The sequence below is a fragment of the Arachis hypogaea genome, chromosome 19, assembly GCF_003086295.3.
Source record: "Arachis hypogaea cultivar Tifrunner chromosome 19, arahy.Tifrunner.gnm2.J5K5, whole genome shotgun sequence".
Classification (NCBI taxonomy): domain Eukaryota; kingdom Viridiplantae; phylum Streptophyta; class Magnoliopsida; order Fabales; family Fabaceae; genus Arachis; species Arachis hypogaea.
In genome coordinates this window covers 21,510,937-21,583,025 of record NC_092054.1, presented here as the reverse complement: position 1 = coordinate 21,583,025, position 72,089 = coordinate 21,510,937, and the positions used below count along the sequence as shown (strand labels likewise).

At 32.6% G+C, this 72,089-nt stretch overlaps 3 protein-coding genes, 1 long non-coding RNA gene and 1 pseudogene across 29 annotated transcripts; 4 read left to right on the top strand and 1 right to left on the bottom strand.

Moving 5' to 3' along the window:
* Positions 1-391: 391 nt before the first annotated feature.
* On the top strand, positions 392-1,902 carry LOC112779898 (uncharacterized; annotated as a pseudogene).
* Positions 1,903-12,445: 10,543 nt separating this feature from the next.
* Positions 12,446-13,249, top strand: LOC112776930 (auxin-binding protein ABP20). The gene has a single exon (XM_025821201.2). The coding sequence runs from the start codon at positions 12,490-12,492 to the stop codon at positions 13,156-13,158; it is 669 nt and encodes a 222-aa protein (XP_025676986.1). The 5' UTR covers positions 12,446-12,489; the 3' UTR covers positions 13,159-13,249.
* Positions 13,250-22,434: 9,185 nt separating this feature from the next.
* On the top strand, positions 22,435-26,446 carry LOC112779201 (uncharacterized). Of its 17 annotated transcripts, none has more exons than XR_011877625.1 (8): positions 22,435-22,744; positions 23,676-23,925; positions 24,062-24,135; positions 24,605-24,655; positions 24,745-24,779; positions 24,973-25,094; positions 25,913-25,965; positions 26,087-26,446. It is a non-coding gene; the product is annotated as an uncharacterized lncRNA (long non-coding RNA). The 17 variants fall into 17 exon arrangements; XR_011877624.1 differs by having other exon boundaries at positions 24,590-24,655; positions 26,098-26,446; XR_011877622.1 differs by having other exon boundaries at positions 24,590-24,655.
* A 2,082-nt stretch (positions 26,447-28,528) lies between these two features.
* On the top strand, positions 28,529-32,697 carry LOC112778082 (protein FAR1-RELATED SEQUENCE 5-like). Its single transcript, XM_025822446.1, has 6 exons — positions 28,529-28,723; positions 29,908-29,967; positions 30,067-30,803; positions 30,900-31,048; positions 31,522-32,483; positions 32,578-32,697. Exons 1-6 carry the CDS (start codon positions 28,529-28,531, stop codon positions 32,695-32,697), a joined length of 2,223 nt encoding a protein of 740 aa, XP_025678231.1.
* Positions 32,698-33,612: 915 nt separating this feature from the next.
* On the bottom strand, positions 33,613-39,397 carry LOC112779788 (uncharacterized). 10 transcript variants are annotated; one of them, XM_072227749.1, is made up of 10 exons: positions 39,080-39,389; positions 38,376-38,436; positions 38,178-38,216; positions 37,741-37,820; positions 36,863-37,200; positions 34,967-35,122; positions 34,511-34,645; positions 34,316-34,419; positions 34,159-34,234; positions 33,613-34,045 (listed from the first exon to the last, which is right to left on the bottom strand). In XM_072227749.1, exons 7-10 carry the CDS (start codon positions 34,540-34,542, stop codon positions 33,808-33,810), a joined length of 450 nt encoding a protein of 149 aa, XP_072083850.1. In that variant the 5' UTR covers positions 34,543-34,645; positions 34,967-35,122; positions 36,863-37,200; positions 37,741-37,820; positions 38,178-38,216; positions 38,376-38,436; positions 39,080-39,389; the 3' UTR covers positions 33,613-33,807. The 10 variants fall into 10 exon arrangements, with proteins under 10 accessions (XP_072083850.1, XP_072083853.1, XP_072083849.1 ...); XM_072227752.1 differs by lacking the exons at positions 34,967-35,122; positions 38,178-38,216; XM_072227748.1 differs by lacking the exons at positions 38,178-38,216; positions 38,376-38,436 and having other exon boundaries at positions 39,080-39,343.
* Positions 39,398-72,089: the final 32,692 nt, after the last annotated feature.

Genomic DNA, 72,089 nt, shown 5'->3' with positions numbered 1-72,089 from the left:
GGTCAATGCATGTCATACCAGGAACAACAAAAAGCAACTCAAATGACTGAAAAAAAAAAAAAACAAAGACACTACGCACTAACCTGCGGCTACATGAAACTTGCGCGCAGCCTTCGGTTTGTACTGCATGCGCCTAACTAAGCGTGGAATGGCAGGTTGAAGGACGGGGTTGGTGGTGCCGCAAAAAAAGCTGGGAGTTGCTACAGTGAAATGACGCTGAGGAAAGCTTGGAGTTTGTTCTCCGTACTGCACTGATGGTCAGGTACGGCGGTGGTTGGGCTGAGCCGCCTGCGTGTTGTGCACCAATGACGAGGAGAGAGCCGGTGGATTATGCTTTGCGAGAGACACGCAACGGATGGTCGCGTTGAAGGATGGTCAGCGCTGATCAGAGTTCCAATGGGGGAGACGGTGGGATGTTCAAAATAGAATATGAAAGGTTTGTTTTCTAACGTGACGGTAACGGAAGAAAAGGGGGTAGAGAGAAAATTAGGATTCCTGATTTTGTGGGGGTGGTTATTTCTAAACTGAACATCACCTATCCACTAGGGTAAATCTGGGTTTTTTTTTTTTAAATTTATATTGGGCCAAAAATTTTAGCCCATTGTACAAATTGTATGTATATACTATTGGTTCCCTAGCACTACTCTTTTCCTAAATCTCTAATTCTCTTTCACTCTTATTTTCTGAAATACCAAAATAACCCTCCCACTCCCAGGGTTAGCATCCCCCAAGTGACCTTCGGTCCTGTCATGGCAGAATTAGCGGAGCATTTCTTTGAACGAGGAAGCTCATCTGCAGCAGCGGCGGCGGTGCCAGCCACCTCGGTCTTGTCGGCTTCTTTGGCGTCCAAAGACTCCAGCGAGGCCATGACCACCTCTTCACCGGCGTCGAAGTCACTGTGCGTTGAAACTCCAACGGCACGCGACGTTTTCACGATGAGAGAGATTAGTGTCAAGAGCACCGTCAAAATCTCTAGGAAGGCGGAGAGGTCGCTTTGACTTCACTTTCTCAGGTGAGGGCTCGCTAGAGAGGTCGCCGTTTCCGGCAGAGTTCGCCGCAGAGGTCATCCGCACGCTAAAACCAGAAGAGTTCGTGGTGTTTCATTTGGTAAACCCTAATGACACTTACAGCTTCAATTCGTTCCTTGATTTGTTTGATTCTTGCTTCGTATTAGTGAAATCGCGTTATATCAAAGGGTTTGATTCTTCAATGCCTCAAATACGGGATATTGTTTTGAAGAAAGAGTGTGATGATGTTGATGGTGTTCATAAATTAGTAAAAGTTGATTATTTTGGGGGTGGTGAAGATGATTCAAGTGACAAGTGTTCTGTTACAGAGTATAAGCATGGTTTAGTTAAAAATGTTGAGCCTTTGATTCCTATGGAGCCACTGAAACCGTGGATAACTTTGAAGATAAAAGGTTTTGATTTTGCTGCTTGGTTGAAAAATACTGTTTCAAAGAATGATTTTGTGGTGGTGAAGATGGATGTGGAGGGCACTAAATTTGATTTGATTCCGAGGCTGTTTGAAACTGGGGCTATATGTTTGGTAGACGAGATTTTCCTAGAATGTCATTATAATAGATGGCAAAGATGTTGCCCTGGGCAGAGGAGTGCAAAGTATGGGAAAACATATGATCAATGCTTGCAGCTCTTCAATTCTCTCAGACAAAGTGGAGTTCTTGTTCATCAATGGTGTTAACTAACTGATAGGAAAACCATATATTTTTTCCGTAACATTCTTGTCTTCTCTTTAACCTGTTTACAATTTTCATCTTCAGAGTTGATTTTACTTTAAAACCTCAGCCAATCGAGATGATTACGTTCCAAATTTATTCCCATGTAACAATTTCAATTGAAACTGAATTAATTCCCTTAAGTCATCGAAACTTTGTTGGATAAATCTCCTTTACCCCATATAGATACATATAGATATGAATAGTTGGATACTGTAATCTTAGTTTTATCTCAGAAGAGAATTTGATTCTTCTTTGTTAGTACTAAAAATTTCACTTCATTGTCTAAAACATAAAATTGTTGGGCTCTTTCATCAAAAGTTATTGAACAAACTTTCATGTTCATGATAGTTCTGTTCACTGACAGAAATGGGATGATAGGGGTTAGCTCTTGACACTATAAGTCAATGTACATTGAAAATATTAACCATGCTGTTGAACCCAGGTATTTTCATTTCAGTAATCTGGAGGCAAACATGATAAATGGCTATCCAAGATTTCTTTTATTTATCATTCTGGGTTTGTAGTTTTGTACCAAGTTAATTAATTTCTTGATCCTTATATTGTTCATGATTTAAATGTTCAATTTGTATATAAATAAGCAAAAGAATGATAGTGACAAAATAAAAGAGATTATAGGAATATTTTTCGTGTCTTAGAATCATTGAATAGGAATATATAGGAATATCTTTTATTGAATATTTATAATTTCACCAAATTTTTAATTAAGTCCCTATATATTTTTTTCTTTTCAATTAGGTTCCTAAGGGTATAAAAGTAATTTTATAATTGACTAACATTTTTTTAACGTTTAACGTTAATAGGGATTAAATTGAAAAAAAATTAATGTATAAGAACCCAATTAAAAGGAAAAAAAGTATAGAGATCTAATTGAAAATTTCGTGAAATTATAGGGACCAATAGAATAATTAAACCTTATTTTTTCTCTTTCACCGTCACAAATGCTACTACTGTACCACATAAAAAATCTCTCTATAACCGCCACCTACTACAACACCCACCGCCGCCATTAAAAAATGTAGGACACTAATATGTAGCAATGCAAAGTGTTATAGAAAATTTGACATGGGTATCTTTTTTGTTTTTTGGCAATTTCTTAGTTATTGCTAGAAGATTTACGTTTAATTTGGATAAACAACTTAATTAAGTTTTTTTTAAAAAAATAGCTTAAATAATAAATGTTTATATTAAAAATAACTTATAAATAAGTTATTTTGTATTTTATTTTTTAGTTTTAAAAGTATTTATTTAAAAAAATATGATAAAAAAATTTTTTTATAAAAAAATAATTTTTTAAATTTTTTCATAAATATTTTAATAACTTTTTAAAAAATTATAATTTAATTTTAAAATTAAATATTAATATTACTATTTTTTATAAGTCAAAAATAAAAAAAAAATAACTTTTAAAGTTTTCAAACGGACCTAAAAAACAAAGTAACTAATGAATCATCCTTTGAGACCGAATTGAACAAAGGGAATTGCTTCTTCTAGTTGCGAGGTTGTTCACGACCATCACAATGCTATTTTAATTTGTATTGCCATGCACATAGTTTCAAATTCGGTGTTAATTGTTAAATGAGCTTGCAAAGTACCACCTAGATATATTGACTATCATATTTTAGGTGAAATGCCACAATATAGACACTATACTAAGAAAAATTTGGTAGCGGCAGTGTTGTTTATGGTAGACGAAAAAGGTGATGGTGATTTTGTTTTATTGGAAGTGATGATGGAGAAATTAGAGGTGAAAAAAAAAAGGAAGAAGAAGGTGGCAATATACTAATAGAAAAATTATTTTTAGTGGTTATTTATTTTATTTTTAGTCACAATAAAAATAATTGTTAATATATTTATTGACAATTATACATTAGTCATTTTATGTGTTATCGTTAAAAAATTTTGTGGCAATTATACAATTGACGGTAAAAATATTTTTAATGCACGCAAAAAAGTATATAATTGGCATTATAAATGTTATAATCAAGGGCGAAACTCAAACCCTTTTTAAGAGGGGGTTAATATGCAAAATACAACTAAATAGAAAATAAAAAATAAAATTAGAGAGGGGCTAAATTATAAAATTAGAAGACTTTATAAGTAAAATTTATTTATTTGGGAGGAGTCATTGTCCCTTCATGTATACTAAGTTTCGCCCCTGGTTATAATAAAGACGAATATATAATTGTTGCAAAAACATAAGTTAAATAAATCATATAGTGAGCATTATGTTTTTGCCACTAAAATTTTGTCACTAAAAATATTTTTTGTTGTAGTGACAAAAATAGAATATAAAAATGAATTTGTATCTTATTATAAAATTGAATCAAATGTCAAAGGTAATAATATTAAATAGACAAAAAATATATTTTTTATCTTTTTTAAAAAACAAAAATATTTTAAAATATAAAAAGTTAGTCACGAAAATAATAATTAAATTTACTATAGTCAAATAATTAAACTTTCTATGATAATACAATCAAAATCGTTATAGATACCAAATATGTATGTATTCTTATGTATTAGTTATTGATGGTCGATTTTTTTTTTATAACATAGAATAGTATAATTATTTATAAAATATACATTTTATTATATAGCATTTTTATATCTCAGTATGCATCAATTAAAAATTATCTTATTTAATTTTTTTTTTATCAAAGATAGGAATACTCGAACTCGCGACCTCTTAGATGAATATAGAAAAACTATACTATTTGAGCTATAACTCATTGGCTATCTTATTTAATTTAATATTCATAATATTATGCATATAAAATTTATACAATTACAAACTTATTACATATAATATTACTTAAATAACTTTAGACTGCCTTGGATTAATTTTCTATTGTTTTTCAAACATTTTCTTATTTGCCTCAACATTAATGAACGCACATTCTCTCATTGTTTTATAATTTCAACTTGCAAGAACAATAAACCAAAATTTATCAACCTAAGCAACTTAATCAACCACATTTCACTATTTTTTCCCCTTAAAAAAGAAAATTATTTACTCTGCATTCAATTTCTCTGTCACCTAAAGTGTTTTATCTCTATTCATTAAATTTATGAAAAAATTTAAAAATATAATTTATTCATTTATTTTCTGAATTAAATTAATTTATATTTTAAGAATACATAATAAAATTATAAATTAAAAATATTAAAAATATAAATATAAATTTTTAATTTATTTATTTTATAATTATTAAAAATTTAAAAATTTTCATTAATAATAATCTTATTACTGGATATGCATATTAATTAAACCCCTATTTTTTTCCCCAACATCAACATACCTCTTTACGTCAAAGTTATCTGGCAATCGTGCCAACCTGGAGGTTCGAACTTTGAACTTTTCCGATTGCTTCATGCCGCGGTTTTGGGAGCACATGCAAATTATTTGTTATAGAACTTCCCCCATTGTTAAAAAAGAAATACATAGCAAACGTTCACTTTTTAATTTTGATATGGAGAGAGAAATACAGTAGGACGGTATTATGGAGTGCATATGTGCTTTACTTGGATGTGGTGTTAGAAAAAAATGAATTGGATAGAACGAGTTTAGTCTAGATAATCAAATGGTCTGATTTAAAGAGCACAAATCAGACGGTCTGATTTATGCCTTTTCCGTCACGTGTCGCGCATGCCTTGTTTCCCACAGCAATGTCCTTTATACCGTTGAATTTGTGCTTTTTTCGTCACGTATTGCGCATATTTTATTCCCCACAGTAGTGCCCCTTATACTAATATGTCATTTTCTATACCTACTCTCTCCCTCCGAAGTCACTTTTTTCTTGAATCCAACTAGTAGTCCTATTCTCTTTTCTTCAGCAGTTTAACAACATCTTATTCTACCTGTGTTAAAAAAAAATTACAATACCAAAGAAACAAAAATATAAAGATGTTGATCGTCCTAAACTTTATATTATCAATTATTTTTGTCATTTTAATTATGTAAGTTTATTTTTTAAATTTTTTATATTTCAGAATTATTATTATTATTGTTAGAAATTCAATTTAGGAATATATATGTTACAGAATTATTATTATTGTTAAAAATTTAGGAATATATGTTTAAATAATAGTTAGAAATATATATGTTTAGATGTAGTTAGTGAATATTTTAATCAATGATAATGTTTGAATTAGACTAATGTGATAGATTAGTAAAAAATATATATTTAAAATTTTTATGATAATTTTAAAAATTATAATTAATTAACTTTAGAGTTACGTTAATTGTTGTATAATTTTTTGTAATAATTTTGGAAATTATGATTAATAATTAGGTTTTGTAAAATATAATATATTTTTCCTCCGATAATAATTATTTATTTATTGTTAGATTTTAATTGACATAAATATATTATTGTAGTTGAGGTTTTAATAAAGTAGAATATTATTAGTTAAATAAGAATTGAATTTATTTATTAGTTACTATTAATAGTAAATTAGTATTCATTGTTAGTGATATAAGAATTATTATCCGGTAAATTATCTATGACTAAATAAATAAATAATTATGTAAGAAATAATTCAATGTTCACTTTAGGAAACAGTATGACTAAAATATTTAATATGTATAATAATATCATAATTTTTAAAAATTAAAAAGCATTCGAAATAATTTCTAGGATTATTAATTAAATTTAGAAGTTAAATTATTATTATTTTGGAGTTTAGTAAATTGGATTTAGTAAAATTATTTATTTTTTGATATTTTTAATAATTAATGATAGTTGTGTGGTTTTAATTAATATGTATTGTGTAGTTAATTGTGAAAATTTTTTAATAATGATAGTTAATTAATTAGTAGGTTAGTTGTATTTATGCATACATGATAGTTACTAAATTAGTTAATTAATAGGAAGTTTAGCATTAGTTTAATAAATTAGTACTCTAATTAAAAAATTATTAATTTTTAGTAGTAAATTAGTCATTTTTAATGATTTGACTAATAGTTTGCTATGTTTTTGTAGAGTTCACAGAATTTGACATGTAACCACCTACTGTCTCCGGATCGGTACAATCATAGTGTGGAGGAACATTTACGGTTTACTGGTTTTTATCATATTTCTCAGATTGGAATAGTTCAATGTCAGAAAGCACTGGTAAATACTCTAGTCGAAAGGTGGCATCCAGACATACACACACATTTCACCTTCCGGTTGGTGAGTGTGCTGTGACACTGGAAGATGTGGCTGTTATTCTTGGTCTTCTGACGAACGGTCTGCCAGTAACAGGAATGACTATAAGTAGTTTTGAAGTCTTAGAGGTTGAGTCTTTGCACCAATTTGGGGTTGCACCGAGAAAGTTAAAGACTGTCAAGGAAGCTACATAAAGTTGACGTGGCTTCGGGATTTAAAATAACGTTTATAGTTGATTGACGAAAATAGTATTTAGAGGTACGTGAAGTGCCACATTATGTTGTTATTTGGTATGATCTGTGTACTAGAAGTTTTTGCCTTTGTTTCGTGATTTTGGCAGTATCAGACAGTATAGTTGGGGATCGGCATGCCTAGCACACCTGTACAGGTATGCAGGAAATCTCGTTTTGACTGTAAGAAAATCGATGGTCCACTAACACTTCTGCAAACTTGGGCTTGGATCCGTCTACCATATCTTGTGTCGATTCCTAGGGAACCCCGTAGTGGGAATAGATCCTCTCAATTGTTGAAAAAAATTGAGGAAGTAAAGTGTGATCTATAACCCTTCAATGCACTCTCTCTCATGTTTTCTCTTGGTCCCACTTATAACAATTAATGGTGAGAGATCATACTTTACTCCCTCAATTGTTAAAAAAATTGAGAAGATCCATTTTCCCCGTAATTTTTCGCTTGCAAACAGGTAACATTATCCACTTACATCGTATCTTCATATTTAGAATCCAATTGTGTTAATAAAATAAATTATTAGATGGCGTAATTGGGAGCGTGGAGACCGACGCTATAGATATCTTAGTCTTGCTCACTTTAGGAAGTTTGGATGATCTTCATGAAGGCTAAAGAAGTATTTGGATCTTCTGTTGTTTGATTATATTATATACATATTTGGTGGAGGTGACCAAGCTCCGTTACTGCAGGCCACAGCTGCATTAATGGATTCATGTCGGTCAGAGATCAGTCTCACACCATCCCAAGTCACCACATGTTGTCGCAGGTTACTAAAAAAAAAGTGTCACGCATCAAAAGTTTATCCCTCCACAATAGCAAATGCAATTAGGACGATATTGTTGTTACCATCCTGTAAAACTGCAACCAACAGACAACCCTTATACTTTCCGTACAAGTGAGTTCCATCTACCTGGACAATTAGTTTACAATGTATGAATGCTCTAATGCAGGGGTAATAACTCGAGAAGACTCGATGCAATACCCGGATATCAGTTACCAAGTCATCACCTTGATATGCAAGCATAGTCTCAAAATGGACGCTTGTTGAGGCTCCTTATGACACATGGCCTTAAACCATATGGGCAAAGCTTCGTACGATGCTTCTCAACGTCCAAATATTTTTTTCACTGACTTTTACTTAGCCAACCATGCTTTCTGATAGCTGATGGTGTAATTGAATTTTGACTGCACTTCCGCAATAACTGATTTCACCTTTATCAAGGGGGTCAGCCTCAACCAACGGCTTTATTGCTTCTGCAATTGTGTTCGAATCTAGCTTCAAATGATCCTGAGAAATGGTAGCTCTGGTACAAGTGTGACTATTATTATACCTCCTTATAATCCAACAGTATTTTTCTGCTGATCATGCTAACCCTGATAAGCCAATCACAACCAGAACCATACTGTGTACACTTGGTATAAAATGTCAACGGCTTCGACTCATACACGCAGTAGTTTACACCTCTTCGGATGGTATAATCTTTCATCGCCATAATAACAGCTTACCTGGCACGGCAAATTCACACCATCTGCGACAATAGAAATTTCTACCACGATGACAGCCATACGATAAATATTTAATACACAAATATTTAATAAGTAAAATTAAAAGTAAATCAATATTTACTACATGAATATTAATATAAATAAAATTTACATCAAGTTATTATCTTAATTTTAACAAAATAAAAACATAAACACATAAATAAATACTAGTTAATATTTAACTAAATCAATAACTAACTAAAAATATTATTATCTTAAATTTAACTAAATAAATACATAAACAAATACTAATTAAGTATATTTTCACATGTCACATAACTATTTGATCCATCGATAAATATAAATTACAACAAAATTATAATCCTTCGTATAAATATGGGCAAATTATGTACCTGCATTCATATATTCCGAAAGCTCCAAAGCATGCATGGCTTCCAAATCCAAAACTTGCATGAAAGATGGCTCCTCAAACGGATGTTCGTTTGCGAGTGCATTTGCCACGTCTGTCACATTTGGAGCTATAGTGCCGTCACCTTGATCTTAGTCTCCGTCTGGACCAACAATTTCGTAATTGCTTTCAAACTCTTCCTCACTGTCACTATTATAATCTTCCCATTCAATATTTTGGTCGGCTTTAGATTGTTCGAACTCAATATACAACTCAATGAACGATATCTGAGTGCGACTTTCAATGTACATTGAACACATCTCTTGCATGCTCGCTTCATCAGTTACATATTTGGTTTGAAATTGAACGAAGCCACCAAATAACAGTATAGGATATCTGTATAAAATACATGATATTTTTCTTGACATTTCAGAATCTATCTTCTCACAAATCACACATTTCAACTCTTCGAATGAGATTGTGAATGGAATAACAATATCTAATAGATTTTTATAAATAAATTTTACTCCTTCAAATATTTGTAACAAAATCTGACCGAAATAATATACTTTTAGTAGAACTCTATCATCCATTTCTCTTACTCATAGAATATGAACTTTACTATCAAAGTTTTTTACTTCATACGAAATAACAGAGATAGAGGAGGTGAGGAAAGAAGAAGAAGAACAACAATAAAAAAAAGGATGAAATCTGAAAACTTGTATATGAATTATACACATTTATATATATATATATATATATATATATATATATATATATATATATATATATATATATATATATATATATATATATATATATAGCAATTTGGAGAAAATGATTTGTATTAACGAATTTAAATAAAATATATAATAATCAAATCGAACGGTCCGATTTAATTTTCACTAAATAAAAAAATAATTCTGTATAAAAATCGAACGATCCAATTAACTACATCAAAATTTAAATTTTTCTTCTCATACGAATTAGACCGTCTGATTATTGAACCAAATTTTTTAACAAAAAAATTGGATAATCAAATTTTTTTCTTCCATATTGCAGTCCCACATTTATGTCTAGTATTTTCATTCTCTATAATCATGTACAACACACAAAGACCTGATATATTCAACAAAATAAGCCGCAAACGTTGCTTAAATTAAAAAGTGAATACCCCATCCGGCTCCTGACAATTATCTCGAAAGGACAACGAGGCCTCCAAGAAAAAAAAAATACCCGATCCGGCCCCTGATAATTTTTTTGGGACTGATTAATCCCTGTGCCAAAAAAATAACATTGATTTTTTTTGGCACAGGAACTTCGTTGTCCTTTCGAAGTAATTATTTGGGACTGAGTTGGGTTTTTTTTTTGTCAAAGACCGGGTTGAAATTTTTTTTATTAAAAACCTCGTTATCTTTCAAGATAATTATCAGAGTTGATTTAGGTTTTTCTCTAAATTTAAATGAACTACTGTTAAATTGTAATATATTGTTTTTTTTCCTGTCCAAATTAAATGTCACTTGATTATCCGTATCATTTTTGTTTATAAGAACTTACGTCTCCACTTTCCGGTCTTTCTTTTTTGAGAATCTATTGGGATTTGGGAGCTTGTATATATTATAGAAAATATTTTAAGTGTATCGAGAATATCGGTGTTTCAGTTATTTTAACCATTAATCTGAATTATAAAAAATATATATAATATATATTAATTAAAATCAACGGTTAAAATAATTTGTGTACTAATACTCTTCAGTGTACTTAAAATATTTCCTATATTATATGTTCGTATATTTTACTCCATATATACGTGTTTCTCACATATACTCGAGATTCAATAAGTTGACTCTCTTCGAAGAGTTGCATGTAAAGCGGATGCATAATTGTATTACCCTTGGCTGCGTTTGTTGCACAAAATATTCGAATATAAGAATACAAAATCGTATTTAATAAATAAATTATAAATAAAAATATTATATCTAAAAATATTAAATTAATATATTATATTTATTATAATAAAAAATATAATTTATTTATTATTTTTACTAACTTTTTATAATTTATTTTAATTTATTATCAAATAAAATATAAAAATATTAATTTTTATATTTTTATTTTTTATATGTTATTTTTAATATTTTATTTTATTTTATTCTCAAAATTAAATACAACGTTAATTCTTTATTTTTAGGAATGGCATCAATATCAACTCTTATCCGCATGTGTATGTCTCTATACAATGTATATATTTAGATGATAAATAATTGTCCGTTTTTAAATGTTAATTTGGATTAAAGAAATCATTTAAATATATTGAAGTTATAAACACCATAAGAAAAATAAATAATTTTGACCGCTATTAAAATAAATTATTTTTTCATAGGATATTTTTTTCGGTCATTAGCTGTCAAAAGAACTTTTAGTAACACTTATTTTTTACAATCAATAATAATAATCATATTCCATAAAAGTATTGTCAATAAAGATTTTCTTGGCAATCAATTGGCCCTTTAAAAAATATTAAATACTTCGTTGACAATTAATTAGTAGCCGTTAATAATACTATAGACATTTGGATATTTTTTTCACACAATTATTGATTATCTAAAACACTCTTAGCTTATAAAGTAATTTTTTTTGGGTTAAGTATAATTTTGGTTTTTAAGGTATAGATTGAAATTTTTTTTTTGTTTTTAATTTTTTTTTGCATACAAAATCGTTAATTTTACTTAAATATTAAAATTGTGGACCAAATTATCCATAATAAAAAAATTATAAAATATTAAAAAAAAAGAGAAAGAGAGTGTTTCGACGAGGAATGGAAGAAGAAGAAGGGAAGAAGAAGAAGCTGTCTACGATCCACCTCTGCTTCTGCTTCCGCTGCCACCTCCATATGATTTTGGTTCCTAGAGTAAGGACGATTTTAAAACTAAGTTAAATCTTAGGAACGATTTTGTATGTAAAAAAAGGTTAAGGACGAAAAAAATTTTTAACTTATATCTTAGGGATCAAAATCGTACTTAACCTTTTTTTTTTTCTATACTAATTGTGGTGAACTAAGTTTTGTTCTACTTAAAAATAAAAAATAATTAAATAAAATTATATAAATACATATGTAATTTAGTTTATTTTTAATGTATATTTTTGTATTTCAATGCATATTTTACACTGTGGCTGACAATTTTAATATACACCTAACATATTTAATAATTAAAACATTACTTTTAATAACAATTATTATTTTAAATGTTATTTTAGTAATTTATTCTTTCTCACCTGCTAATTTAAGGATTTGACTAAAAATAAAAAATAGAAGTAATGACATTGATTTACTAACTAGACAACTATTCATAGAAAAACGAAGCAAGAAATTAGAACAAGAGCGCAGCCCTGTATATAAATGCATATACAAGTATAACAAGCGAATCATTAAACCAATTATGTCATTGATTGATTCATTCTCACATAACAAAATGTGGAGCAATATCTTCCTCTTTGCTCTTCTGTTTTCCACTTACAATAATGTTGCAGTCCAAAGCTTTTGCGTTGCAGATCTGAAGGGAGCACAAACCCCTGAAGGGTTCCTTTGCAAGCCACCCACTTCAGTAAAAGTGGATGACTTCATTCTCTCCGGCCTCGAACCTCCCACCACCCCGCCCTCATCCAACTCTTCCAAGATCACACTAACCCCCGCATTTGTCCAGCAAATCCCTGGCCTTAACGGCCTGGGATTCGCCGTGGCGCGGTTGGACATGGATGTAGGGGGTGTAGTCCCATTGCATTCTCACCCAGATGCCTCTGAGATGCTCATAATAGTGCGTGGAACCGTAACTGCTGGATTCATAGCAGCTGATAATTCTGTTTTTGTGAAGACATTGAGAAGCGGTGACGTCATGGTTTTGCCACAAGGGTTGTTGCATTTTCAGTTGAATTCCGGAAATGGAAAAGCCCTAGTTCATCTCGCTTTTAGTAGCTCAAATCCGAGTACACAGTTTCTTGATGTTGCGTTGTTTGGTAGCAACTTGAATTCTGATTTAATCACCAAGACTACGTTACTTGATCTTTTTGAAGTGAAGAAGCTCAAGGCTATTTTTGGTGGCAGTGGATAATAATTTTGTTAGTGAGATTATGTTGGTTAACTCAATTAATCCATTGCCTGTATTTTGTAATGTGAGAATAATACTCGTTTATTTCATAATATATACGTTAATGTTAACGTTATTTACAATCGTCACCAATATATTTATATATAAGTAAATCTGAAATTTAACTTATTTTAATATTTATTTTATTATTTTATATTTTAAAATATATTCTGAAATATTTATCAATTATATATCTAAATAAAAATGTTAGGCTTTTAAAGCTTGAAAACTTTTTGAATGGATACTATTAGGATTTATTTGGGTTATTTTTAGGGTTGATTATTCTATTAATCTTTATAATGTTATTAAATTTTTAATTAGGTCATTTTAATTTAAAGATTGATAAGTGAATTCTTATATTTAATTAAAAAAAGAGTCAAGTACAATTTTAGTCTTTAATATTTAAGTCAAAAATTTTATTTGTCTCCAATTTTTTTTTCATTCGAACAACTTTCTTTTTCTTGGTCTGGCGATCGTCGCCACCTTCTAATTCTTCGTACCACACGACATCTTTCCTTTGATTCACACTCAATACTACGCACCGTATCCTCTCTTCAATAATATTCCATCCCCAATTGAATTCAAACACAAAATTCTAAAGTCTTGAATTATGCTTTTTCAAAAGGGAAAAGAGAAAGAAAAACAACATGTCATAGGCAATGAAATTCTCGGGATTCTTTTCAGCCACAATGCTAGTGATAATCCTCTCTTCTTCCCTGTAATATTTCCGGCCATCGGAGACAATCTGATTTTCGCTACATCTCGACAGTTACCTTCGTCGGCCAGACCCAACGAACCATTTCTCCTTCGACAAGACTCTCTCCATTCCACAATGCTGAGCAATGTCGTCCCAACAACGCACCCTGACCACCATCTGTGACTCTTCCCTAGTTACCTTAACCCTCAACCTCAAGTACCTCTGCAGTTCCGTCGCCGCCGTCCACTCCATCCTCCAACACTTCTTTTCCATTGATCTCTTGCTCTACGACAAGCACAACGAAGGGATCGGCAACTATGATAGACGGTGTCTTTCTCTCCTCTTCTTCTTTTTTTGTGAGAGTTTACTCTCTTTTTCTTTTTCTGTTTTATTTTATTTTATAATTTTTTATTAAGAATAATTTGATCCAAAATTTTAAAATTTAAATAAAAAATTAAAAATAATTTTAAAATCAAATTAAATTTTATGACAAATTTAAATGCAAAAATAAATTAAAATAAATAAAATTTTTAGCGTAAATTATAACTACTAAAATTATATTTAACCTAAAAAAATTACAATTAAATCTTTGTTAATTATTTTTTAAAATGAATATTAAATATTCTTGTTAGTAAAGGATGTAATTTAGGATCAATGTAATTTTTCTTAAAGGCATTCACTAATAAAAATTTTATTTAATCTTTTATCTAATATATAAAATATAATTATAAAATTTTAAATAATAAAAAATTTAACAAAAATTTAATAAAACTACAAGAACTAATAATTAAAAGAGTCTTTTAGCAATAATTAAATTATTTTTCTGTGATCCTACTCAATATCAGATTCAAGCTGTATGATCAGTCACCAGTTATTTATTAAGCTGCCTATGTCCTATATTATACCTTTTGAAATATGGTTATTTTTTCTTTCTCATTGAATGGATTATCTCTTGCGACAAAACTATGTTGATTTGGAGCCACCTAGTGATACATCGTTCTTTTAATTCTATCTGCCAATTAAAAAAACAAGAAAAATAAAAATACTCCACAGCTTACTCTATATAATATTATGTACCCTCTACCTTATCATAGTTTAAGACTTTTGTCAATCATCTATGTAATAATTAATAAATTTATTTAGCAATTAACATATTAATAAAAAAATAAATTCTTAATTAATTTGTAATTGCAATGTTAATTTTTTTATTATCGGATTATATCAATCAGATAAACTTAGCAAAGTAATAATATCTCAGATATGGTTAATAATAATAGAAACACTAATTATTGATAGTATAATTTGGAATTAATATTAGACAAATTAAAATAAAATCACTAATTATCTATATAATTAATGTGTGATAAAATACAATAAAAGATGTTATATTTTTCCAAATAAAAAAGTAAATAATCTTATTAATGCGTTATTCATATTATTCTATTATCTAATTATATCAATCAAATACGATTAATGTGTGATAAAATATAATAAAAATGTTAGATTTTTTGTCCAAATAAAAATGTAAATAATCATATAAAAGCATTATCCATATTATCCTATTAATAAAATGAAAAATATTCGATTTTTTTATCTTAATAAAAATGTAAATAATTCTATTATCTGATTATATCAATCAAATAAATTAAATATAGCAAAGTAATAATATCTCAGATATGCTTTGTACTAATTATTGAGAGTATAATTTGAAATTAATGAGAAACAAATTAAAATAAAATTACTAAATCTTCTATATAATTAATGTGGGATAAAATACAATAAAAATATTAGAATTTTTTGATCCAAATAAAAACATAATAGTTCTATTATAACCTGTTTAAAAATTTTTTATGGTATAGAATTGAATTAAATTCTATTAAAAAATTGAATTTCAATCAGAATTGAATTGAATTTTAATGTTTGGAAAGAATTAGTAAAACTATAAAATTGAATTAAATTTCAGTGTTTGAAATGTTATCAAATGAATTGAAGTTTTATAATGGACAACTTTATCCTTTATAAATATAACTTCAAATTTAAATAGTAAATATAGTTATTTATTAAATTATATGAAATAATTAAAAAATATATTTTTCAACTAAAATTTGTTCATCTCTTTAAAAAATTGGATTAATCTAAAATATTAAATTTAAAAATTATTATTATTAATTAAAAAATTAAATAGTTCTCCATGTTGATTCCAACGGCAAACTAACAACAAAAAGCAAATATGAATTATCAAAAACTAACTTGTTGAGTAGTCTAATGACATAGCAAATAAAAAAATGTCCGTTATTGTAAACCCCGTCAAATTGGTAAATAATTAGTCAATAAATCGAATTTTAAATAGGAAAACTAAAAATGAAAAACTAATATCAAATAGGATAGAACTCGTCAAAATGAAAATTGTGATACCAATTTCGAAAATTTGGCCAAAAAATCGGACCGGAAAGACCGAACCGGGCCCATGGACCCAACCAGCCCAGTATATAAATGAGCTACAACTCATTTTCTTCTACAAGAACACAACAGAAGCAGCTCAAACACGGTGAGAAAAAGAGAAGGGTAGCAAACCCTTATTTCAATTTCCAAACGCCATAACTTTTTCGTCTGAGCTCTGATCGCCGCATCGTTCGCAGCCACGCGTCCAACGCGTCGAGCTCTACACTTCTATCGGATCAATTTCACCGGTAAATTCTAATTTCATTCCAGAATCTCTATTCCCTTTCTATTCTTGAATTTGAAACTATATGGTGAGGTTTTGCCCAATTTGGTATTTTAGGGTCGATTTAGCTTCCGGAGCTTATTGGGCTCGAGTTACTACGCATATGGATGTGGTAAGGATCACCTAAACCCTAGTCCATTTTGATTTCTTGATGAAAAATATGAAAGTGGATATATATATATATATGTGTGTGTGTGTGAATTAGGGGTGAAATAAGTCATATATACGTATTGGAATTGAAGAGTGGATATTTGGAGGCTTATTGGTGATCAAGGCTTGGTTTGTGGTTGGTTTATTTGAGCTTGTAGGGGCTGTGTTTTGCTTGTGAGGTTGCCTTGGGTGGAATAAAGTGATCGGCCAAGATATGGTTTAGGTTTCGCGCGTTTAACATATAAGGTTTTGTGAAAACTGAGGTTAGGACATTATAGGATAAGTTGAAATGGTAAAATGCATTGAATGTCTAGCTTGTGATGATGTTGTATGAATTGATGAGTAGGATTGTGTTGGTATTAAATAACATGAATTGTAGTGATTGTTGAATATGAGCTTTTGGAGTTATTAATGATAAGTTAATGATGTTGTGGTATGGGTTGACGAGATTTTGGTAATTATGGCTTGTTGATTAGTTGATGATAATTATGAGTTGTAATTAATAAATTAAAGGAGTAAGTTAAAGAGTGTTAAAGATGGTAGATTGTGGTTAGAACGGTGAATATTTGGATAGTTGCATGGATTTCATGGAAGAGTATGAAAATTAGTATGCTATTGGTTGGTGATAATGGAACAAGGCTTGATAAGTAGAAAAAATCAGGTTTTGTGAGTAGTGATAAGTGAGTTTGGCAAAATTGGGGTTTGGTGTATTTTGGTAAAATGTGAATTTTGATGAATTTTGGTAGTCCATATCTTGCTCTACAAATTTTGAATAAAGATGAGATTTGTTTTAAATTAAAGAGTGTTTTATAAGCTTAGAATCGATATAAAGTTTGCGGAAAATCAAATTTTGTAGAGGAAGTTATGGATGCCGGAAATTTGGTGCAAAAAACTGAAATTTTAAATGTTGCAGCAGAACCAGGTTTTCTGATGTGTGCCCACGCACACAGCTGTGCGCGCGTACCCAATAGAAGTGAAAATCTACCTGTGCGTACGTACGCCTCTGTGCGCACGCACACCTCGTATTTTTCATAAAGTGTGCGTACGCACACTCTTGTGCACACGCACACGCCAGGGCGAGCCTTCTGTTGGTGGTGCTAGCACAGGTGGGGCGCTTGCACACCAAGTGATGTGTGCGCACGCAACGCACACGTCCTGCTTTCTTTTTCGAGCTGTGCGCATGCACAGGTGTGTGCGTACGTACACGCCCTGTTTTCCAGCACCTTTGTTTTTCAGTTTTAAATATGACTTTGAACCCTAAACCCCCTATTTTTGCCCTGTTAACCCTAGATCCTACTAGTATTTTTGGTAAATAGCAGAAGTTAGGAGTCTGAGATAACTTGGGAGTGAAGAAAGAGATAAATGTGATGAAAAGTGTGAAAAGGAAGTAGTTAATGAATGAAGCTAATATGTCTGGGATTGCCTAATTGAACATATATGTCCTATTACCTGCTATTCTTGCTATTTGCACTATCTGCTTATTACTTGTGCGTAAATTTGTTTGGTTGCTTGTTTCTGTTGGATTTATGGAAGACGAAGGGACGGAAGAATGGTGAATGGGTTGAGTGTTAGATATTAAGGTTAAGACAAAAGATTATAGTATACTTAGAACACCTACCCCTATTTATGGCTTTTACTTAGAGATTAAGTTCTATATTTGTGATAACGGAGTTCTAGGATTGCCTCTGGCATTCCCAGGACCTTATTTATTATATGCGTGACACTTTTACCATACTGAGAACTTCCGGTTCTCATCCCATACTATGTTGTTATTTTTCAGATGCAGGTCGAGAGGCTCCTCGCTAGGCGTCTGAATCTTGTTTCTGTTTATATATATGTATATATGTGTTTAGCTTACTCTCCAAGTAACTTGTGTATGCTGCTCCTCATAGAGGTTGAGGGAGAGATAGGAGTTTATTTTGGTATTTTGGGATACCTATATATATATATATATATATATATATATATATATATATATATATATATATCCTCCGGCCAGTCTTGGCTTCGCAGGCTGAGTCTGGAGCTAGTTATGTTGTATACTTGGCCTTCTTTTACTCTGTTACTTATTCTTATCTCTATCTTCTAGGTTTCTTAACATGCAAGTAATCCTATTTCTTGAGCGTTGCGCTTTTCATTTTGCGATTTTGTTTACCCGTTTTTCAAGGCTCCTAGTTAAGTATCTCTTAGAGATCGTAATACCTTACTATCTCAGTCTTATGACTTAAGCATAAGATTAAGTATGTCAGGGTGTTATATTATGGTATCAGAGCAGTTCATTCCTATAGAGCCTGAGGGACGGACTGATTATGCCTCTGGGCATACTCTGGGTGTCTATACATGCTATTTAGGGTATCTAACTGATATATGTGACATGAATGCTCATGAGCATGCATTTAGGACTTTGAAATACTGAACTTGAGATATTGAGACTGATCACCTTGATATCACTTATTTGGTGTGAATAGGAACCAAATGGCGTCTCGTGGGCGCGGTCGTGAGTGTAATCGAGGTCAAGGACAGAGAGCTAATGAGGTAACCATACTAATAGATAGTTTGATCGATATCATGATCGTAATGACAAGTGTTGTTGCTGCCATTGGTGCTGTCGCCACTGCGACCATCTGAGTGATGGATGGGATGGAACCACAAGCTGAAACTGGCAACGATGGTGGTAATGAAAATGAAGGTGGACATAATAATGTTCCGAATATAGGGGTACCAGTGGGTTATCCGGAGCAAGTTAACACGGGACAGACAACGGGAGGAAGCTCACAGAGGACTAAGGTAGCAAGGAATAATCTCCGGGAACCCTTCACAAAGAAAAAAGAAAATATTACACCTAGGAGCCAAAATTTCAAAAAGAATCGTTTTGTCACTTCACATTCCCAGCGCCAGTACAATGATCGAAGGAACGACAATCGTTCGGACCTGAATTCAAAAGGGCAAACTAGTGCTCAACTGGATGACTTAATGTACTCAAGATGCAAGGGGTACCATCCAAATAGACCATGCAGGGTCGGATTAGGCGTATGTTACAAGTGCGGGAGACCAATGCATATGTCTTGGAATTGTTCATACAGAGAAAGCCGGGATGCAACCGAACCCGATTTTCAGACCCGAGGTAATTATGAACCAGCAGTTGACTTTTTTTTAACTTCCTTGCCTACCATTGATATGTAATATTCGTTCGTGACACATGACGAGTTTCAGTAATCATGAGGGCCAAGTCGATGATTAGTCGAAAACTATTGGTTGTTGAGACGGAGTGATACTTAGCTAACTTAGATGAGTGGTTAGGCTTTGGAAGGTTAAGGATTAAGTGACGTAGTGGAAGCAGGTTGGACCATATCTAAGGAATCAGGAGTGTTGAGGGCTACGTGGAGTTATTGTTCGAAATCCAGTGACGGTGAAACTTTGAGGAAGAGGAATTGAACGAATTCAACCTTTAGCTGTTAATTGTTAAGAGGTAAGTGAAGATGAAACCAAATCCCTATACGAGAGAGTTTTTAAGACAATTCTTGAAAGTGTATCAGAACTTTTATTTCAGAGAAAAAGCGAGTTTGCAATAAATTTAGTACCGGAAGCTAGATTAACTTCAATCGCACCACAAGCAAAGACATTATTATAATCGGTAGAATTTAGTTTACAGTGTCTTTTATATTGAAGTCCCTCATAATTGTGTTAGAACGTGGTTGATTAGGATGAAAAATACAAGTTAAAACAAGTACAGAAATGTAAATTGGTTAAAGTGTAAAGAATAGATCATATATTCATTTGAGAACAAGACTAACTTTAATGCAATGATATTGATATTGGCACTCCTGTTTTTAATAATGTCATCATGTATAAGTTTTTCACCTATATTTGCATGAATTTGTACAAAAAAAAAGAAGAAAAAAATATATTATTAAAATAAGAATGGCATTATCTATTTCTCTAATTTATATAAGCACATTAGATAATCATAATCATCTCTATTCAAAATTTATGTGTTAAATTTCGTAACATATTTTACTTGCTTATATTTAATGTAGAGAATAGTTTGAATACAAACAAAAAATCTTCTTAAATTTAAATTTGATTGCTACTAATGTACCAAAAATCTTTTTTATTCTTTTCTTTGCTCCCCTCAAATTGTGTGAATTTTTAATTCAATTTCAGTCATGCTTAATTTGCTTTCAAATTATTGTGCTGTAATTTTATTACTCTCCCCTCTTTTCTTTTTCACGGAATAAATGTTTTTGATAGTGTTTGTTTTTGTATCTGAATCTTATTCTCATCATATTAGAACATCTACGTTGAATGTAGACGTGAATATAGAAGTATTATGCTATTGCATTTTCTAAAAGTTCTACTATCATTTTCTCTGTAACTGCAACTTATGTTTATCAAAGAATTATGCTCTTTCATTTTCTATAAGTTTAATGGAGAGTGAATTTTTTCAGTAAAAAAAATTGGATGATGTCTAGTGTTTAATTTTATTTTTTATTATTTTTTTTATTTATTTTTAGTCCTACTCATAAAATTAAAGATAAGAAATCACACTTTATTCTTTTAAATGTTAAAAAAACTGAAAAAAACTGAAGATGATTTATTTCCAGTTTAATGAAGGGTGTAGTCATGAAAAAAAGGGATAACATAATTAGGAGAATAGAAAGAAAAAGGGGGTAACAAACTCGATAAATTTAAAATAAATGTGTAGTGGAAGAATTGGCACTGAGGCACTGACTAAGCTAACCCAAGCTATCCCAAAACCGATGCTCCTCAAGAATCAAGATGCAAGGAATTAACTACTTAGGGTAAGTTTGGCTAAACTTTTTCAATAAATTCTATTAAAAAAGGAGTTTAAAATATAAAGATTTTTATTAATATTAACTTTTAAATAAGTTATTTTGAGTTTGGAAAGTTATTATAGAAGTCTTTATTTTAAAGTTGTACATTAAATAAGAGTGATAAAATAGCTTTTGAAAATAGGAGAAATCACATTTTTTAACTTCTTCAAAAACTCTTAAATAACTTTTTGAAAAGTTAAAAATTTATCTAAAACATTGTACCAAACACATTAATGTAACTTTCTATAAGTCAAAAGTTGAAAAAAAGTAGCTTTTTGGTGTTCCCAAACGGGCCCTTAATCAATGAGATTTTCAATTTTATAAGAGGTGCATTGCATTGCATATATTTAACTAGAGTTTCGTTAGGGAGACAATGGTTTATTTGTACAATATGTATAATAAGTTATATAAGTTATAAAATGAATATTTTTTATACTATCTAAAATAACTATCCAATCATTGTACACATTGTACAAATATTTTATGGTGTTTGCTACGATACGATGATAAATTCATACGTACCGATATGTTTAAAATATGGACAAATAATAACAAGCCATGTGGAATTTATTTTCCACGTCAGCATCTATTTTTTTTAAAAAAAATATATATTTTATATCACTAATTTTACTAAAACTCCCTTATAATTTAATAAAAATAAAAAATATTTTTTAATTTAATTTTTTAAAAGACTTGAATACCCTTTTTTTATAGGCCAAACAAAAATTACTCTTTTAAATTAATTATTTTAAAATTTAAATAATCTAAAAGATAAAAACAAAAACACATTTAGTAAAATTATTTATCTCTCTATAAACCCTAATCAATTGTTCATACCAAAAATTAAATAAATTTAAAAAATATAAAAAAAATCACTTTGTTCTGCTGGGTTTCTCCCAACCTTCACATCCCTTCTCTGCGTTTGTATCTTCCTCTCTTCTCTTTAATCTTGTCTCTTCTCCTCCATAAAGAAGACAAAGAAGCTTCCTCCATGGCGCCTGCCAAGGTCACCGTAGCTTTTGCACACGCCTCACCCAGCCAACGAGAACGTCGTCACGTCAGAGAACGTCTCCGTCTTCCTCGTTCCAGAGAGCGTCGCCGTCTTCCTCATTTTTCATCATCGTCGTCAGCCTCTCCCTTCCGGTAACTCCCTCCCTGCACTATCCATTCCTTCTATGCAAATAGTTTTAAGATGTTTACCCGTTGAGAGAAAGCATAAGCTAGTGCTCTTTCTTTTCTGGTTGATGCCTCCATTCTGTTCTGCATTCGCATTTTCGATACATAGCTACTCACAGTGCTATCATCCTATCCCATTCTTCCTGAAAATCTCATGAACTATGCTAGTTAACAGAATTCGATTGATGGCGAATTAATGTGCTAAATTGATAAGCTTAGCACCTTCAATCACTCTTTTAACACTTTTTTATTTTTGCAAGAATAAGATGAGCTTTGGTGAATTATTTTAAGTTTAATCTGAATTCAAGTCTTTGAATTTATGACAATATTTTAAAAAATGGTGTTCATATTCATCCTTCCCTTAAGGTTAGTCTCTGTTTGTCAAGAGATGGTGTTGATATTCATCCTTCCCTTAACCCCCTCTTTTCTTGTCTCTTTAGAATTTATATATCCTTCTCACGCATGCATATTCAGATTAGAGCTAGATTGTTCATCAATTTGTGAAACTAAAAAATTATAATTTAAAAAATAGAAAATTTCAGAGGACAAGCACGTTGGATCTAAATTATGAGTACTCTAAGCTGACAGAATGTTGTGTATTAAAATCTTAGGAGGTCATATACGGCTCAGACACAATCAGATACTAAATTATCTCCTTGTTTGATGAGTTCTATTTGTTTAGCTCTTCTCAAAGAATTGTATACAATCAGATACTTCAAGACAAAAGCCAACTCAGAAGCATAATCATCTTTATTTTTGGTTTGATTCAGTCACATCCAAGTCAGAAACAGCATTATCTTAACTTTCCTTTCTTTTTCTTTTTTTATGGTAATGTTTCTTCGGCTTTTAATGGGTCCCGGAGTAGCTTTGTAGTCATTTTTATACATTTATTTTTTAGGGAGTTTCACCAAATTCGAAATCACAAGTGAAAGCTGTGTGCAATCAGATTTGTAATGCTCAACAGGCACCAAGTTTGCAACCTTTGTCTTTTGAACATGTTCATTCAAAAGAAGCTAACATATTGGCTATTTTAGAGTTGACTCGTGCTCTTGACAAGAAGGTACTACCTGCAGCAATCTCTGTTTCCCATTTTTGGTGTAACCAAAATAAGAAGAAACTATATGCCTTTGTCATGGCCTTCTTTTAAGGTTAGTTTTAAGCTGATAATTTGAATATTCAGGAACTTGTGATTAAAGTTAGTTTAGTTTCATTGCCTTAACTTTCGATTAAATCTTGTGTTGCAAATTGATGATGGCTTTTAACTCATTCTTACTTTGATCCCAGCCCCCTATGCTACTTCTACTACATGCCACCCTTTTCTTCTTTATGAGAAGAGAAAAAACAAAGATCTGCTGCAGGTTATTTGTTCTCTTTTGGATTCTTCTTTGTTTCCTACAACTTATAAGGACCATGAGATTCTCATTCTCATTCTCATGTTAACGACATAATTAATACTAATACTAGTATATGGTCCCAGCTCAAACACCCCTTATTATGTTTTCTATTCACCACTTGTGTTTGTGAAAATGGGGTAGTAAAAATCATCCTCATTTGAAGCTTGTGTTTTGGGGTGTTGTTTGGTTTGGTGGGGGTGAAGCTTATGTGAACTTTTTGTTTTAAAATCCTTTTAGTGCCAAAAAGCAATTAACCTAAATAATGCTATGCTACTGATTACTTTTGTGGCTTTGCCTTCTATTTATTGTTTCATTTGCTCTGTTAATTCTCAATTTTATCTGTTTTTAATGGCAAATCGCTGATGACAATCCTTATGTTATTCCTGACATGGATCCAACACTTTGGAAACTAATTCAGGAGTGCAATTTGCAGATTGTGAATGTCACAACTCCTGCTAACTTCTTTCATGTTTTGCAGAGAGAGGTTGGTAAAATTATTTAAATAGAGTTAGCTTTGTCACTTGAAGTTATGTTCCTTACTTTTGTCATGCTCTGCTGCTTTTCTCCTTTCAGGATGTTGCAATATGCTAAGGTTTGGTGAACTACAGGTAGAGTTGAGCTTAGCTTGGGTTAGCTGAATTTCTATTTTGTTTATGATCAATTTAAAGATGCAATTGTTCTGTGCCGGAAGCTTTTTCGTGCAGAATCACATTTGAGCAGTGCTTATTATTATTAGTTCTAAATTCTAATTTTGTTGTTTATTCAATTTGTGATGAATTGAATTTGTGGTTTTTTGAGAAGGTGTCCTTTGGAATTGAGCTTCTGTGTGGAATCAATGCTGCCTTACCATACGGCCACTGCATCAGCACTAATGACTTCCATGCTTGCTGTCTCTCGCCGCAGTTATGGTTAGCTCTCGGAAGGTATCTTATCTTACTCTAAAGCAGTTGCTTCTTTAGGTAGCGTTTGGTGGAGAGATAGAGACGGAAAGACTGAGACTGAGAGACAGAGACTAAGAGACAGGGATTGAAATAAATCTCAGTATTCTGTTTGGTGCAAAATCGGAGACAGGAAATGAAATAAGAATGAAACTTTAATTTAATTTGTACAAAGGGTAAAATTGGAATTAATTAATTGAAACGAAAGTATTTTAGATATAAAATGTTATTAAAGTTTCAGTCTCAATCTCTAAAAATTTCAGTCCCCTGTGTCCCTACTTTTTGGAGGTACTGAAATACTGAAATTTTAGAGACAGAGACAGAAATTTTAGTACCAGTATCTGAACTAACAAACACAATACTGAGTCTCAGTCTCTCAGTCTCTGTCTCAGTACCTCAAAACAAACGCTACCTTAGTTATTATGAAGAGGTTCAATTGATTTTATTAAAATGGCTTTGGTTCAGTGGCATTGTTTTTGGGAGATATCTCTTGTCACATTATATTGTAGGTAGCACTCCATGCATTTAATGTGCATATTCTGTTTCAGTAACTGTGTTCTTTTGCAAATGGCCTACAAAACGTTGTTAATTCCCCGTTTTATTAGAATTTTTAGTATTGATGCTCATGCCATATGGTTGGAAGATGTGATATGAGATTTTGAAAGAGTATGAGAAAGACTTTTGAAGATATTTGCAGTTTATATTTGAGGGAAAGAGTATTGTGTAATGTGGTTCTCCTCTTTGGGTCACCTGGTTTGTGCTCATTTTAATTGCCTGACAGTTGGATTTTACTTTTGAATTAGGTAGATAAACATCTGTGTCATTCCTTATGTTCTTTCTTCAATTTAATTTTCCGGTAAGTGAGTGTTTCTTATTAATTCTCTGGTTCAACTTAATAGGTTCTTGTGAAATTTAGTGAAAAAAACTGTGTCTAATGCTTGATTAGGTGTTTCTCGATCTATTAATTCTGTATCTAGGATATTTATAGGGCGATCTAGGAACATAGCGAATCGCAAGCTTGGCCGCAGAGGATCTCATCTCTCAAAACTGAGCACTACTGTTATCAGAGAAACTCCACAAAAATCAAGTTCAAGAGTCCACAATTGTGGAACACTGTACAGGCCAACTCTGCTGAAGGAAGAAGTGGCAGTCATGAATTAAGTTTTTTTTTTTTAATTATTTTTCTTTGTTAGTTCTAGAATTAGACCGCTATATAGATGATGCTTAAGTAGCAAGTTCCTTTATTACTAAATTTCATATGGGGTATTCGACCTCTTTTCTTTTGAAATTTCAAAACATTTCAACCATATAAAATGTATCATTCTTTGTAGGTCAAATATCTCAGTTTTATTCGATGGTTACACTTAAATTATCCAAGTTCATGTGTCATTCATGAAATATAAGGATGTTTTCCTGTTTGAGATATTAGAGGATAATTGACCAACAATGAAACATGAAGTGCCGTGCAATTCACCAATCATCAAGAATACCATCTAATAAATGAGAAGAGTAAGAACACAAATTAGTTGGACAACACAACTCTTTATTGTCGTGAAATATTTATCAAGCAACCAACTTCTTTTGTATCTTGTACATAGTACTCTACCTCTTGGATAACTTCACATCAGTACACTAACTCTTATCACCTATAGAATGAATTTGGTACAAATAAATGCTCCACTCTTAAGTGTGTACTTATCATAGCTCTATTTAGTTGTGCTGACTCTGGCCTCTAGGTTCCGTTTGCAGAGGTGAAAGATTTGTTTTCCACATAATTGGAGGCCTGATTGTGTTGGCAAAACCTTATCTTGAGATTAAAGATTTCATGTGAAAACAAATCTTGCGAGTTTTTGCAAAGCTCGGTGGCATAAAGCAATTTTTGAGGGAATGTTTCACAAAAGAGGACAACTTTGGTGAAAAAGAAAAGCTTATGTGGTGGATTGCATAAGCTTCTCTTCTACAAGCTCAATGCAACGGTACAAAACAAGTTCAAGTGGATTCAAAGTACACAGAGTGTCAACTGCAAGCTGATCATAATCATTCTTATTCTCTGTCATAATCCCACTCACCAAGGTGCGGAAAGGAAGCAGCCATTCATTGTAGGCCTTCACTAAATTGCTCCTAGACAATACTCCAGTGCGGTTTGCCTTTCCTGATACAAATAAGGACCAAAACCTTCACTTTTAAGTTTGATTGAATCTGCCAACGACAAACATATGCAAAAAGCGAAATTTTGTCCCACTAGACAGGATCGACAACATGATCAGACAATGAAGTGATATAAAAAATTGTTTACACTTTTTTAATAAAAAGTTAATCTTATCTCCTGTTATAGAAAAATCCATCATTCAAGCAGTTCGTTGACTATATTTTGTTACTCATTAACTACTATTCTCTGAACATTAGCTGATAAATCATAGACGTTATAGAGAAATTCTTACAAACTACTAGTTTAACATCTCATTGTTAGGCACGCTAACAATATAAACAGTCTTACTTACTTTATTTAAGATATATTCATCTATCTATGGATCCCACCAAGTTTTACGTATGCGAAAATAATATTGTAAACTTGAGTAACCTAGTGTCAACAAGGTAACTACTGCCAAAAATTACCCTTTCAAAGCCCTGACAAAGGAGGAACAATGTAACTGGTAGCCTTGGCCATATTACTTGAGTAACCTAGTGTCTGTTCCAACTAGATTAATAGAAACATAGGATCAAGATGTTAACAAAAATAAAATAAAATAAATTAAACATCAAACTTGTACTGACTGTAGTTCTTTGCATGTCAACTGTGATATGATCATGAGAAAAATAGACTCTTTCTTTTTAATATAAATACCATACCCATGGGATATAAAGTGATCTTCAAAAGCCAAGAAACCCCACAAAATATAACGGCAAATAAAAAGTTAAGAGCTAGCAGGATGCGAAATAGAGATGAATAAGAGTTGACAGGGGTAAGAGATGAATAAGAAATTAACAATATTGAAAAGCTATTAAGCTTTGGAAAAGTATGAGGAAACAATAGATTTACTCTACAATGCATACAATGGGGGTTTAATTGAAATTAAAAATAAATTATGGGTTATTAATTAATTTTATATTATTTCTTATTTGAAATTTGAAAATAATACAATCACTCTTAATTATAGAAACAAATCAAATAATTAGGTTAGTACGAGAATCTCTCTCCCCACGCCATCTCCTTCTTGCTCAAGCGGCTGCCCCTTACCACGCCATCTCCTTCTTGATCAAGCGGCTGCCCCTTACGTATCTTTCCAGCTCTCATAGTAATCCACTGCCCAGCACTGCGTTTCTTTGATCGGCTTCCTCCTTCGTCTACCATAGAACAGTCCACAACCAGCGCCGCTTTCTCCTTCGCACAGAACGCACCCGGTTTTGACTTCTTCAGAATGGCAGAATCGCAAGAAGAACATGTTTCAAGCAAGGGTCCTCCTTTATGCACATCACCTTGCCAAAATTCATTAATGGAGGTCGATATAGTTGAACCGTTAGTTTGTGTAGCCTCTAACGTTTCAGAAAATTTACCAGACGAACCAGAATATTTAGCCGGTGATGTCGCAGGCCACGATCACAAGTCGAACAAGGTGAGCAATTAGGATCCTCATATTCTGCCATGGATGTTTATTCCGAGTGTAATTTTTTAATTTAGTCACAATGTAAATTTATGTTTGTTTTATATTTAATGGTATCATTACATGCATTGAGGATTAGATGAAATTAATTAATTATTTCATGTTTATATGATTATATCCAAGAAGCATATTTTCCTACGTGTTTTTTTATATGAATGTTCGCTGTCTAATAAAAATTAAATGGCATCTTTATTTGCTAATCATCCTATCTGGGACTTATGTGCTTATATGGATGATGGGATATCATAATTTAATTTTTTGGTATGCTTATATGAATTCATTTTTATCTAAGGTGTGCGTATACTATCCCTACATGATGATCATGCAAGTATATAAAATAAATAACCATAGGGTGATGCAGTGGCTAAATTTGTTTATTGAATTGAAGTGAATGCTACTTGTATTTGCAACATGCTAACCATGAAATGCTTATATGAGTGTTGTAATCATGTAATGATATGGTTATATGCTCACTGCATATTTTTTAGTTATATGCTCATATGCTTCCTGCATGTTATTTTAATATTTTTCATGCTTATGGGATTATAAGGTTATGTTTATCCTACATTTGCATAGATTAACCAATTATGAAGTTATTTGAGTGGTTTATAATGAATGGTGTGCTTATGTTCTTCCTGCATTTGAAGAAAAGAGTGTGTGTATGTAAATATACATGAAAATAATTTTGTTTATGGAGTGAAAAAAGTAGCCACTAAAGGGTGATTAAAGCCCGTAAATAATAGCCAAAATGGAGTAAATAATTACTCATGATTTTCATTGAATGAAAAAAAATATTTAATATAAATATTTATTATTTAAATTATTTAAAAAAACTTAATTAAACTGTTTAATCTAATAATAATTTAACAATATAATTTATTCCATACTTTTAAGTTTTAAACATTGATTCTAACATTCTTCTTAGATTGATAACTACAAATAATAACAAAAAATAATAAATTTTAATGGGGAAGGGGGGAAATTAATTAAATAATACATGAAATGAAAAAATAATTCTCTTAGCTGGATTTGTAGCTATTGATGTATTTTCGGTGATTGTTTTAGAGATTTTATTGAAATGAGTTTTGATAAGGATCTTCCTCCTTTTGGTTACTTTGTTTATTTTGGAATTTTAGGCCACGCAGTTGTCGGATGTTACAGATGTTGAAAGTGAAGAGAAGGAGCTTGGTGATGAGGTATTGTAGTCTAGCTTACTTTTGTGTAGTCATAATGTACATGTTTGATTTGATAAATAATGGTAATTAATATTTCTTTCGGATTAATATAAAATACAGTTACCAGATCATGGTAACCTACAAGAAGACGAGATACCAAGAGTTGGAATGCGGTTTTCTCAGTTACAGATGGCACATGACTTTTATGTGACCTATGCAAAGAAAGCTGGATTTGCAACTAAGATAAGGACGACAACATTTGACAAGATCACAAAGGCTCCCATTAATCAAGCTATACACTGTAATCGCGACGGGATCCGTGAGTCTCGTGTTAAAGCACCAACGCGGAAGAATACGATTTCAGCTGCTGGGTGCAAGGCAAGGATATATGTAAAGTTTGATAAAGCCGTGCAAGACTGGGTTTTGTTCAAGGTTGACTTGACGCACTCACACCCCTGTTCACCGAGAAAGGCAGTGCACTACCATGAGTATAGGCAGCTGACCATGCATGCGAAGTGCGTGATCGAGGATAATGATGAGACTGGGATTCGTCCAAATAAGACATTCCTTGCTTTGTCAAATGGGGCTGGTGGCCCCTCTAACTTGGGATTCTCAGAGAAGGATTTAAGAAACTATATAACAGCAAGGCTCCGCAATAGCAACGTGAATGCCGATGTCAGGGAGATGATGAGCTACTTCATGAGAATGAAGGACATCAATCCGAACTTCTTTTACGCGGTGAAGTTGGACGAGGAGTGTAAATTTAAGAGTGCAGTATGGGTTGATGCAAGGTGTAGGGCGTCGTATGAATACTATGGAGACGTCGTGTCAGTTGATAGCACGTACAGTACAAATAGGTACGTAGTAGTTAAGTTGGTGTTTTTTCCTACTCTTTATAAAACGCTATTTGATCGTGATTTGCATTTCTTACATCTGGTTGGTTTTTCTGGTAGGCATGGATTACCGTTTGTGTCGTTCGTTGGGGTCAACCACCATGGTAAGTCGACCCTCCTTGGTTGTGCTTTGTTGGGGAATGAAGAAATCGGAAGTTATGAGTGGGTTTTTAGCCAATGGGTGAAGTGCATGGGAACTGCTCCAAAGAGTATCATAACCGATCAATGTCGATCCCTTTACCGTGCGATCAAAAATACTTTACCTGACACACGCCACCGGTGGTGCATCTGGCATATTATGAATAAGCTACCTTCCAAGCTTGGGGGTTACCGCCGGTACGGAGCTTTGTACGGTGACCTAAACGACATTGTGTAGAACTCTCGGACGGAGGAGTCATTTGAAGATAACTGGACTGATTTTATAGATGAGTACAACTTACATAACAACACATGGCTGTCAGGTTTGTTACTTTACGATTACCTTTCACGGTTTAATTGCAATTGGTCGTCATTTGAATGTTTAGTTTATCAGTAATTCTGGATGATAATTAGTTGGATGTTCATTATAGAAAACATTTGGATGTTTAGTATATCAGTGATTGTGGATGGTCATTTAACATGCGTAGTAATATGTTTGGTGTAAGCTTTCTATACTTAATTTGGGATTATTTATTTCTTGTAGATTTGTATGATGACCGACGCATGTGGGTCCCAATATATTTCAAGGGTGAATTTTGGGCATCAATGCGGAGTACGCAAAGGAGTGAGAGCATGCACGCATTCTACGGTGGATACTTATCCAGTAAAACTAGCTTAGTTCAATTTGTTCATGAATATGACAATGTGCTTGGAGTCAAGGAGCAGAGGGAACTGGAGGATGATGCTGCAGACTCGAGGGGGGTCATCCCTTGTGCAACGACCTCGCCTATGGAGAAACAGTTTCAACTAGAGTATACCACGAGCATTTTTAGGGATGTTCAGATTGAGTTTGTGAAGAAGGCTAACTGCAGAGTTTCTGCAATTGATGAACAGGGTCCATTGGTCTGCGTGAAGGTGGAAGAGGAGAAACTAGTCAACGATACTATTCTATGCGTTCCGTACGATGTTCACTTTGACCGTTCCACACAGGAGCTTCGTTGTGAGTGTAATCTCTTTGAGAGTTCAGGTGTGTTGTGCTGTCACTGCCTTGAAGTGTTCCATTCGTATAAAGTGTACAAAGTACCTTCTTGTTATGTTCTTCCTCGATGGAGCAAGAAGATAAAGCGCAAGCATACATATGTCAAAAGTAGCCATGATGTCAGTCGGTCGGATGAGAGTCATGTTGCATTCAGGGGACTGTGTGCACACTTCTACAATGTTGCCCAAGAGTTTGTAGGTGACGATGAAGAAACAGCATTGCTGCATGTTGCTTTGGAAGAAACAAGGGCCAAGTTGGCTGCGCACCGTGCCAAAAAGAGGTCCGAGAGCGTGGCAGAGACTCAGACCAACATTGGCTCACAGAGTTCGAACGATGTCAGTGTTGATGACATCCAAGGCCCATCGAAGGTCACCACAAAGGGCAGGCCAAAGAGTAAGAGGCTCGGCTCTGCCCTTGAGAAGTCCATCAAGAATTCAAGACGGAGAAAACAAAAGAATTTACCCCCGGTATATCTTTGGCTTAATCTCAACTTTCATTGTTTATTTGGTATAGTACTATCGTAGAACATAACTATTTGGACTTTTTCTTTTTTTTTGGCAGGTGGTTCGTCCGCACACACTTGAAGATACAAACCATTGTGCTGTTTCTGGCCTGAATGGTCCCGAACAAGCCGGTGGTTTCCTGTCTTTGTTAAGCTCCTTCAACAAAAAGTGGGATTAGTTGGATGAGGTTGTGAGATTGTATATTTTCCCCACTCTGTATGTATAGGATTCATGTTAGTTTCAAGGTTCTAAGGCAGCTGTTGCAAAGGTCCATATGTTATTAATTGCAAGAACCCTTTTTCCATTAGTTAGAACAAACCATTTTACTATTTTTATTTCGTGTAGACTTAATGCATAATGAATATATTTGGTGGTTATTCTGTAATATACCAGATAGTTTAATAAAGTTGTACCTTAATTCTACATGCTTCCAGAGGACTATACTACTAATTTTTGGTTAACAATACTGCATTATTAGTAACTTAAAAATTTATTTTTAATCAAAGTTTTTTCTTATAAACCCTTAAAATTAACAAATATTCCAGAAGACTATACTACTAATTTTTGGCTAACAGTTGACCAATACATTAAATCTTTTAACAAATAAATAATTATATTTTATATCCATTCTATGAACAGTAACTACATACGTTGAAAAAAAAAACTGTTGAAAGCCTAATAAAATTCAATTAGAATAAAATAAAATATTATTTAAATGACTAATATTTAGGAAAAACAAAATTTCTTTAGATGAACTATATACTTTACTGGACAGCAGTAAATAATACGGAGCAAAAATATTTTACTAAAATAACAAATAAATATTAGTTATCAAACTAACTAAAATAAATATTAGATTAAAAGTGGATGTTCATTTCCATAGGTAATGAGATGTTCATTTTTTCTCTAAGAATGGATGGTTACCTGTTAGTACTTATCTATGTTGCACTTGGTTGTTATGTTTTGAATTTTATCTAGTTAAACTGGATGTTCAGTATAGTAAGGTATCAGATGTTCAGTTTAGCTATATTGGTGGATGGTTAGTTGTCACCTATTTCAACATGCACAATTATGCCAACTGTACCAAACAGTCTTGATAAATCCTGGATTCTAATATAGAAAAAAATAGATAATTTTTAGGTAACATAACCAATAAATCATTGTAATGTAGAAAAACAAAAGATGTCCTGGAATCAAGTCTTTCTAATTTGACAAAAACAAATCCCTAAGCATCTCAACAGCAGGTAAACTCAGTATAATGTGGTAGTGCATTTCATTGCAACTAATCCTAAGTAAGCAACTTCTTCCTGCCTTTGCGCATTGCCCCCTTCGGTAATCCCTCCGCACATTCAATCAATGACCGTGTGCTAGGTGCAGTGTATGGTGAACTAACGTTCTTCTTCTTGTTCCGTGGTGCATTGCGACGAACGGGTTTAACCATTTCACTCAATAATGAAACAAGCTGATGAACCAATGCATTGTGTGGGCCACAAATTATGTCTAGCATCAACTCCATCCGGTATGAACTGAGTGAATCATGTGCATAGGTTTATCAGGCAACCAAGTGTTAAGAATTGTTACCATGTTTTTTTTGTACAGCACGAATAATTAGAATTATGAAAGTGTTTATTTAACAAACCTCGTCCCATTCGTAAAGTTCACGATCTTCTTTCCAACTTTCAATGAACTTAATAACGCACATGCCACAGTCAAAGCTACAGGAAAACAATATTACTTTTTCAATTATTGAAAAAAATTTTAAGAAGCCTTAGATTTGGGTTATATTTTCATCTCACTTGTTCGGTTGCTTTGGAACCCTAGCGTAGGAACGAGCTGGGCCGTACGGAGTCCGAACAAATCCAGGTATAGCAATGCTTCCCATATCCTCACACAGTCTCCCCTGAAAACCATGGAATGAACATAGTGGAACAACATCCTATTGAATTGAATAACATAGCTATATTTTGAATAAAAGAAGTACAGTTTCTTACCACATATGCATCGAGTTTATCCCGTGTGTCATCTGCTGGTGCAGAATGTAAACTGTCGAGTATAACTATGCGCTTCGCATTCACCTCAAATGCATATACCCACCAATGGCCCCTCCAACAATAAGGAAATAACCACTACACCAAACAGTACAAATGACATAAGGATATCCCCAAAAAAACTTATTCATATCCAAACAGCATTCAATAACCAAACATGCTCGAATTATTTGACAACCTCATTCCAACAGCATAGTATGCTAAAGTCAATCAACCCAATACATCGAAAAATTGGTCACAGTGACCCCCGTTCCAGATTTAAACATGTAGGTTTTAGATGAATTAGCAAACCCAGGTTAGGGATTGGAAATAAATCGTGGGAAATTAATAAACAAGCCGCATAAACCAATACCAGGTTCAATGAGGATACAAACAGTTCAAAGCAAAACAGCAACTCACCCAATTTCTCTTTGCTGCCACTGTCTTGTCAAAGAACCTATTATCCTCACCAAAGCTTGGACTAAGACCAGCATAAATTGGTGTCACACCGTCAATAAGAGTCAATCACATGATCAAATAATGACTCTCATAAAGTGGTAGTTCTGGTATATAGTGCTGGTGATGAATCATGAGCAACATAAATCAATGGGCTGATATAACATTCCCTAACTCCCAATATATATATATACAAAATCCACAAGAAACTCCCATCACATTATTTCAGTTAGGCAGTGCTTGATCAGACCCCATTTAACCACAATTATCCTCGTCACAAAGCACTCACAATTCACAAAACCTTAATAAAAGAAAAGCAAAAACTCCAAAACACTAATGAATGATTCTCTATTGCTGGATTCTCTAGATACAAGACTAGTATATGCCACACCATTTTATTGATTTAGAAACTAGAGAGAAAATGATAAAGTTCAGCGAGATAAAGAACAAAGACGGCACAATAATCAAAGTGGGTTACAACTAACAAATTGGCAACCAATTCTGGAAACCTGGAGTAGAAGCTAAAACATAACAATTACAAAACTGCTCTTTGTAATAATAATAATCAATCAATCTGAAAGACAATAGCACTCACTAATCTGCAAGCGAACACAAAATTAAAAATTAGGAAAACACTCCCAATTAAATCAATTAAAACAAAACTATCTAATATATGAAGACCACTACCATCTAATAAGTAGAAACATTTTTTATTATTCATCAAAAATATTTTTCATGCAAAATGCAATTAGACCGACTCGCAATTTCTATCCTTTAATTTTTTATTATACGTGCTTTATTCTTATTGCATTTTCTCAATACTAATACTACTTTTATCAAAGCCACTCCCCAGTACAATTTCACATTTTGAAATTTTAAATTAGCATTCATTGGTATTATTGTCAAAGTTGATAAAATTGGAATAAACCATTACAGTAATCTCCACTCATTCATATATAAAAATAACTTTAATCCTGATCAAAAGATGCTTTTGAAATTCCAGGTACCTAAACCATAAGCCATGGCAGTCCAAGGTAGAAAACATAAAAGTCAGCTAACATAAAAGACAGCCTAATCTATTGGCTTCACATTAGAGAAATAAAACCAATAACAGTAGAGTAGTCTACTTATTGCTAGTGACATCTTTATTACTCGTTGTTGGTTATCATCCATCTGTTTTGGCTGTTTGCATGTTTAATTAGAAAATTTCAGCTGGAGTACCTATATAAATATAAATTTGTTTGCTTTGTTAGCACATTGACATCAAAATAGATTCCTTATTTTCTATTTATAGTTATTAGTCAGGTCTATGTTGTGGTCATTACTTTTCTTTTTTTTATATCTAAATAGAAGGTAACAATAAGTTCTTATCCTACAGGAAGTTCACATTAACAAGAAGTTCTTTTTTTTATTCTCAGACTCCAAGGTTATCCGAGTTAGGGAGGTGTTATCCTGGTTCTATTGGTTCTGGGACATCGGTTGTAGGAAGTAATATCAGAATCCCTCAATATTTGCAAAACTAACCATCCAAATTCCTATTAAAGTAACCATCCAACAAATATCAACCAATATTCAACGATAGTCAGCTATTATACGTCACGTTACATGCACATGGTCCACACGGAAAAAGACAAAAAATTTTCAAAATTAACTCATATATAAACACGATCCCAAACTTTTCCAACCTTTCCCGCGCTAAAATAAAATCATGAAGAACTTCAACAACATAGACTAACTACAAAAATGGCTCCTACTGCTATTCCACCATGGCTAATCACGTATTTCATCAACAAAATCTATCACTAATCAAACATGCAACCGCAATTACTAATCAGAAACTGAACAACCTCACCCACTTACCTTGGATGGTTAGGATTCTTCCGGTCAAGATGTTCGATCGCTTTCCGGTGACCCGTTCAGTAGCAGGCGGGTTTTTTCTTGATGGTCGGTTGCTTCTTTGCTCAGAGACTATGGGGCCCGGTGGCGGAATACTCGAAAGATGTTTAGTTCGGCGGTGAGATCTCCCACGCCACTGTTCTGATCGACGGCTTCACGCCCGGCAGCTGGGTTGCAGCGAATGCCGGTTGTTCAGCGACGGCGCCGTGCTGGTTGGGAAAGGAACAGGTCGTTTGGGCTCGCCTGTGACCTTCCTTGCTTGCAGGTTGCGGGGCTCAGTGTTCTAACGCTCTCACGGGTCTCTGCAAGGAATTAGGAGGATTTGAATATTGGGAGAAGAAACGGCGAACGGGTATTTGGGGAAACAATCAGCGAAACAAAAGGGATTGAGGATTTGGGGAAACAATCAGCGAAACAAAAGGGATTAGGAGATTTGGGGAAAAATTGTAAATAGTAAAAATATGGTAGTGTGTTAAAGTAAACAACCATAATAGGATTAGGATTAATTTTCTGGTTTAATTTTAATTTGGGCCTAATAAAGAGCCCATTGTAGCTATTGTATACATATCTCATTGTTTCCCTAGCGGGATCCGCAAGCTTTTAAAGAGAGCAAGTAATAAGTAATAATACACACAAATAAATTGTGCATAGCTGGTTAGGGGCATTCCTCAAAAGAATAAGACATTTTCTAACCAGGAAAGTTATCACAAATATGACCAAAGAGAGTACATAACCCCAGTATTAAGCAAAGCATTTTTAGAAGCCTATTCTCTACAAGCCATGTGCAAAAAGTATATATGCAAAAAAAAAGCAATAAAAACATTTCACTTAAATCCATATACCCTTTTTTTTTCTTTTTAACTTTCCAGCTTCTATTATTTTTTTCCTTGATTTAGAGCCAGCATTCCAGCTCTGCAAATCCCTGCATATACATCTTGATCATATTCAATTCTAGCTAACATGTGATTTCACCATATTATAAGATACCGTTAGTAACAATAATAAGTTTCTTTAAAGTTTTGGTGCACATAGCCACATATTAAGAAAATACTAAGACTAAAATTACATTATTATCTAATACTGTGAGGAAAAGTGAGAATGTAGCTTGGCCTTTATAACTTTACTATCTAATAATGTAGAAATGCTAAAGTTAGTAGCATCATTCTCTATATGCTATATCTTTGCATTGTCCGTATTAATTAATATAAATCTCATTCAGAATTCTTATTTCTTCTGATTCTTCTCAAATTCATAAAGCTAGTTAAGATATGGGTTTTACTGGAGAATTGGTAAGAAGTGTCTTCTCCAGAAACCCGTTCTGCTGCATCATATGAAAGCAAAGTGAGTCTCTCAAAAATGCTATATATATATATATAATGCTGCAAGAATTCTTGATTATATCACAAATTTTGTTACTTTTTTTTAGGGTAGGCGAAATTCGACAGAAAATCGAAAATGGGGTTCTGTTAGATCATACCTGTGTGGAAATGAATTCAATTCAGTTGTGACAGATGAGGATTCAGCTTCACTTAAGAGTTCTAAAGTTACAGTTACACAACCAATAATACCATGTTAAATTCATGAAACTAGCAAGTAGCAGCTCATGATTTTGTTAGAAGAAATTTAAATTATAATTTTTTAGTTTCACAAATTGATGAACAATCTAGCTCTAATCTGAATATGCATGCGTGAGAAGGATATATAAATTCTAAAGAGACAAGAAAAGAGGGGGTTAAGGGAAGGATGAATATCAACACCATCTCTTGACAAATAGAGACTAACCTTAAGGGAAGGATGAATATGAACACCATTTTTTAAAATATTGTCATAAATTCAAAGACTTGAATTCAGATTAAGCTTAAAATAATTCACCAAAGCTCATCTTATTCTTGCAAAAATAAAAAAGTGTTAAAAGAGTGATTGAAGGTGCTAAGCTTATCAATTTAGCACATTAATTCGCCATCAATCGAATTCTGTTAACTAGCATAGTTCATGAGATTTTCAGGAAGAATGGGATGGGATGATAGCACTGTGAGTAGCTATGTATCAAAAATGCGAATGCAGAACAGAATGGAGGCATCAACCAGAAAAGAAAGAGCACTAGCTTATGCTTTCTCTCAACAGGTAAACATCTTAAAACTATTTGCATAGAAGGAATGGATAGTGCAGGGAGGGAGTTACCGGAAGGGAGAGGCTGACGACGATGATGAAAAATGAGGAAGACGGCGACGCTCTCTGGAACGAGGAAGACGGCGACGTTCTCTGACGTGACGACGTTCTCGTTGGCTGGGTGAAGCGTGTGCAAAAGCTACGGTGACCTTGGCAGGCGCCATGGAGGAAACTTCTTTGTCTTCTTTATGGAGGAGAAGAGACGAGATTAAAGAGAAGAGAGGAAGATACAAACGCAGAGAAGGGATGTGAAGGTTGGGAGAAACCCAGCAGAACAAAGTGATTTTTTATATATTTTTTAAATTTATTTAATTTTTGGTATGAACAATTGATTAGGGTTTATAGAGAGATAAATAATTTTACTAAATGTGTTTTTGTTTTTGTCTTTTAGATTATTTAAATTTTAAAATAATTAATTTAAAAGAGTAATTTTTGTTTGGCATATAAAAAAAGGGTATTCAAGTCTTTTAAAAAATTAAATTAAAAAATATTTTTTATTTTTATTAAATTATAAGGGTATTTTAGTAAAATTAGTGATATAATATATATTTTAAAAAAAAAAATAGATGCTGACGTGGAAAATAAATTTCACATGGTTTGTTATTATTTGTCTATATTTTAAACGTATTGGTACGTATGAATTTATCATCGTACCGTAGCAAACACCATATTTTATTAGCTCCTTATATTTTCTCATTTAACTATTATGACGATATACATTGGAGTCTTAAATTAGTTTCGAATTGTGATATACACTGAAGTGATTTCAATCGCACATTTTTTGCTTATATAAAGTACATTGGAGTGTTAATTTATGCATGGATTTTATGTTTTTATTTTAATTTATGTATGAGTATATAAATTTTAAGGTGTTATTTAATTATTATAAGAATGGTAGAAATTAGACGGGTATTCACAGAGACAAATTAGGGTACAGTATTTTACTATTTGTTAGTAATAGTGGACAGGAGCTAGATTAATGATTTGGGGGGCGTGTTTAATAATTATTAAAAATATTTTATATTACTATTTTTAATAATAAAATTAAAAAAAATTAAATATATAATTTCAATTAAATGTATGAACTTTTAAGTATTGAAATAGTAATAATACAAGTATTTTTATTTCTTTGATTTTTTTTAAAAAATGTATCAATAATTTTAAATTTATAATTTAAATAGCTAAATAAATTTTTATAATTAAAAATATATTTAACAAAAATATAAATTATAATCGATAATCTTTATAAAATATAAAAATTATGCTACGGCTTATGCGCAGACCATACACTTCTAGAGCTTCTCTCCATAACTCCAACTTTTTATTTAGGTCTTCCCTTGACTCTCCCATAAGGACGATATCATCGGCAAAAAACATGCACCATGGCACAAGCTCTTGGATGTGCTCTGTGAGTACTTCCAAGACTAATGTGAAAAGGTATGGACTTAAGGATGATCCCTGGTGTAATCCTATACCAATAGAGAATTCCTCTGTCACACCACCTTGAGTCTTCACACTAGTTGTGGCCCATCATACATGTCTTTAATTGCCCGAATATATGTGATCCTTACTCTCCTCTTTTCTAAAACCTTCCATAAGACCTCCCTTGGTACCCTATCATATGCTTTTTCCAAATCAATAAACACCATATGTAGATCCCTTTTATTACTACGATACCTCTCCATCATCCTTCTTAATAGGTATATCGCTTCAGTGGTAGATCTGCCTGGCATAAATCCAAATTGGTTCTCTGTTACTTGTGTCTCTTTTCTCAACCTCCGTTCTATCACCCTTTCCCATAACTTCATAGTATGACTCATAAGCTTAATCCCTCTATAGTTTTCGTAACTTTATATATCCCCCTTATTCTTATAGATAGCTAGGTACCAAGGTGCTCTTTCTCCACTCATCAGGCATCTTCTTTGACATTAAAATCTCATTAAAAAGCATGGTTAACCAGTTGATGCCTTTTTCTCCAAGACCCTTCCAAACCTTAATTGGGATATTATCAGGTCCTACTGTCCTGCCATTTTTCATCTGCTTTAGAGCCTCTTTTACTTCGAAGTCTCGAATCTTTCGATAGTAGTCAAAGTTTTGATCTTCTTCCCTTGTGCATAATCGACCAAGGTTCGAAAGAGTCTTCTATCCTTCATTAAATAACTCGTAGAAGTAGCTCTTCCACTTTTCATTAATCTTCTCCTCTTGAGCCAATACCTCTTCATCCTTATCCTTTATATGCACTTAATCTGATCTAAATCTCTCGTTCTTCTTTTCCGGCTCTTTGATAAACATGTAATGATTTTTTTTTTAGATAAATACAAAGCAGATAAGATGCTATAAAGCATAAAGGGATAAGATATTTATTTTTGAATAGCGATAATGAGGTGTATACTGTACCGTTAAAGAAAAAAATTAGGATGGATGAGCATATTTTTGAACTCATATATATATATATATATATATTTAAATGTACTATGCACACATCTTTATTTAATCTATTATTCTATTTTGACATTCTATCGGCTACATCTAGTGACACACAAAAAATAGTAAAAAAAAAAACATTAAATATGCTCTATTTTTAGTTTTTGTGTGGACATTATTATTTTGATAAAAAAATTTAATAAAAAATATTTTTTTTACTTTTTAACGTATTTGGCAAATTTTTAGTAGTAAAAGTAAAAGTACTAGAAAAATAAAAAAAAAACATATTTTTTGAAAAGTTGTAATTTATATATCTTTTTAAAAGATCTTTTTTTAAAAAAAAATATTTTTTATGTAATAAATAAACAAAAAATACTTTTATTTTGTTATACCCAAATATAATTGATAGATAAAAAGATCTTTTTGTATGAAATATCTAAACATAAAATTACTTTTACTTTTTCATAAAAATCTTTTAAAAAATATAACTCAAAAAAATAATTTTTTTAAAAATCACCCAAACAAACTCTTAATCTTTTATATAACTGTGTCTTGGTTATTAGTTCAATAGGTTTTTTAAACTAAAAAAAAAAAGTAAAAATAAAATTTTTTTGTGAAAGAAGAGTGTGAGGTTGAACTAGAACTTTTTTTAATATGTAAAAAAAAATTAATTAAAGAGATAAAAATAAAAAAAAATAAAAAAAGGTTATTACTGTTCCAAAGTAAAAATAGAAAAAAATTTTAATGAATAAGAATATTAAAAAGAGAATACAGATTTATATTTTATTTTTTAAATAAAATAGATTAAACTTAAAATTACTATATCTTATTAACACTATACAAAAATATCTGAGTTTTTTTTTGCTTACTCTAAATTATTATTGAATTGTATTTATATATTATAATTTAAAAAGGAAGTTTTTTTTGTAAGGAGAAAAGCTGGTTAATAAAAAAGGGGGCCATCTCCAAAAAATTTATTCATTTTTAACAAAAATTAAAATTTTGGAGGCCACTGCCCTCCTTCAATGATATGTGCCTCGCCTCTGGGAGTGGAACAACAGGTAGCGTCTAAGGTAAAGAAGGGTACGAAGTTGATGAATAGATAAAAAATTTGCCTCTACTTGTCCCAATGCCATTCTTATTCTTATTATGTCAGTTAAATATAACTAATGTCATAATGTGTGATAAAATACAATAAAAATTATTAGATTTTTGTGGTCCAAATAAAAACATAAATAATTCTATTAATTTGTTATTCATATTACCCTATTAATATAATAAAAAATATTATATTATTTTAGTCTAAATAAAAACGGAAGTAATCCTATTATCTGATTATATCAATCAAATAAACTAAATATAACAAAATAATAATATCTCAACAATAATATTTGAAAGACAAAAAAAAATCAGATAAAATAATTTAAATTTATCTTATTTAATATTTATTAAGTATTATTATATTAATAAATATTAAATAAGGTAAATTTAGATTTTCTTTCTCCCTAATTAACCATACCGATATCTCAGATTAATATGAAATTAATGTGAGACAAATAAAAAGAAAATCATCAAATCTTCTATATATATAATTATTATGAGATCAAATGCAATAAAAAAATGTTGATTTTTTGGTCCAAATAAAAATGTAATTAATGCATGAATTCGTGTTATATAAATATGGCACTGCAAACAATGAAAACATCAAGCAGTGCTGTACATCCAAAGTTAAGGAAAAAAAAATGAGTAACCGCAGCTGGCTGATATTCATCTTTGCAGTCACACTTGTAGTTGTCCTATTCTCCATTTGTAATGGTACGTATGTAAAATTAAAATTTAAAATATGAATATTGAAATTTATTATTTCAACCATGTTTTCATATGCCAATAAGTTATAGTTCAAATGACATAATCTCCTCATATTCAATTAAGAAGTTATAGTTCAAATGACATAATCTCCTCATATTCAATTAAGAAGTTGTGAATTCGAGTGAACTATCTTTCGTAAAATATATATACTAGTTTGTTAATAAAAAAATTATTGTGGGATGTAGGTTTGAATACTGAATCTCAGCATTGTGTGGGACCATGCAATCAGTTCTTTCAAAATTGTGATGGATACTGCAAGAAGCTTGGCTATACGATTGGACAATGCGTTGAACAACCTAGCGGTAATGGCGGCTTCTGCTGTTGTGCCAAACCCACTACTTGAACCAATTATATTTCAATAATTTTATTAATGGAAATGTATTAAATTCTTATTTTATTACTTGTTATGTTTATTATTTTTAAGTTAATTATGTTTATTTTTTTTAACAGAATTATCTATATATTTTAGTTATTTTATTTTATTTTAAAATTTAAAATCAATTTAGTAATTAGTATAAATAGATAATATTATTCTCTTATAATATATAAGAATAATAATATATAATTATTTTTTTTTTACAATTTTATTAAAATGCATCTTTTCATCAATACAAATTTTTTGTGATTTACTATTTTTTTGAATAAAAAGTATTATTAAATCTAAAATATATAATACTTCCTTTTTCTTTTGGATTTTACTCTAATTTCATTGTCGTTGCCACCAATAATAGTTTACCATTAGTTTCCTATATTAAATGAGTATGGAAAGAGATATTTTGCTGAGTTGTCGTGTTCACGTATCGACACATTTTGAACACGACAGTTACTGATACTCGTCTGATACGTGTGTCTGTTGTGTGCAAATCGTATCTTAATAATAAATAAAAAATCTTATTCGGACACACTTGGACACCTTTAAATATTATCACGTGAAGTCCAGTTTTATTCTTAACATATACTTTTAAAATAAATTTAGATATACTATATATTATTATTTAGTAAAACAAAAATATTTTAAATATTTGATATAAATTAAAATAAGACATTAAAAATAATTAAAAAATTAATTTATATTTTTTTATTAATAAAATATCAAAATATCATTACGATTTATTTAAAAAATACTTTATATTTTACATGTATGCGTGTCCTTGTGTTATGTAAAATTTTAAAATTCGTATATCGTGGTATTCATGTTGTGTTGTGTGTTGTGTCCGTATCAGTATTTGTGCATTATAGATAAAAAGTCTTAAAATCAATGAAAGATGACATAAGAGCTTTTTATAGCGATCCTTTGTTCCCCAATCGTTTTCTTGTGACAAGCGATTATCAAAAAACAAAAAACATAACCAATTATTCAGATTAACAATTATTATTAAATTTATAATTTTTATTATATATAAATTTTACTATCCTAATTTTAAAAGTGACTAATAATTCACTTTATCACTTTATGAATTTTTTTCTTTTTAAAAGAGGTCGATCCAAAATTGAAATTTTGAAAAAAGGTTAGAATTAGAATTGAAATATTTTAAAAGCATTAGATATAATTACATTAGGGAATAATTTCAAAAGTTATGGAAAAGATATCTATAAAAAGTTGAGAAATTTTTATATACATCATGTAAAAAGAATGATTTTCTCATCATATTAATTATTCGTCATAAGACAAATAAGAAAGACAGAAAAAATATATAAAATAAAAAATAAATAAGTAATTATCATCAAATATTGAGTAAAAATTTATATTCTACAGAGAATTGGTAAAATGTCTCAAAATATTATTATTATTAGTATTGTTGTTGTTAGCCTTGATTATGATAGCTTTAGGCAAGAAAGTTTAGTAATATTCAAAAAATATAAATAACTAAAATTAATCTCGCATGTGTTTGGAGAAAAAAATTGATTCGATTTAAAGTATATAATTTATTGGAGTTTGGACTCAATCAATTTGATCTTATTTTTAATTAAATCAATCGAATCCAATTTAATCGTCTCATTTGATATTCACAAAATGCTCACTAAATAATAATGATAATACATGAATAATATAAGATAAAATTGTAAAAAAATAAACATATTATAAATAAAATTTTAAATTTAATAATAAAATAATAATATTATATCACATTGTAAAATTTGAATTAAATTAAAATAGTTTTAATAAATATATTTGAAATCCAATATAATTAATGTGATTCATTAAAAATAGAACCTAATAAAGTCAAAATCGGTTTTAATTAATTTTTAATTTATATTAAATTAAATATACAATTTTATTTAGATCAGTTTAAATTTGAATAATCCTTTTTATTATTAATGAATTATCCATATTATCTTATTAATGTAATATTCATATTGTCCTTATCTAATTATACCAATCAATTCCAATTAATGTGTGATAAAATATAATAAAAAATAAAATAATATAAAAAATTTAAATATTTTTATTAATTAAGTTTAATTAAATTAATTTAATATAATAAAAATTTATTATGATTAATAATATTTTAAATCTTATTATTTAATTTGATTGAACTTAATTTATAAAAATATTTAAATATTTAATATTACTTTAAAAAATTTTAGACATTTTTGTCCAAATAAAAACGTAAATAATCCTATTAACGCATTATCCATATTATGCATGCCTTTGTGTTATATATATAAACATGCACATGGAACTGCAGAGAATTAAGATATCAAATAGTGCTTGTGCATTCAAAGTTAAAGAAAAAATGAATCATCAGCGCAGTTTGCTGAAATTCATTTTTACTGTTACACTTGCTGTTGTGTGTTGTCCTATTCTTCATTTGTAATATATGCAAATTTAAAATATGAATTGATACGAGTTCTATAGAATAAATTGAGAACTATTATATGTTAATTGGTCTAATTATAAGAGCAATAATTAAGAGAATAAAAAATAATTTTGTGAACATGGCTAAATTATATGTTTAAAAGATGCATTAAGAATTGGGTAAGATAATGATTAACGATTATCAAAGTCAAACGTCTTATCATTTTATAAGATACATTAAAAACTCTCATTAGTTGTTAATTTGTTTTAGGTTCAATTATGATTTGGCCTATTTTTTTTATTCTAATGAACTTATGAGTTAGGGTTTTAAATTTAAGAAGTATAAAAATCCTCTAAAACCTGGTAGCCACTTTTTTTTCTTAATTTTGATGAATGAAAATTATGAGTTTTCTTGAGAAACTTGGGTGTGAATAGATGAGGTAGAGTGATTCCCTTAACTGTTGTATCAAGAAATCAAATTGAGGTAGAGGAGTCCCTTTCTTTGATATTCCATCTTAACCTGGGTTAAGTTCCGTACCATCATTTGGGATTAGATTAATTTTTATTAGTCTACGTTTATCCTTCTTGTGTTCTAAATAAATTTAAACAAAAAAAATTCAGCCACGCATAGTAAGTTTATCCTTACATCTTGTTCTTTTTTTTGTTGATTGATTCTTCATCTCTTCTCAGTTATTATTGTATTCTTTGTTCTTTTCTTTTTTTAATTTTTTTCTCTAATATTATTTTCTGTCCTTGTTGTTTCTGTGTTCATCATTATTTTTTTCGTCCTTCCCTTGTCATTCATTCTTTTATTAGTTTATTAGTTTATTATCTTTCTTCTTATTATTAGTAATTTTTTTCTTTTGCCAACACATCTTGACTACTAAAAAAAAAAAGAAGAGTACGTACCTTGAAGTTTCTTCTTATTATTAGTAATTTTTTTTTCTTTTGCCAACACATCTTGAATATCAAAAAAAAAAAAAAGAGTACGCACTTTGAAGATTACAAAATAGCACTTAAGCAAAGTAAAAAAAAAAAAACACAAAAAGAAATGTTATGTTCTTATTTTTCTTATTCAATAAAAAAAATCTAAAAAAAACCATTCAATAAGTTATTATTATTATTCTTATTCTTATTATTTTTATTTTGTTTTATTATTCTTATCTTTTTGTCTTCTGTGTCTTTGTCCCTTTTTTTTTTCTTTCCATCTTTTCCTCTTATCGTTGCATCGGATTTTCTCTATCTTTTATTTTTTATTTGATTTCTAAAGTATAACAGTCAAAGAGATTCAAGAGTAGTAAAAAGCAAGAGTGGTAAGTTCAATAGAGGGTAAAAAGTCAATTTTGAGGATCAACACGAATGTCCATCCTTAAGTGAAACACGTGAGAGAGTGATTGTGAGGTCCTTTCTATAACATTTTTGTTACAGGTTCATTGTTATGGCAGCTCATTCCGAAGATACTTTGGTTGACATGGAGTTGATGCAAAGGATCATTCAACACTTAACTAATCGCTTGACTGAGTTGAAAACATGGAGGCAAGAGGTGACATAGACACTGTCCAAGAATACTAAACAAGGACCTTTCCGGAATCGGCGTCAGAATCATGTGCCTTCTGATGATGACTCTGATGGGGTTATAACACCTCGACATACACATCAAGATAGCAATATTAATGCCATCAAGATGCAAATACCACCATTCAAAGGGAGAAATGATCTTGAAATTTATTTGGAGTGGGAACAAAAGGTGGAAAGAATTTTTGCTTGTCATAATTACTCTAAGGCAAAGAAAGTTCGTTTGGCAGCAGTTGCATTCTTTGACTATGCCTTGCTTTGGTGGGATGAACTAGTGAAGACAAGACGACGGAATGATGATCACCCTATAGAGTATTGGGATCTTATGAAGTGCCTCATGAAGAAAAGATTTGTGCCTTCGTACTACTACAAGGAAGTACATCAGAAGTTACATCGGCTGACTCAAGGCTCCAAGTCCGTTGAAGACTACCATAAGAAAATGGAGATGCTTATGATTACTGCCAACATAGAAGAGGACACTGAGATTACTATAGCACTATTTATGGGTGGTTTGAATAGAGTAATTGCTGATGTGGTGGAGTTACATCATTATGTGGAGATGGAGAATTTGGTCAGTATGGCAATGAAGGTGGAGAGGCAACAATAAATAAGAGCACCAAGAGAATTATCTCATGCTAATCCAAAGTGGGAGTCTCGTAGTGCTGACACAACAAAGACTAAGGGTGTTAAACCCAAGGCGTTGTTTGATGCTACGAAGAAGAAATGTAATTCTATCTCTTCTTCTACTACTTCTAGGCATCGAGATATTAAATGCTTCAAGTATCATGGTATGGGTCATTATGTTAGTGATTGCCCAAATAGGAGATTGATGGTTATTAGAGGAAATGATATTGTGTCTGATTCTGATCATGGTGATGATTCTGATCATAATAGTATGTCATCTTTGGAGGATTGTTCTAATGGTGATGTTGAGTATGCAGTCTACGGTGAATCTCTTGTTGTTAGACGTGCTTTAAATTTGCAGGTGAAAGAAGATAGCCTAGAGCAACGCCAAAATATTTTTCACACTAGATGCTTGGTGGATGGAAAAGTGTGTAGTCTGATTATTGATGGCGGGAGTCGGACTAATGTGACTAGTACACTTATGGTAGAGAAATTGGGTTTGACATGTGTTCCACATCCTAAACTATATATGTTGCAATGGTTGAATGACAGTGGAGAGATCAAGGTTATCAAACAGGTGATAATTGCATTATCTGTTGAAAAGTATGTTGATGAGGCATTGTGTGATGTGGTGCCAATATAAGCTTGTCATTTATTATTGGGGAGACCATGACAGTTCAACCGTCGAGCATTTCATGATGGGCACATGAATCGATTCTCCTTTGATTTTAATGGTCGCAAGATTACTTTTACTCCTTTATCGCCTAAGAAGGTTTATCTTGACCAGTTGAAACTTCAATAGGATACCAAGGGGAACATGGGATGTGAGTTCATAGAAAAATCTGAGAGAAAATAGGCTATGAGAGAAAAAAATATAGCAAAAGTCCCAAAGGTAAGTGAAAAGAAAGAAAAGAGTAGTGCAAATACAGAGAAAATTGAAAAAGTTGAGAGCAAATTGTGTTTCTTTGCAAAAGAGAGAGATTTAAAGAGTGCTTTAATAGGCAAGAAAGCTTTGTTTATGGTTCGGTTTAAGGATACTTTATTCTCTGACACTGACCTTAACCCAAATTTGCCAAATAGCTTTGTCTCTTTGTTGCAGAAATTTACCAATGTCTTTTCTACTGACGTGCCACGTGGTTTACCTCCATTACGAGGGATTGAGTACCAAATTGATTTTATTCCTGGTGCTAGCATTCCTAATAGACCAGCCTATAGGAGTAATCCTAAAGAGATAAAGGAGCTTCAAAGGCAAGTGGAGGAGTTATTAGCCAAAGATCACATCAGGGAGAGTATGAGTCCATGTGTTGTACCAGTTTTGTTGGTCCCAAAGAAGGATGGTACTTGAAAAATGTGTGTGAATTGTCGTGCAGTCAATAAAATTATGGTAAAGTATTGTTATCATATCCCTAGGTTAGATGACATGCTTGATGAGTTATATTGTACATGCATATTCACTAAAATTGATTTGAAAAGTGGGGATCATCAAATTAGAATGAAACCAGGGGATGAATGGAAGACTACATTTAAAACAAAACATGGGTTATATGAGTGGTTAGTAATGTCTTTTGGGTTAACTAATGCACCTAGTACTTTTATGCGTCTAATGAACCATGTTTTGCGAGAATTTTTGGGTAAATTTGTTGTTGTTTATTTTGATGATATTTTCAGTTATAGCACTTGTTTGGATGACCACTTGTCACATGTTTCAGTTGTTTTGGAAGTGTTTCGAAAAGAAAAATTATATGCCAATCTTAAAAAGTGCACTTTTTGTATTGATCGAGTTATATTTCTTGGTTTTGTTGTGAGTGCGAGTGGAATTGAAGTTGATGAAAAAAAGGTAAAGACTATTCATGAATGGCCAACACCTAAGAATGCTTATGAGGTACGAAGTTTTGATGGGTTAGCTAGGTTTTACAGAAGATTTGTCAAAAAAATTTCTATCATTGCTGTGCTTCTCAAAGAGATTATCAAAAAGGATGTTGGATTTAAATGGGAAAGGGAACAAGAAATTGCATTTCATACCCTAAAAGACTGTTTGTGTTTCGCTCCTATTCTTGTTTTACCTAACTTTGATAAAACCTTTGAGATTGAATGTGATGCTTCTGGGATTGGTATAGGTGCTATTTTGATGCAGGAAAAATGAACCATTGCCTTCTTCAGTGAAAAGTTGAATTTAGCTCAGCGTAAATATTCAACATATGACAAAGAATTATATGCTTTGGTTCGGGCTTTAGAGGTTTGGCAACACTACCTCTTACCTAAGGAGTTTGTGATTCACACGGATCATGAATCTTTGAAGTACTTAAAAGGACAAGGTAAGCTTGATAAAAGACATGCTAAATGAGTGGAATTTATTGAAACATTCCCATATGTGATTGCCTTTAAACAAGGTAAAGATAATGTCGTTGCTGATGCTTTATCTCAATGGTATGCTTTGATTACTACACTTACTTCTAAATTTTTGGGATTTGAGTTTTTAAAAGAGTTGTATGTAACTGATTCTGACTTTTCTGCTATTTATGCCTCTTGTGAACATAGTGCATTTAATAAATTTTATAGACATGAAGGTTTTCTATTTTGTGGTAATAGAATTTGTATGCCTGCTTGTTCTATGAGGGACTTACTTGTTCTTGAATCATATAATGGGGTTTGATGGGTCATTTTAGTGTGCATAAGACATTGGATGTGTTATCTAAACATTTTTACTGGCCACGCATGCGTAGAGATGTTGAAAAATTTTGTGCTAAGTGTATTACATGTAAACAGACTAAATCTAAGTCTTTACCACATGGTTTGTATGCCCCATTACCTATTTCTATGCTTCTGTTGGGTTGATATTTCTATGGATTTTGTTCTTGGTTTACCTTAAACAAAAAAAAGGTAAAAATAGCATTTTGTTGTGGTAGACATATTTAGTAAAATGGTTCATTTTATTGCATGCCATAAAACTGATGATGCAACAAATATTGCTGATCTGTTCTTTGGAGAGGTTGTGCATTTGCATGGTGTTCTCCGAACTATTATTTCTGATCGTGACGTAAAATTTTTGAGTTATTTTTAGAAAGTTTTATGGGGTAAATTAGGCACAAAATTATTATACTCAACTACTTGTCATCCTCAGACTGATAGTCAAACTGAAGTAGTAAATAGAACATTAGGGACCTTATTACGTGCTGTTGTTGGTAAGAATTTGAAAACTTGGGAAGATTGTTTACCTTTTATTGAGTTTGCTTATAATAGAACCATTCATTCTTCTATTGGTTTTTCTCCTTTTGAACTTGTGTATGGTTTTAATCCTTTAACTGTTTTGGACTTATTACCTTTGACTTTGAGTGATATTGTTAGCTTGGATGCAGAAGGTAAAGCTGAAAAGGTTAAAACAATGCACTTGAAAGCACGTGAGTTGCTTGAAAAGAAAAATAAGTTGACAGCTCAACGGATGAATAAAGGTCGAAGACAACTTGTCTTTGAACCTGGTGACTGGGTATGGGTTCATTTGAGAAAGGAGAGGTTTCCTACTCAAAGAAAATCAAAATTAGGATGGGTGAGCATATTTTTGAAATCAAATTTTTATATTTTTTTTAAAATGTACTATGCACACATCCTTATTCAATCTATTATTCTATTTTGACATTCTACCGGCTACATCTAGTGACGCACGAAAAATAGTAAAAAAAAAAACATTAAATATGTTATACTTTTAGTTTTTGTTTTGGCACCATTATTTTGATAAAAAAAAATTTAATGAATTTTTTTTATTTTTTAGTGTGTTTGACAAATTTTTTTAGTAGAAAAATAAATTTTTTTTTTGAAAAGCTATAATTTACATATCTTTTTAAAAGATTTTTTACTTAAAAAAATATTTTTCATGTAATAAATAAATAAAAAAGTACTTTTATTTTGTTATACCCAAATATAATTGATAGATAAAAAGATCTTTTTGTATGAGATATCCAAACATAAAATTATTTTTACTTTTCTATAAGATCTTTTTAAAAAAAAAAAAAACCTTTTTTTAGAAATTCACCCAAAAAAAACTCTTAATCTTTTATATAACTATGTGTCTTGGTTATTAGTTGAATAGTTTTTTTGAACTAAAAAAAAAAGTAAAAATAATTTTTTTTTGTGAAAGAAGAGTGTGAGGTCACCTGTTGAGCTAGAATTTTTTTTAATATGTAAAAAAAAATAGAAGATAAAAAAATTAAAGAGATAAAAATATAAAAAAATAAAAAAAGGTTATCACTGTTCCAAAGTAAAAATAGAAATTTTTTTAATGAATAAGAATGTTAATAAAAAGAGAATAGAGATTTATATTTTATTTTTTAAATAAAATAAATTAAACTTAAACTTATTATATCTTATTAACACTATACTTGTATATCTGAGTATTTTTTTTGTTTACTCTAAATTATTATTGAATTGTATTTATATATCCTATAACAATCCTTTAAAAGAGGGTTCTTAGGTAGTGGATTTCCTACGTGGCATCCACCACCTTAATTCCTATTAGATTTGTTTAATGTACATTTCAATATTTATAGTGCACATGGTCCATGTATAACATCCACTCTCCATCATACAACCCAATTATTTTATCAACATTGGTCGCTAAATACGTCGCCCCTTTTGGTCCGTTCTTTCCTTTTTCAAAATCTTTTAAAATTGCAATTTTTCAAAGATGATTTATAATGTTCAGCAATCAACACAGTGATGACCAAATATTTTGATTTCTCATTCATACGAGAACTGTCGGGACCAGATCTCTGATTCTCACTACTAGAAAACTAGTTATTACAGACGAATATTTTTAACGGATTTTATTCTATGAAAATACATACAGAATTTTAGAGAAATTTTTTGTTGGAAAATAAAAAAATGAATTAGCATAAATTACAGATGGAAAAGAGAATCTGTCGATAATTTTGTCAGAAAACTTAATTTTTTCCATGAAAAATGGTTACAGACGAAAAATCCGTCTATAATTAAATGGACAAAAACGCTGCATTTTATTAAATTATTACGGACGAAAAATCAATCTGTAATTTAAATTTTTCTGTCGAAAATATTAAAATAAGGAGATGGGTCACTTTACTCCCAATCCTTCAGTTCACTTTTTTTTCGTTCTCGTTGAATTACTCACATGCCTTCTCTCTCCATTGAAGATGTGACTTCCTCCGCTGTGGCTGCCGCCGCCGCTCGCGTCGCACGAGCTCCTTCCACCACCGCTCTCAATGCGTTTGCTCCTTTCGTCGTCACACGAGCTCTCTCGAACGTGCTCTTATCTTACGAGCTCCCTCCGCCGCCGCTCTCGCGCTGCTTCTTCTCTCCTCGCCGGAGGTTTGTCATCGTCTCTTCTCGTCGCTGTTAGTTCAGGTAGGCCTCCCCCTCCTTCTCGTCCCTAGCCCTAACCCTTCCATTGTGATTTTGTTCCGATTTCATGATCCTTAGCCCTAACCCTGTCCCTTCCCTGTTTTGATTGAAGTTGAAAATAAAAAAATACGAACGAGGAGAGCTCTTATGTTTGCAAATCAGCTGTTGCTACTGCAGAGAACAGAGTTTCTAAATTCTAAGGTATGAATTTTGTATATTCCTGTAATTTGTAAAACCTGAAACATAATTTATATGATTGTAGTATAGAATGAAGTTTGTTTATGAACTATATATTTGAATTGCTAAGATATTTTATCTGGAATTTGCATGCATATTCTTGTTCCTTCCTGATCTTGTTATGACTTGATTTTGGCTCCTCCTTCTTGTCCTTTTCTGAATCTGCTGAATTACGGACAGATAACTCATTCTTTTCAGTGTTTTTGAACCAGGGGAAATGACACTAACACAACTCCAAAGACAACAACGCGTTTAATTGATTCTGGTCTTGCCGTTGCTCTTGTCTCTCAACAACAGCACTATCATCATGCCTTTGATTTAACCTCAAGTTACTCTCTTTCTCACTCTCTTATCTCTCACTCACTCACTCACTCTCTTATTTATCAAATATACCTTATCTCTCACTCACTCACTCTCCTATTTATCAAATAATAGCGCTGGGAATGGGGAACTTCTAGTTGTGGACTCCAATGATCAAACTAAGCTTAAACATGAGGATCAGAAGATTTGTTTTATTGTTTGTGTGCTACTGCTTGTGCTTACTATTTCAATTTCTGTTTCATTGGTAGTACTGATTCTTACATTTTTGTATAACTATTTTTCTAAACTCTTCGTAGATTGGCTCAGAATTGTGAGGCTGCTAGGAAGAGTCGATTGAGGAAGAAGGTAAATTAATTGTTCCCAACTTGATATGTTAGATTGCTCAATTGAACCTAAACTTAAGCCCCCAACCATTGAATGATTGATATGTGTTGGTTTTTCAATAGGCATATGTGCAGCAATTGGAGAATAGTAGAGTTAGGCTTGCACAATTAGAGCAAGAACTTCAGTCACCCAATTTCAAGGTTTGTTCCTCACGCTCTTCCTACTTCAAATTTCTTATCTTTTGTTGCAAAGGGTACTTCATAGTTAATATAACTTTACATAGCTATAAGAAGCTTCAATGATTAGTATTTAATGAACCAATACTTTTTATCTATTTTTATATATCTCGAAGCTTTTTTCACTTAAAATTTATCATAAAGAGAAAAAAATTGGAAAGTGGAAACGGAGTAATCAAATTGAGGGAAGAAAAGAAAAACACTACAGCTTAAAGGATCAAATACCTTTAAGTTTGGAGGGAATGAGTGATGTTATGTTAGGCCAATTTCACTTTGCCAAAATTTAAAAGTAGAATAAATAGAGTTTATTTAGGTTTTATGTTTGCAGAATTTTATTATTTTAAATTTATTATTCTAATATTTATTCCATTAACTTCAAATGTTGAGCCATAATTTAATTATCAGAAACTAAATAAATAAATAATGGAGTCTTTTTTTTTGGAAATAAATATTGATGATTTCAGACATGATGTGTCTCTTTGGTATCAATTTTTATTTTTGGTCAGATCTCTTTGGTTTCAAATTTTCAATGAAAACTATCCTTGTTTGTTTAGAAACACTTGCTTGCTTGGAAACACTTGCTTGTTTGTGCCTCTCAAAAGAGCAAACTACCTTTCAGAAGGGTTTTTTTAAGGGGGTTATGGATTAAAACCCTTCCCCATTTGGGCACATTTTGCTTGATCAGAGTTTTAGCCCCAGCTGTATAATGCATCCTGATACTTACCTAAATAAGGTAATCATGTCTTTCTTCTTATTCCAAAGATTAAATAGACATTGTAGGCTTTAATTTTCAGTTGAGAATGAATAGAGCAATAGGCTTTACTGGGCTGCAATTGTAGTCATAGGCTAATTAAGGAGTTAAGTGAAAGTGACATTTAGAGTTAAGACTTCCTTTACGATTGAGAAATATGCAATAGGTTCTCGTTGGGAGCGAGCAAGGTCCTATGCAGCTTTGGAACATTAGCACAAAGAAAAAGATATTTGAGTTCTACAGTTGATGTTCCAGATGGATAGTTTTTTACAGTTGATGTTCCAGATGGATTATGTAAACAACAACAACAACAAAGCCTTGTCCCACTAAGTGGGGTCGGCTACATGAATCAAATGACGCTATTGTTCTCTGTCATGTGTCATGTCTACAGAGAGACCATTTACATGTAGGTCTCGTTTGACCACCTCATGGATGGTCTTCTTAGGTTTTCCTCTACCTTTCGCCCCTTGTCCATCTTCCATCTCATCCACCCTCCTGACTGGATGTTCTATCGGTCTTCTTCTCACATGTCCAAACCACCTAAGACGCGATTCAACCATCTTTTCCACAATGGGTGCTACTCTAACTCTCTCCCTTCTATCTTCATTCCTTATTTTATCCAATCGCGTATGACCACTCATCCATCTCAACATCTTCATCTCTGCCACACTCAGCTTATGTTTGTGCTCCCCTTTAGCCACCCAACACTCCGTACTATAAAGCATAGCCGGTCTTATAGCGGTGCGATAGAATTTACCTTTAAGTTTTAAAGGCACTTTTTTGTCGCATATAAAACCAAATGCACTCCGCCATTTTGACCACCCTGCTTGGATCCTATGATTTACATCCTGTTCAATCTCTCCATTATCCTGTATGATACACCCAAGATACCTAAAACTTTGAACTTTTCGTAGGGTGTTTTCTCCAATCTTCACCTCTATATTAAGGACGATATCATCGACAAAAAGCATGCACCATGGCACAGGCTCTTGGATGTGCTTTGTGAGTACTTCCAAGACTAATGTGAAAAGGTATGGACTTAAGGATGATCCCAGGTGTAATCCTATACCAATAGGAAATTCCTCTGTCATACCACCTTGAGTCTTCACACTAGTTGTGGCCCCATTATACATGTCTTTAATTGCACGAATCTTACCCTCCTCTTTTCTAAAACCTTCCATAAGACCTCCCTTGGTACCCTATCATACGCTTTTTCCAAATCAATAAACACCATATGTAGATCCCTTTTATTACTACGATACCTCTCCATCATCCTTCTTAAAAGGTATACCGCTTCAGTGGTAGATCTGCCTGGCATGAATCCAAATTGGTTCTCTGTTACTTGTTGATGGTTATCAGTGAATAAGAGAAGGGGGGTTGAATCTTAGCCCCCTTTTTGCTTGATAATACTTGCTGACCTTTGAAACCAACTTTGGAAACTTTTTGTCTTTTTATCTCTTGACTAGCCGCAAGACTTTTTCTTTTGTCTCGTCCCCAGCCACGAGACTTTTCTTTTTGTCTCGTCACTTGACACGAGATATTTTCTGTAGAACCTATGCACAATTACTCAAGAGGGGGGGGGTGAATTGAGTATTGCAACAACAATGAATCTTTTTGCGAAAGTTAAAGACAATATACAAAAGTGTTATTGTACTAGTATTTTTCCAAGAGCTTAACTCAATTGCTAAGCATTTATAAGGAGCTTTTACTTTCCAATAGACACCAACTCAAATAAATTGATCAAGCTTTTCACCAATCGGACTTAAGCTATTCCTTAAGTACTTACGAAGCTACTTTTCGATCACAATTTATTTGCTCAAAGGTAAAAGACAATAATATAGAAGAGATGAGTTTGGAGAGATGCAAACGCTATTTAGAGTGGTTCGGCACAATCCTTGTCCTACGTCCACTTTCTTTCTCAATCGCTATTGAGAAGTTCCACTATTGCCAAGCTTCAAGGTGCTCGCGCAAAACCTTTTACAATCCGAGTCCTTAGTTTCTAACACCTCACGGTATATGATCACCACTCGTATACTAACCCACTCCACTTAGAGATTCCTTCTCTAAGATTTTCCTTGAGTACTTAGTATACTTCTTTGGTATCCTCACCGACTATAGTGTTTATAACTCTTGACTCAACCTTGGAGATCACACTCCAATTTACAAAGTGTTACAAGAAAACAATTCTCAAAGAATTGTTGAGATGAAATGAGTACTCTCTAGAAGAGTGTATGATTACAAGTTTAGCACTATTGAACCAATTGATATTGCTCTCTCAAATTGTGTATTATAACACCTTAAAAATGTGTAGAATGAAAGAATATGAACAAGATAGTTTGCAAATACTCACATGTATGAAATAAGGCTTCAATCCATCTATTTATAGACTCCCCAAACCTTAGAAACGTTTGGGAGTTAATGGGATGAAGCCGTTTTGATAAAACTAGCCGTTTTTTATGTTTTTGAATCATTTGCATCGATGCATAACACTTTGCATCGATGCAAATGTGTCTTTGAAGCTGAAATTTGAATTTTCAGCTAGGTTGCATCGATGCAAACATCTTTGCATCGATGCAACAAGTCGTTGCATGTTTTGCATCGATGCAAGATGAGTGTGCATCGATGCAAACCTTAAAGAATGGCTTAAAATCACTTCAAAATGCTTAGGATTGATCTCAAACTTGTTGGAGTCAATTCCTATGCTTTTGTACCTTTGAAAACAAGTTTTTAAACCATTTGGCTAGCATCGAATTGCAAGATGTGCATCAAAACATTTTGTGAGTGTGTGTTGAGAGATTTAGCAATTGGTTCTTAACAAGAATTTACCTAAGTCCTAAGACACTATACTTGTCTTCAAATGTTGTGGACTTGAGTTTCTTGTTGTTGTTGTGTTGCTTTCAACTCTTCATTCCTCAACGTTGAATGTTGGTTGATCTTTCAATATGCTTGTTCATTCAAGTTGTTTGTTGGTTTGTCTTTCATGTCGTTTGTTGGTTTGTCATTCATCAAAACCTACGAATACAAACTTCGCATACAAGCAACATGATTTACAATTTCCCCCTTTTTGATAATGACAAACCAATTTTGAGGATATGCATTTAAAAATGATTTTGAAAGCAACAATAATGCACTTTGTTTTATAGAAAGCTTTGGGGAAGACTTCACAAAAAAAATTTGCAGGAGTTCCCCCTAAATATGTGCATTTGTTCCCTTAAAGGGCGTTTATCAAAGAAAACGGTTTAGATATCAAAGTTTTTGCTTAGCGGAAGTCTTTTTGAAAACATTGTTTCGCAAACTTATTTCTTCTTTTCAAATCCTTAAACTTCTTCTTTTTCAAAAGTTTAAAATTTCAAATATCCTCAAACTTCTCTTCCCCCTTTTGACATTATCAAAAAGAAAGGAGTTGGATATGTGTCATAGAAGCATGCATAAAACAATGAATTTTTTTTTAAGTTCAATTTCTCTATTAATTTCAAGGATGAGATATTCCCCCTTTCAAAAAGGATTTGATTTCCTCTTTTTATATATAAAACAAGCATGCATAATTCCCCCTAAATAAGTGAAATATATTAAAGCATGCACATTAACTTAAAATAGGGGTACCAAGCCTATTTTGAGTTATTCACCAAATAAGCATACAAGCATTAATCATTAAACAAAATTATGAAGGAAATATCAAAGTATTTAAACCATAATAGAAATCCTTAGCTTACTAGGAGTTAGTTTAACAATTCATATAATCAAATAAACTATTATAAACTTCAATTTGTTGATCCTTCATTGTTTATAATCTTCAAATTCTTCAATCTACCTCAAGATTAATCACTCATTCATCAATTCATAAACCTACAAAACAATGGCTAATTGGATATCTCCAATGCTTAAGTTAGTAAGAGATACAAAAATAGCAATATAAAAACAATGAATTCAAACAAATCATATTAGATTAGAATCCAAGATACCAAGTTCATTTCGGATGTTAAAAAAACTTTCTTTACATAAAGGTTTAGTGAAGATGTCCGCTAGTTGTTTACTAGTTTCGACAAATTCAATAACCACATCACCCTTTTCAACATGGTCTCTTATGAAGTGATGTCTAATCTCAATATGCTTTGTTCTTGAATGTTGAACCGGATTCTTGGTTAAATTTATTGCACTAGTATTATCACATTTGATAGGAATGTGATCAAGCATGAGTCCATAGTCCACAAGTTGTTGTTTCATCCATAAAATTTGGGCACAACAACTACCGGCGGCTACATACTCGGCTTCGGCGGTAGACAAGGCTACACTTACTTGTTTCTTACTATGCCATGAAACAAGAGAGTTTCCTAGCAAGTGACAAGTGCCGCTAGTGCTTTTCCTATCCAATTTGCAACCGGCAAAATCGGAATCGGAATAACCAATCAAATCACAAGTGGATCCTTTTGGATACCACAATCCAACATTTAATGTTCCTATGAGATACTTCATAATCCTTTTCACCGCACTTAAGTGAGATTCCTTAGGATTAGCTTGGTATCTCGCACACATGCATACACTAAACATGATATCTGGCCTACTTGCCGTTAGATAAAGCAATGATCCTATCATGCCTCTAAACTTCTTTACATCTATGTTTTTACCTTGTTCATCTTTGTCAAGGTAGCAAGTAGTGCTCATTGGTGTGTCCATTGCCTTAGCATTGTCCATTCCAAATCTTTTGAGCAATTCCTTGCAATATTTGGTTTGGCCAACGAAAGTTCCTTCTTTTCCTTGTTTGATTTGAAGACCAAGGAAGAAGTTGAGTTCGCCCATCATGGACATTTCAAATTCACTTTGCATGAGGTTTGAGAAAAACTTGCAAAGTGATTCGTTAGTTGAACCAAATATTATGTCATCGACGTAAACTTGTACCAAAAGGATATTTTTGTTTTCAATCATGATAAATAAAGTTGTATCAACCTTCCCTCTTCTAAAACCCTTTTCTATTAAAAACTTGCTCAAACGTTCATACCAAGCTCTTGGAGCTTGTTTAAGACCATAAAGAGCTTTCTTGAGTTTAAAAACATGATTAGGATTTTCATAATCCTCAAAACCGGGAGGTTGTTCAACATATACTTCTTCTTGAATGAAACCATTAAGAAAGGCACTCTTAACATCCATTTGATAAAGTTTGAAGTTATAAGAGGATGCAAAAGCAAGTAACATCCTAATAGCTTCTAATCTAGCTACGGGAGCATAAGTTTCGTCATAATCAATGCCTTCCTCTTGATTATAACCTTTAGCTACCAATCTAGCTTTGTTTCTAACAATTGTACCATTTTCATCGAGTTTATTTCTAAAAACCCATTTTGTTCCTACAATTGTTTGATTACTTGGTTTAGGCACCAATTCCCAAACGTCATTTCGTTTGAATTGGTTAAGCTCCTCTTGCATTGCCATAGCCCAATGTTCATCATCAATTGCGGACTCAATGGTAGATGGTTCAATTTGAGAAACAAAAGCACTATATGTGAATAAATTTCTAAAAGAGGATCGAGTTGTTACCCCTTTCGAAACATTACCAATGACGTTGTCTAGAGGATGATCCTTTGAAGTACGCCAGTCCTTTGGAAGTGCATTTATTTGTGCTTGTGATGGTGCAATTTCTTCAACTTGAACATTATCCTTTGTTGTAGAGGCTTTATTTAAATCTTTTTCTTTGTCTTCACCATTCAAATTTAGTGAATCAAAGTTTTCTACATTTTCATCAAAATCTTTTCTAGCATAACAACGGTTAGTTTCATCAAAAGCGACATGAATACTTTCTTCCATAGTCATGATGCGTTTATTATATACTCTGAAAGCTTTGCTAGTTAAAGAGTAGCCTAAGAAGATTCCTTCATCAACCTTAGCATCAAATTTGCCTAAGTTATCTTTTCCATTATTTAGAATAAAGCATTTACAGCCAAAGACGTGAAGGTGGGAAATATTTGGCTTTCTTCCTTTGTACAATTCGTACGGTGTTTTCTTAAGAATAGGTCGAATGATAATCCTATTCATAACATAACACGCGGTACTAACCGCATCCGCCCAAAAGTACTTAGGAATATTAGCCTCATTGAGCATGGTTCTCGCCATTTCTTCTAAATGACGATTTTTCCTTTCAACCACACCATTTTGTTGTGGTGTTCTAGGAGAGGAAAAATTATGCTCAATGCCATTTTCTTCACAAAAAGTTTCAAAAAGATTGTTTTCGAATTCTCCACCATGATCACTTCTAATAGATGATATATGCAAATTCTTTTCATTTTGAATAACTTTGGCTAATCTTTTGAATGCTCGAAATGCATCACTCTTGTTTGCTAGGAACAAGGTCCATGTAAATCGAGAGTAATCATCAACAATAACTAAAGCATAGTAATTGCCACCAAAGCTCATAATCCTAGAAGGACCAAATAAATCCATGTGCAAAAGTTGTAATGGCCTTGTTGTTGAAACAATGTTTTTGGATTTAAAAGAGGCCTTTACTTGTTTTCCCTTTTGACATGCGTCGCAAAGGACGTCTTTTTCAAAACGTAGCTTTGGTAAGCCAATTACTAACTCTTTAGAGACCAACTTGCCAAGATGGTCCATGTTAGCATGAGCTACTCTACGATGCCATAACCAAGTTTCATCATTTTTACTAACAAGGCATTTCACATCATTTGAGGAAACTTCATCTAGATTAATCATGTATACATTGTCAACACGGTGCCCAATTAGCACAATTTCATTAGTGTCTTGCCTTTTTATCAAACAACATTTTGAATCAAAGGTGACTAAGTTTCCTTTGTCACAAAGTTGGCTAACACTAATGAGATTATGTTTGAGACCTTTGACAAGTATAACATTATCTATGGAGGTAGAAGAATTTTTACCAACTTTTCCAACGCCGATTACTTTGCCGGTGTTGTTGTCTCCATAGATCACATTTCCTCCGTTTGTAGGCTTTATTGCGGTGAACTTTGATTCATCGCCGGTCATGTGTTTGGAGCATCCACTATCAACATACCAATTTGTATCCTTAGCTCCAACACGTACCTACAAAACAATTAAAATTGGGATTTAGGTACCCAAGTGAATTTGGGTCCTTGATGGTTAGTATGAGCATAATGCCCATAAGGTGCCCATCTCGTATCTTGACTACGAAAGTTTATATGTTTAATTCTAGTAAAGCATACGGGTGCTATATGACCTACTTTATTGCAATAATGACATATGACATTTGGATTATGCATCCTATGCATGTTTCTAAATGGTTGCCTAGGTTGTTTCCTAAATGCAACATCTTTTGATCTATATGCATTGTGATTATAATTTCTAAATGAAGTATGTTGAGGAGGATGTTTAAAGGCTTCATTCCTTTTAGGCATGCTTGCCTTTTGGGCTTGCGGTTGCCTAATAGGAGTTTTAGTATTTTTAAATTTTCCTTTTTCAAAACCTAAACCTTCCTTATTATGAACATGCTTTTGATTTTTCAACATTTTATCTAAGTTCTTTGAAGATTCATTGAACTTAGCTAAAGTGTTCTTAAGATTTGTAATTTCATTTTCATGCATTTTACAAGATTTGTATGGATCACTACTTGTGCTACACTTATCTTTTCCAAGATTGATATTCTCATTTTTCAACATCTCATTTTGTTTTAAAAGATCCATATTCTTTTTCTTTAGGAGAGAATAATCTTGGGTAAGTTTTGTGTACACCTCAAGTAAGGCATCATATTCATCTTGTAAATTAAAAGAAGTGGAGTTGTCATTACTAACCTTTTCTTCGCTTGCCATTAAGCAAAGATTTGCAACCTCGTCGTCATCGGAGTCGGATTCATCCTCGTTCTCCCATGATATGTATGCTTTCTCCTTCTTCTTAAATTTCTTGTTTTTGTCCTCCTTTTGAAGTTTTGGACAATTGGGTTTAATGTGTCCAACTTCTCCACACTCATAGCATTTTGGTACCTTTGTTTTGCTCTTGAAGTTTTTCTTCATTGCAAACTTATTGAATCTTTTTAATAAGAGTGCAAATTCTTCATCTCCTTCTTCTTCATTATCATCACTCTCTTCTTGTAGTGATGTTGTTTTAAGGGCGAGACTTTTCTTCTTGCTTTCTTCACCTTTTTGTCTATTTAGCATAGTCATCTCATAGGTGAGAAGATTACCTCGTAGTTGATTAAATGTAAGTTGATCATAGAGCCTTCCTTCCACAATGGCGTTCACTTTGGAGTTCCATTTTGGTGTAAGGCTTGTAAGCACCTTGGTCACAATTTGTTTATCATTGTATTTTGTGCCAAGCATGCTTAGGTTGTTGAAGATCTTGGAGAGTCTTTCAAGAGCTTCTTCAATGCTCTCTTCATCTTTCATTTTAAAATTTTCCCATTCATGAACCAACATAAATACCTTTGATTCTTTAACGTGGTCGGTTCCTTCGTAAGTGATTTGGAGTTTATCCCAAATCTCTTTAGCGGTTTCACATGTAGAGATCTTCATATAATCATGCTCGTTAAGTGCACAATGAATGAAGTTGATGGCTTTATCATTCATTGCCACTTTCTTCCAATCGTCGTCACTATATTCATTTTCTCCTTTCGGTACTTGCTTTAAGACGGAGACTTCTCCTTCTTTAGCGCTTGTTGTCTTTGTTGGAATGTGATTTCCATTCTCAATCACTTTCCAAATTCTCACATCTTGAGAACGGATCCAAATTCTCATCTTATTTTTCCAATAAGAGTAATTTGTTCCGCTAAAAAGAGGAGGTCTAGCGGTTGAGTTACCTTCACTAGTGTTGTTGTTGTTAAAGCTTGTGCTTGCCATGATCTTTTTCCCTTAAACGGTTAAGTCTTTCAAAGGGTTAAGCTCTGATGCCACTTGTAGAACCTATGCACAATTACTCAAGAGGGGGGGGGGGTGAATTGAGTATTGCAACAACAATGAATCTTTTTGCGAAAGTTAAAGACAATATACAAAAGTGTTATTGTACTAGTATTTTTCCAAGAGCTTAACTCAATTGCTAAGCATTTATAAGGAGCTTTTACTTTCCAATAGACACCAACTCAAATAAATTGATCAAGCTTTTCACCAATCGGACTTAAGCTATTCCTTAAGTACTTACGAAGCTACTTTTCGATCACAATTTATTTGCTCAAAGGTAAAAGACAATAATATAGAAGAGATGAGTTTGGAGAGATGCAAACGCTATTTAGAGTGGTTCGGCACAATCCTTGTCCTACGTCCACTTTCTTTCTCAATCGCTATTGAGAAGTTCCACTATTGCCAAGCTTCAAGGTGCTCGCGCAAAACCTTTTACAATCCGAGTCCTTAGTTTCTAACACCTCACGGTATATGATCACCACTCGTATACTAACCCACTCCACTTAGAGATTCCTTCTCTAAGATTTGCCTTGAGTACTTAGTATACTTCTTTGGTATCCTCACCGACTATAGTGTTTATAACTCTTGACTCAACCTTGGAGATCACACTCCAATTTACAAAGTGTTACAAGAAAACAATTCTCAAAGAATTGTTGAGATGAAATGAGTACTCTCTAGAAGAGTGTATGATTACAAGTTTAGCACTATTGAACCAATTGATATTGCTCTCTCAAATTGTGTATTATAACACCTTAAAAATGTGTAGAATGAAAGAATATGAACAAGATAGTTTGCAAATACTCACATGTATGAAATAAGGCTTCAATCCATCTATTTATAGACTCCCCAAACCTTAGAAACGTTTGGGAGTTAATGGGATGAAGCCGTTTTGATAAAACTAGCCGTTTTTTATGTTTTTGAATCATTTGCATCGATGCATAACACTTTGCATCGATGCAAATGTGTCTTTGAAGCTGAAATTTGAATTTTCAGCTAGGTTGCATCGATGCAAACATCTTTGCATCGATGCAACAAGTCGTTGCATGTTTTGCATCGATGCAAGATGAGTGTGCATCGATGCAAACCTTAAAGAATGGCTTAAAATCACTTCAAAATGCTTAGGATTGATCTCAAACTTGTTGGAGTCAATTCCTATGCTTTTGTACCTTTGAAAACAAGTTTTTAAACCATTTGGCTAGCATCGAATTGCAAGATGTGCATCAAAACATTTTGTGAGTGTGTGTTGAGAGATTTAGCAATTGGTTCTTAACAAGAATTTACCTAAGTCCTAAGACACTATACTTGTCTTCAAATGTTGTGGACTTGAGTTTCTTGTTGTTGTTGTGTTGCTTTCAACTCTTCATTCCTCAACGTTGAATGTTGGTTGATCTTTCAATATGCTTGTTCATTCAAGTTGTTTGTTGGTTTGTCTTTCATGTCGTTTGTTGGTTTGTCATTCATCAAAACCTACGAATACAAACTTCGCATACAAGCAACATGATTTACTCGGTTTTAGCTCCTGTGTAGTCGAAACAGAAATGGAGTAGAGAAGAGAGAAAATTACACCCAGATATATCCTGGTTCAGCTGCTAAGTGCAGTGCAGCCTACATCCAGTCTCCATCACAAACATGATGGAATTTCACTATAATCTTCCTAATTACAATTTGTAAAGTGCTAACCCAACTTACAAGGGGATTCCCACAGAATCATGAAACACAACATAGATGAACAAAGGAACTCTAAGGACATCTATGGCTTTTTCTTTTAATTTTGCACTCTCTGCCTTTTTCCGCTCTATGGCTTTTTCATACAAACCTCACTATTTGCCTTTTTTCCATGAGACTCAAGACATGACAAAATTAAACAGAAAAATTACAAAACAGAATACATTGAAGGAGAAGAGAAAACTGTTAGCTTAGGTAGCTCTGAGAATTCTGTGCCTTGACTTTCAAACTTTCTCCTTACTCCAAACAGTGGCTGTTCTCTCTTTTTATAGAAGAGGGAAGCCTCCACTTTTGAAGCCAAAAACCAAGCCAACTTCTTCTTCTCCAAGAAACAGATCCGGTTCGGCAACACAGAGAGATAAGAGATAACCATGCAAGACCCAACATGCAATTACCTCTAGTCCTTCCTTGGTCATCACCCTTCATCAATCCGAGTGCTCCATCCTTGGCTTGCTCTCCAAGATGGATTTCTGGCCCTTGATGCTTCATGATGATGATGGCTTCATCTGCTCCAATCTCTGCCTCTTCCATCACTTCGCCACTCTAGTTACTTCCTGTGGTGGTTGAGCAGAATCAAAGACAAGCCATGCCTCCAAGAATCTCTACCTTGCTGGCCGAATCTTCTTCTTTCTTTTTGAGTATGAAGAGCTCGAGATTACCTCACCAAATCTTACCATTTTTGGTGAATATCTCAGCCACAGCATACTTTTATTTTGTTATGTTTTCTTGCCATCATTGAGATGGTCTTGTAGCTTGTTCTTCCTTCAATTTGGTAGCTCATTTTTGCTTCCATGGTTTCCTGGGTATTGACCGAAAGAAAGAAAGAAATGAGAGAGAAGATGGAGTTTGAAAGGAAAGCAATTAAATGAAATAGAGTATATTAGTTGTAATGAGTTGCTTTTCCTCTAGGCTGAGTAGCGTGCATCTTCAATGCAATCAATCATGTCAATCATGCTTTCTCTCTCATGTTTCCAATGCTAGCAAATTAAATTTGAAATCCATCCAAAGAAAAGGAATGGGATCCGTTGGAAAACACAAGGCAAATGCTAACATTTGCTTTCCTGATGAATTTTGGATCAAGCATTGGATCACTTAGCATAGATCTTGGGCTTGTAATAATAGTAAAATCAATTTGGCCCAATATAACAACTAGCTTCAGCCACAAATTGATTTGAACATTCAAAGCTGAGTCAATAGTAAAACACTTGGGCTTGTCAATTTTCTTTTGTTTTGGCCCAAAATCAATTCAGCCATACTCATAATGTATTCTTGCATTAAATCAAGGCTGAGTATAATTGGGCTTGCACCAGAATTTTATTTTCGGCCCAATTGTACCTGCCTAGCAAAAATTAATTTATTAACATATGTAAATTAATATTTTTGCTATTTATCAAAGTAATAATATTTAGTCATCACAAATATTTGCTTAGAGTTTTCCAAACTCATCAATCTCCCCCTTGATGACAAACATTATTAAAATTGAAATGGAAAGAAATTTAAGAATTAGAGTATAGAGTACTCCCTTTGAAGATTTGAATTTCTCCCCCTTTCAAGTTGTCACATGGCTCCCCCTTAATATATGCCATTTTTACCAAGTGAAGCACTCACCTGTAACATTTAAATCAAGCTTCAAGTAGCAATGTTATTTAGCATATTCATTCCTTTATGCTAGATGCTTGATTTATGAGCAGATTTGAATGATATACAAAACTTATTTGCTAACACAATTTTAATTTTCTACTCAATCATTACACACATCAATTGAGTACAAAACAATGTTGTTCAAACATTTCAAATATTTCCAGTCAAGATATCAGAGCAATATTATTCAAGTAAGAAAAATATTTTTGAAGCATACATGATAAAAAACATGGCAGTTTGTTAGATATCACAGTTTAAAGGAATTGCCAAAAATAAATTATCAAGCCAGCATGTTTACCAAGATGAATCAGCATATTCCTATTTCAATAAAGGCATGTTCATATAATAAAAACAAATGCATTTTCAAACATCATCATAAACCAAATGCCAAATGCATTTCTAGCAGCAGTAATCACAGTGAAACAAATGCAATAACAACATGCATCCTTTTAACAAGGGTGATCATGAATTTTCAAACGAAAATTTCATCCCCTGTTTTTCGCCTCTGTTTTTCAGATTTTAATTTTCAGCTTTTCTCCCCCTTTTGTCATCAAAGGGGCACTGCAAGAAATGTTTAACATATAAAACAGAGTATGCAAAAGATAACTCAAAATATAATCCAAAAGTGTTAACAGAGTGTCACATAGTTATACTGCTAGCAGTCTCCATCCTAACAAAATAAAGTAACAAATTGAGCCAAAGTGTGCCAATATCAAACAGTAAACAAAAATTTAATCATCAGAGAGATTAAAGTCAGATCCCTCAGCCCCTGCTTCACTACCAACTTCATCATCAAGGCTTTCCAGCATTAGAGTGACCCTTTCTTGGCATTTCTTCCAGGCCGACTCATTTTCATATGCAAGTTTGCGAGCAGACTTGTGAAATTGAACCATGAGATCGGACATGTTTGAGAATTCTGTGAGAATGTCTCTTAGGGAGTCGGTCGCCTTTGAGGATTCTGGCCGGCTCTCAAAGTCATCATCAGACGCCATAGATTTCTTTTCCTTTTTAACAGCCCCGCCTCCTTTGATCATAGAGACTTTGTTCTCTACATCCTCATTTGTTAAATCTACCTTAAAGTACTCAAAGATGCACGTGAGAAACATTCCATAAGGTAAATTAGCCTTTTTTGTACTCTTTACAGACTCCCACATATGTCTAATCATGAGATAACTAAATGAAATGGAAGATGAAGTAACAAGAGCAAATATTATGAGACAGTTAGATACGGTTACCCTGTTATGAGAACCACTTTGTGGGGTCAAAGATATTTGGTAGGGCCATGAGAATTGACTTCTGCATTGCCTCCCCCTTGATTATAGCTTCTTCCATCATGCCCTCATTTTTATCTCGTCCAAACCTACGAGACAAAACTGAACAGAGTCAAATATTCACAGGTTATCAATAGAACTTAAATCAAACATTCCCAAACTATTTCTCAAGGTGCAGAATCCGTCTTCACAGAGGGGTTTTGTAAAAATATCAGCAATTTGGTCTTCAGATTTTACAAATTGAATATCAATAGTACCCTTTTGCACATGCTCTCTAATAAAATGATATTTTATCTCAATGTGCTTGGTTCTTGAGTGCAGAACAGGATTTTTTGAAATATTTATAGCACTCATATTATCATAAAATAAGGGTATACTATTGATTTTTAATTTGTAATCTTCTAATTGTGTTTTTAACCAAATTAATTGAGAGCAACAAGCAGATGCGAAAATGTATTCTGCTTCAGCCGTGGATAAAGCCACTGTGGCTTGCTTCTTGCTTGACCACATGTTGAGTGAGCTTCCAAGGAAGCAACACATGCCGGATGTGCTCCGTCTATCCACTCTATCTCCCGCATAATCTGCATCACAAAACTCTACTACACAAAAGTCATCAGATTTAGGATACCATAATCCAAAATTACAAGTCCCCTTAATGTATCTAATGATGCGTTTAACAGCCGTAAGATGAGATTCTTTTGGGTGAGATTGAAACCTTGAGCCTACACCCACACTTTGGACAATATCTGGTCTAGAGGAGGTAAGATACATAAGTGAACCTATCATTCCTCTATACCTTGTTTCATCCACATCTTGGCCATCATCATCCTTTTCAAGTTTTGTGTTAGGATGCATTGGTGTACCCATTGGTTTGGAATTTTCTAGGCCAAACTTTTTGATAAGTTCTTTTGCATACTTTCCTTGGTGAATAAAAGTACCACTAGGAGTTTGTTTGATTTGGAGGCCAAGAAAGAAAGTTAGCTCTCCCAGTAAACTCATTTCAAACTCACTAGTCATGAGTTTTCCAAACTCTTCACACAAGAATACATTGGCCGATCCAAATACAATGTCATCAACATAAACTTGAACAAGGAGTATATCATCATTAGATGCTTTAATAAATAAAGTAGTGTCGGTGGTACCCCTTTGAAATTGATTTTCCAACAAGAAGGCACTAAGCCTTTCATACCAAGCTCTTGGAGCTTGTCTAAGACCATAAAGAGCCTTAGATAGTTTGAAAACATGATTTGGAAACTCTTTATGTTCAAAACCAGGGGGTTGAGCCACATATACTTCTCTATCAATAAAACCATTAAGGAAAGCACATTTAACATCCATTTGAAACATTTTGAAACCTTTATGGGCAGCATAGGCAAGAAGCAACCTAATTGCTTCCATTCTAGCTACCGGAGCAAAAGACTCATCAAAATCTATACCCTCTTCTTGATCGTAACCTTGGGCCACTAATCTAGCCTTGTTACGAACAACTTGTCCATCATCACCAAGTTTATTTTTAAACACCCACTTAGTACCCGTAACTTTCTTACCATCCGGATGAGGTACTAGTGTCCAAACCTCATTCTTGTCAAATTGAGCAAGCTCTTCTTGCATTGCTTTGACCCAAGATGGATCTTCAAGAGCTTGTTTGACATTGTTGGGCTCCATTTGAGACAAGAGGGCAAAATTGTTTGGTTCGGATTGCCTTTTGGTGGAGGATCTTGTGGTTACTTCTTGAGAGGGATCACCAATTATGAAGTCATGAGGATAACCCCTCATAGACTTCCATTCTCTAGGCTTCCGAAGTGGTGTTGAGCTTTGATGAGTTTCTGGTGGTCTCACTGTTTCAGTTTCTCGTTTCTGCTCAGGAGATAAAATGGAAATATCTCCTCCAATCTGACGAGACAAAACTGGATTGGCAGATTCTTCGTTTTGAGCAGATTTAGGATTTTCTTCACTTGTTCCAGCCTCTTCACCATCTGAATCATTATCTATCACAGCACTGAGAATTAAGTTAGAATCACAAAAAGTAACATGTATGGATTCCTCTATAGTTCTATGTTCCTTGAGATAAACTCTATAGGCCTTGCTTGTGGTGGAATATCCAACAAACATTCCTTCATAAGATTTTGGATCAAATTTTCCAAGATTTTCTTTATTATTAAGCACAAAGCATTTGCATCAAAAAACATGAAAGTACTTAAGATTTGGAGGGGTTCCTTTCCATAGCTCATAAGGGGTTTTCTTTAACCCTTTTCTAATAATTGTCCTATTCAAAATGTAACAAGCTGTATTCACAGCTTCCGTCCATAAAAATTTAGGGATCTCATTCTCACAAAGCATAGCCCTAGTCATCTCTTGAAGGCTCCTATTCCTTCTTTCAACCACCCCATTTTGTTGGGGGGTTCTAGGACATGAAAAGTTATGAGAAATTCCTAAGTCATCACAGAATTTTTCAAAGTCTTGGCTTTCAAATTCTCTTCCGTGATCACTTCTTAAATGAGCAATTTTTAAATCCTTTTCATTTTGAATTTTTTTGCAAAGAGTGTAAAAGGCATGGAAAGCATTATTTTTATGAGCAAGGAAAAGTACCCAACCAAATCTAGAGTAATCATCTACCACCACAAGACCATAGTGTTTACCTCCTAAACTTTGAGTTCTTGTTGGTCCAAAAAGATCAATATGTAACATCTCTAATGGCCTTTTGGTTGAGATTCCATCTTTAGGTTTAAAGGAGGATTTTACTTGTTTGCCCAATTGGCAAGCATCACAGGTAAGATCCTTATCAAATTTGATGTTAGGAATTCCTCTAACCAGATTTTTCTTAACAAGCTTAGAAATTTGGTACATGCTTGCATGACCCAACTTTCTATGCCATAGCCATTTTTCAAATTTAAGAGATGTAAAGCATGTCACATTTTATTCTTTTAGGTCCTCAAGAGTCAATCCATACACATTATTACATCTTTTAGCTTCAAATAAAATATCCC

Excerpts from the sequence above, each read along its gene's own strand:
- LOC112776930 (XM_025821201.2), top strand. The coding sequence starts at position 12,490 with ATGTCATTGATTGATTCATTCTCACATAACAAAATGTGGAGCAATATC.
- LOC112778082 (XM_025822446.1), top strand. The coding sequence starts at position 28,529 with ATGGCAGAATCGCAAGAAGAACATGTTTCAAGCAAGGGTCCTCCTTTA. Across the intron at positions 28,724-29,907 it reads ACGATCACAAGTCGAACAAG|GCCACGCAGTTGTCGGATGT; the intron begins GTGAGCAATTAG and ends TTGGAATTTTAG. Across the intron at positions 29,968-30,066 it reads AGAAGGAGCTTGGTGATGAG|TTACCAGATCATGGTAACCT; the intron begins GTATTGTAGTCT and ends TATAAAATACAG.
- LOC112779788 (XM_072227750.1), bottom strand. The coding sequence starts at position 34,542 with ATGACACACGGGATAAACTCGATGCATATGTG. Across the intron at positions 34,235-34,315 it reads GTTCCAAAGCAACCGAACAA|CTTTGACTGTGGCATGTGCG; the intron begins GTGAGATGAAAA and ends GTTTTCCTGTAG. Across the intron at positions 34,046-34,158 it reads AACTTTACGAATGGGACGAG|TTCATACCGGATGGAGTTGA; the intron begins GTTTGTTAAATA and ends TGATTCACTCAG.